Here is a 72,089-nt window from a genome sequence, read left to right as displayed (position 1 = left end):
GATCAGGGCTTGATCCATCACCGTTTTTTAGCTCACTGCACCATCCCAGCTGAGAACCTGGCTACATGCAAATTAGTCTGTTCCTGTCCCAGTTCATGATGGGAACAGGGCAAACCAAAATACCAAGCCAATTCTTATACTGGGAAGGAAACAAGCTTCCGGGGACCGGTTTCTGGCATTTTAGCCGTCGTCGGCCCGGCTTGCTTGAATCCTGATGGTGCAATGAGCAAGGGACTCACATCTGAGTATACCCTTCCACCCTTATGGTGGACAAAATGATTCAGAAAAGGGGGTGGTGATGAACAGAGTGTCTGAATTAAGCAGACCACTCTTACCCTGTCCAAAGATCAGGGCTTGATCCATCACCGTTTTTTAGCTCACTGCACCATCCCAGCTCAGAACCTGGCTACATGCAAATTAGTCTGTTCCTGTCCCAGTGCATGATGTGAACAGGGCAAACCAAACTACCAAGCCAATTCTTATACTGGGAAGGAAACAAGCTTCCGGGGACCGGTTTCTGGCATTTCAGCCGTCGTCAACCCGGCTTGCTTGAATCCTGATGGTGCAGTGAGCAAGGGACTCACATCTGAGTATACCCTTCCACGCTTATGGTGGACAAAATGATTCAGAAAAGGGGGTGGTGATGAACAGAGTGTCTGAATTAAGCAGACCACTCTAACCCAGTCCAAAGATCAGGGCTTGATCCATCACCGTTTTTTAGCTCACTGCACCATCCCAGCTCAGAACCTGGCTACATGCAAATTAGTCTGTTCCTGTCCCAGTGCATGATGGGAACAGGGCAAACCAAAATACCAAGCCAATTCTTATACTGGGAAGGAAACAAGCTTCCGGGGACCGGTTTCTGGCATTTTAGCCGTCGTCGGCCCGGCTTGCTTGAATCCTGATGGTGCAATGAGCAAGGGACTCACATCTGAGTATACCCTTCCACGCTTATGGTGGACAAAATGATTCAGAAAAGGGGGTGGTGATGAACAGAGTGTCTGAATTAAGCAGACCACTCTTACCCAGTCAAAAGATCAGGGCTTGATCCATCACCGTTTTTTAGCTCACTGCACCATCCCAGCTCAGAACCTGGCTACATGCAAATTAGTCTGTTCCTGTCCCAGTGCATGATGGGAACAGGGCAAACCAAACTACCAAGCCAATTCTTATACTGGGAAGGAAACAAGCTTCCGGGGACCGGTTTCTGGCATTTCAGCCGTCGTCGGCCCGGCTTACTTGAATCCTGATGGTGCAATGAGCAAGGAACTCACATCTGAGTATACCCTTCCACGCTTATGGTGGACAAAATGATTCAGAAAAGGGGGTGGTGATGAACAGAGTGTCTGAATTAAGCAGACCACTCTTACCCAGTCCAAAGATCAGGGCTTGATCCATCACCGTTTTTTAGCTCACTGCACCATCCCAGCTCAGAACCTGGCTACATGCAAATTAGTCTGTTCCTGTCCCAGTGCATGATGGGAACAGGGCAAACCAAACTACCAAGCCAATTCTTATACTGGGAAGGAAACAAGCTTCCGGGGACCGGTTTCTGGCATTTCAGCCGTCGTCGGCCCGGCTTGCTTGAATCCTGATGGTGCAATGAGCAAGGGACTCACATCTGAGTATACCCTTCCACGCTTATGGTGGACAAAATGATTCAGAAAAGGGGGTGGTGATGAACAGAGTGTCTGAATTAAGCAGACCACTCTTACCCAGTCCAAAAATCAGGGCTTGATCCATCACCGTTTTTTAGCTCACTGCACCATCCCAGCTCAGAACCTGGCTACATGCAAATTAGTCTGTTCCTGTCCCAGTGCATGATGGGATCAGGGCAAACCAAACTACCAAGCCAATTCTTATACTGGGAAGGAAACAAGCTTCCGGGGACCGGTTTCTGGCATTTCAGCCGTCGTCGGCCCGGCTTGCTTGAATCCTGATGGTGCAATGAGCAAGGAACTCACATCTGAGTATACCCTTCCACGCTTGTGGTGGACAAAATGATTCAGAAAAGGGGGTGGTGATGAACAGAGTGTCTGAACTAAGCAGACCACTCTTACCCAGTCCAAAGATCAGGGCTTGATCGATCACCGTTTTTTAGCTCACTGCACCATCCCAGCTCAGAACCTGGCTACATGCAAATTAGTCTGTTCCTGTCCCAGTGCATGATGGGAACAGGGCAAACCAAACTACCAAGCCAATTCTTATACTGGGTAGGAAACAAGCTTCCGGGGACCGGTTTCTGGCATTTTAGCCGTTGTCGGCCCGGCTTGCTTGAATCCTGATGGTGCAATGAGCAAGGGACTCACATCTGAGTATGCCCTTCCACGATTATGGTGGACAAAATGATTCAGAAAAGGGGGTGGTGATGAACAGAGTGTCTGAATTAAGCAGACCACTCTTACCCAGTCCAAAGATCAGGGCTTGATCCATCACCGTTTTTTAGCTCACTGCACCATCCCAGCTCAGAACCTGGCTACATGCAAATTAGTCTGTTCCTGTCCCAGTGCATGATGGGAACAGGGCAAACCAAACTACCAAGCCAATTCTTATACTGGGAAGGAAACAAGCTTCCGGGGACCGGTTTCTGGCATTTCAGCCGTCGTCGGCCCGGCTTGCTTGAATCCTGATGGTGCAATGAGCAAGGGACTCACATCTGAGTATACCCTTCCACGCTTATGGTGGACAAAATGATTCAGAAAAGGGGGTGGTGATGAACAGAGTGTCTGAATTAAGCAGACCACTCTTACCCAGTCCAAAGATCAGGGCTTGATCCATCACCATTTTTTAGCTCACTGCACCATCCCAGCTCAGAACCTGGCTACATGCAAATTAGTCTGTTCCTGTCCCAGTGCATGATGGGAACAGGGCAAACCAAACTACCAAGCCAATTCTTATACTGGGAAGGAAACAAGCTTCCGGGGACCGGTTTCTGGCATTTCAGCCGTCGTCGGCCCGGCTTGCTTGAATCCTGATGGTGCAATGAGCAAGGGACTCACATCTGAGTATACCCTTCCACGCTTAAGGTGGACAAAATGATTCAGAAAAGGGGGTGGTGATGAACAGAGTGTCTGAATTAAGCAGACCACTCTTACCCAGTCCAAAGATCAGGGCTTGATCCATCACCGTTTTTTAGCTCACTGCACCATCCCAGCTCAGAACCTGGCTACATGCAAATTAGTCTGTTCCTGTCCCAGTGCATGATGGGAACAGGGCAAACCAAACTACCAAGGCAATTCTTATACTGGGAAGGAAACAAGCTTCCGGGGACCGGTTTCTGGCATTTCAGCCGTCGTCGGCCCGGCTTGCTTGAATCCTGATGGTGCAATGAGCAAGGGACTCACATCTGAGTATACCCTTCCACGCTTATGGTGGACAAAATGATTCAGAAAAGGGGGTGGTGATGAACAGAGTGTCTGAATTAAGCAGACCACTCTTACCCAGTCCAAAGATCAGGGCTTGATCCATCACCGTTTTTTAGCTCACTGCACCATCCCAGCTCAGAACCTGGCTACATGCAAATTAGTCTGTTCCTGTCCCAGTGCATGATGGGAACAGGGCAAACCAAACTACCAAGCCAATTCTTATACTGGGAAGGAAACAAGCTTCCGGGGACCGGTTTCTGGCATTTCAGCCGTCGTCGGCCCGGCTTGCTTGAATCCTGATGGTGCAATGAGCAAGGAACTCACATCTGAGTATACCCTTCCACGCTTATGGTGGACAAAATGATTCAGAAAAGGGGGTGGTGATGAACAGAGTGTCTGAATTAAGCAGACCACTCTTACCCAGTCCAAAGATCAGGGCTTGATCCATCACCGTTTTTTAGCTCACTGCACCATCCCAGCTCAGAACCTGGCTACATGCAAATTAGTCTGTTCCTGTCCCAGTGCATGATGGGAACAGGGCAAACCAAACTACCAAGCCAATTCTTTTACTGGGAAGGAAACAAGCTTCCGGGGACCGGTTTCTGGCATTTCAGCCGTCGTCGGCCCGGCTTGCTTGAATCCTGATGGTGCAATGAGCAAGGGACTCACATGTGAGTATACCCTTCCACGCTTATGGTGGACAAAATGATTCAGAAAAGGGGGTGGTGATGAACAGAGTGTCTGAATTAAGCAGACCACTCTTACCCAGTCCAAAGATCAGGGCTTGATCCATCACCGTTTTTTAGCTCACTGCACCATCCCAGCTCAGAACCTGGCTACATGCAAATTAGTCTGTTCCTGTCCCAGTGCATGATGGGAACAGGGCAAACCAAACTACCAAGCCAATTCTTATACTGGGAAGGAAACAAGCTTCCGGGGACCGGTTTCTGGCATTTCAGCCGTCGTCGGCCCGGCTTGCTTGAATCCTGATGGTGCAATGAGCAAGGGACTCACATCTGAGTATACCCTTCCACGCTTATGGTGGACAAAATGATTCAGAAAAGAGGGTGGTGATGAACAGAGTGTCTGAATTAAGCAGACCACTCTTACCCAGTCCAAAAATCAGGGCTTGATCCATCACCGTTTTTTAGCTCACTGCACCATCCCAGCTCAGAACCTGGCTACATGCAAATTAGTCTGTTCCTGTCCCAGTGCATGATGGGATCAGGGCAAACCAAACTACCAAGCCAATTCTTATACTGGGAAGGAAACAAGCTTCTGGGGACCGGTTTCTGGCATTTCAGCCGTCGTCGGCCCGGATTGCTTGAATCCTGATGGTGCAATGAGCAAGGAACTCACATCTGAGTATACCCTTCCACGCTTGTGGTGGACAAAATGATTCAGAAAAGGGGGTGGTGATGAACAGAGTGTCTGAACTAAGCAGACCACTCTTACCCAGTCCAAAGATCAGGGCTTGATCCATCACCGTTTTTTAGCTCACTGCACCATCCCAGCTCAGAACCTGGCTACATGCAAATTAGTCTGTTCCTGTCCCAGTGCATGATGGGAACAGGGCAAACCAAACTACCAAGCCAATTCTTATACTGGGAAGGAAACAAGCTTCCGGGGACCGGTTTCTGGCATTTCAGCCGTCGTCGGCCCGGCTTGCTTGAATCATGATGGTGCAATGAGCAAGGGACTCACATCTGAGTATGCCCTTCCACGCTTATGGTGGACAAAATGATTCAGAAAAGGGGGTGGTGATGAACAGAGTGTCTGAATTAAGCAGACCACTCTTACCCAGTCCAAAGATCAGGGCTTGATCCATCACCGTTTTTTAGCTCACTGCACCATCCCAGCTCAGAACCTGGCTACATGCAAATTAGTCTGTTCCTGTCCCAGTGCATGATGGGAACAGGGCAAACCAAACTACCAAGCCAATTCTTATACTGGGAAGGAAACAAGCTTCCGGGGACCGGTTTCTGGCATTTCAGCCGTCGTCGGCCCGGCTTACTTGAATCCTGATGGTGCAATGAGCAAGGAACTCACATCTGAGTATACCCTTCCACGCTTATGGTGGACAAAATGATTCAGAAAAGGGGGTGGTGATGAACAGAGTGTCTGAATTAAGCAGACCACTCTTACCCAGTCCAAAGATCAGGGCTTGATCCATCACCGTTTTTTAGCTCACTGCACCATCCCAGCTCAGAACCTGGCTACATGCAAATTAGTCTGTTCCTGTCCCAGTGCATGATGGGAACAGGGCAAACCAAACTACCAAGCCAATTCTTTTACTGGGAAGGAAACAAGCTTCCGGGGACCGGTTTCTGGCATTTCAGCCGTCGTCGGCCCGGCTTGCTTGAATCCTGATGGTGCAATGAGCAAGGGACTCACATGTGAGTATACCCTTCCACGCTTATGGTGGACAAAATGATTCAGAAAAGAGGGTGGTGATGAACAGAGTGTCTGAATTAAGCAGACCACTCTTACCCAGTCCAAAGGTCAGGGCTTGATCCATCACCGTTTTTTAGCTCACTGCACCATCCCAGCTCAGAACCTGGCTACATGCAAATTAGTCTGTTCCTGTCCCAGTGCATGATGGGAACAGGGCAAACCAAACTACCAAGCCAATTCTTATACTGGGAAGGAAACAAGCTTCCGGGGACCGGTTTCTGGCATTTCAGCCGTCGTCGGCCCGGCTTGCTTGAATCCTGATGGTGCAATGAGCAAGGGACTCACATCTGAGTATACCCTTCCACGCTTATGGTGGACAAAATGATTCAGAAAAGGGGGTGGTGATGAACAGAGTGTCTGAATTAAGCAGACCACTCTTACCCAGTCCAAAAATCAGGGCTTGATCCATCACCGTTTTTTAGCTCACTGCACCATCCCAGCTCAGAACCTGGCTACATGCAAATTAGTCTGTTCCTGTCCCAGTGCATGATGGGATCAGGGCAAACCAAACTACCAAGCCAATTCTTATACTGGGAAGGAAACAAGCTTCCGGGGACCGGTTTCTGGCATTTCAGCCGTCGTCGGCCCGGCTTGCTTGAATCCTGATGGTGCAATGAGCAAGGAACTCACATCTGAGTATACCCTTCCACGCTTGTGGTGGACAAAATGATTCAGAAAAGGGGGTGGTGATGAACAGAGTGTCTGAACTAAGCAGACCACTCTTACCCAGTCCAAAGATCAGGGCTTGATCGATCACCGTTTTTTAGCTCACTGCACCATCCCAGCTCAGAACCTGGCTACATGCAAATTAGTCTGTTCCTGTCCCAGTGCATGATGGGAACAGGGCAAACCAAACTACCAAGCCAATTCTTATACTGGGTAGGAAACAAGCTTCCGGGGACCGGTTTCTGGCATTTCAGCCGTTGTCGGCCCGGCTTGCTTGAATCCTGATGGTGCAATGAGCAAGGGACTCACATCTGAGTATGCCCTTCCACGCTTATGGTGGACAAAATGATTCAGAAAAGGGGGTGGTGATGAACAGAGTGTCTGAATTAAGCAGACCACTCTTACCCAGTCCAAAGATCAGGGCTTGATCCATCACCGTTTTTTAGCTCACTGCACCATCCCAGCTCAGAACCTGGCTACATGCAAATTAGTCTGTTCCTGTCCCAGTGCATGATGGGAACAGGGCAAACCAAACTACCAAGCCAATTCTTATACTGGGAAGGAAACAAGCTTCCGGGGACCGGTTTCTGGCATTTCAGCCGTCGTCGGCCCGGCTTGCTTGAATCCTGATGGTGCAATGAGCAAGGGACTCACATCTGAGTATACCCTTCCACGCTTAAGGTGGACAAAATGATTCAGAAAAGGGGGTGGTGATGAACAGAGTGTCTGAATTAAGCAGACCACTCTTACCCAGTCCAAAGATCAGGGCTTGATCCATCACCGTTTTTTAGCTCACTGCACCATCCCAGCTCAGAACCTGGCTACATGCAAATTAGTCTGTTCCTGTCCCAGTGCATGATGGGAACAGGGCAAACCAAACTACCAAGGCAATTCTTATACTGGGAAGGAAACAAGCTTCCGGGGACCGGTTTCTGGCATTTCAGCCGTCGTCGGCCCGGCTTGCTTGAATCCTGATGGTGCAATGAGCAAGGGACTCACATCTGAGTATACCCTTCCACGCTTATGGTGGACAAAATGATTCAGAAAAGGGGGTGGTGATGAACAGAGTGTCTGAATTAAGCAGACCACTCTTACCCAGTCCAAAGATCGGGGCTTGATCCATCACCGTTTTTTAGCTCACTGCACCATCCCAGCTCAGAACCTGGCTACATGCAAATTAGTCTGTTCCTGTCCCAGTGCATGATGGGAACAGGGCAAACCAAACTACCAAGCCAATTCTTATACTGGGAAGGAAACAAGCTTCCGGGGACCGGTTTCTGGCATTTCAGCCGTCGTCGGCCCGGCTTGCTTGAATCCTGATGGTGCAATGAGCAAGGAACTCACATCTGAGTATACCCTTCCACGCTTATGGTGGACAAAATGATTCAGAAAAGGGGGTGGTGATGAACAGAGTGTCTGAATTAAGCAGACCACTCTTACCCAGTCCAAAGATCAGGGCTTGATCCATCACCGTTTTTTAGCTCACTGCACCATCCCAGCTCAGAACCTGGCTACATGCAAATTAGTCTGTTCCTGTCCCAGTGCATGATGGGAACAGGGCAAACCAAACTACCAAGCCAATTCTTTTACTGGGAAGGAAACAAGCTTCCGGGGACCGGTTTCTGGCATTTCAGCCGTCGTCGGCCCGGCTTGCTTGAATCCTGATGGTGCAATGAGCAAGGGACTCACATGTGAGTATACCCTTCCACGCTTATGGTGGACAAAATGATTCAGAAAAGGGGGTGGTGATGAACAGAGTGTCTGAATTAAGCAGACCACTCTTACCCAGTCCAAAGATCAGGGCTTGATCCATCACCGTTTTTTAGCTCACTGCACCATCCCAGCTCAGAACCTGGCTACATGCAAATTAGTCTGTTCCTGTCCCAGTGCATGATGGGAACAGGGCAAACCAAACTACCAAGCCAATTCTTATACTGGGAAGGAAACAAGCTTCCGGGGACCGGTTTCTGGCATTTCAGCCGTCGTCGGCCCGGCTTGCTTGAATCCTGATGGTGCAATGAGCAAGGGACTCACATCTGAGTATACCCTTCCACGCTTATGGTGGACAAAATGATTCAGAAAAGAGGGTGGTGATGAACAGAGTGTCTGAATTAAGCAGACCACTCTTACCCAGTCCAAAAATCAGGGCTTGATCCATCACCGTTTTTTAGCTCACTGCACCATCCCAGCTCAGAACCTGGCTACATGCAAATTAGTCTGTTCCTGTCCCAGTGCATGATGGGATCAGGGCAAACCAAACTACCAAGCCAATTCTTATACTGGGAAGGAAACAAGCTTCTGGGGACCGGTTTCTGGCATTTCAGCCGTCGTCGGCCCGGCTTGCTTGAATCCTGTAGGTGCAATGAGCAAGGAACTCACATCTGAGTATACCCTTCCACGCTTGTGGTGGACACAATGATTCAGAAAAGGGGGTGGTGATGAACAGAGTGTCTGAACTAAGCAGACCACTCTTACCCAGTCCAAAGATCAGGGCTTGATCCATCACCGTTTTTTAGCTCACTGCACCATCCCAGCTCAGAACCTGGCTACATGCAAATTAGTCTGTTCCTGTCCCAGTGCATGATGGGAACAGGGCAAACCAAACTACCAAGCCAATTCTTATACTGGGAAGGAAACAAGCTTCCGGGGACCGGTTTCTGGCATTTCAGCCGTCGTCGGCCCGGCTTGCTTGAATCATGATGGTGCAATGAGCAAGGGACTCACATCTGAGTATGCCCTTCCACGCTTATGGTGGACAAAATGATTCAGAAAAGGGGGTGGTGATGAACAGAGTGTCTGAATTAAGCAGACCACTCTTACCCAGTCCAAAGATCAGGGCTTGATCCATCACCATTTTTTAGCTCACTGCACCATCCCAGCTCAGAACCTGGCTACATGCAAATTAGTCTGTTCCTGTCCCAGTGCATGATGGGAACAGGGCAAACCAAACTACCAAGCCAATTCTTATACTGGGAAGGAAACAAGCTTCCGGGGACCGGTTTCTGGCATTTCAGCCGTCGTCGGCCCGGCTTGCTTGAATCCTGATGGTGCAATGAGCAAGGGACTCACATCTGAGTATACCCTTCCACGCTTAAGGTGGACAAAATGATTCAGAAAAGGGGGTGGTGATGAACAGAGTGTCTGAATTAAGCAGACCACTCTTACCCAGTCCAAAGATCAGGGCTTGATCCATCACCGTTTTTTAGCTCACTGCACCATCCCAGCTCAGAACCTGGCTACATGCAAATTAGTCTGTTCCTGTCCCAGTGCATGATGGGAACAGGGCAAACCAAACTACCAAGCCAATTCTTATACTGGGAAGGAAACAAGCTTCCGGGGACCGGTTTCTGGAATTTCCACTGTCGTCGGCCCAGCTTGCTTGAATCCTGATGGTGCAATGAGCAAGGGACTCACATCTGAGTATACTCTCCCACGCTTATGGTGGACAAAATGATTCAGAAAAGGGGGTGGTGATGAACAGAGTGTCTGAATTAAGCAGACCACTCTTACCCAGTCCAAAGATCAGGGCTTGATCCATCACCGTTTTTTAGCTCACTGCACCATCCCAGCTCAGAACCTGGCTACATGCAAATTAGTCTATTCCTGTCCCAGTGCATGATGGGAACAGGGCAAACCAAACTACCAAGCCAATTCTTATACTGGGAAGGAAACAAGCTTCCGGGGACCGGTTTCTGGCATTTCAGCCGTCGTCGGCCCGGCTTGCTTGAATCCTGATGGTGCAACGAGCAAGGGACTCAATTCTGAGTATACCCTTCCACGCTTATGGTGGACAAAATGATTCAGAAAAGGGGGTGGTGATGAACAGAGTGTCTGAATTAAGCAGACCACTCTTACCCAGTCCAAAGATCAGGGCTTGATCCATCACCTTTTTTTTAGCTCACTGCACCATCCCAGCTCAGAACCTGGCTACATGCAAATTAGTCTGTTCCTGTCCCAGTGCATGATGGGAACAGGGCAAACCAAACTACCAAGCCAATTCTTATACTGGGAAGGAAACAAGCTTCCGGGGACCGGTTTCTGGCATTTCAGCCGTCGTCGGCCCGGCTTGCTTGAATCCTGATGGTGCAATGAGCAAGGGACTCACATCTGAGTATACCCTTCCACGCTTATGGTGGACAAAATGATTCAGAAAAGGGGGTGGTGATGAACAGAGTGTCTGAATTAAGCAGACCACTCTTACCCAGTCCAAAGATCAGGGCTTGATCCATCACCGTTTTTTAGCTCACTGCACCATCCCAGCTCAGAACCTGGCTACATGCAAATTAGTCTGTTCCTGTCCCAGTGCATGATGGGAACAGGGCAAACCAAACTACCAAGCCAATTCTTATACTGGGAAGGAAACAAGCTTCCGGGGACCGGTTTCTGGCATTTCAGCCGTCGTCGGCCCGGCTTGCTTGAATCCTGATGGTGCAATGAGCATGGGACTCACATCTGAGTATGCCCTTCCACGCTTATGGTGGACAAAATGATTCAGAAAAGGGGGTGGTGATGAACAGAGTGTCTGAATTAAGCAGACCACTCTTACCCAGTCCAAAGATCAGGGCTTGATCCATCACCGTTTTTTAGCTCACTGCACCATCCCAGCTCAGAACCTGGCTACATGCAAATTAGTCTGTTCCTGTCCCAGTGCATGATGGGAACAGGGCAAACCAAACTACCAAGCCAATTCTTATACTGGGAAGGAAACAAGCTTCCGGGGACCGGTTTTTGGCATTTCAGCCGTCGTCGGCCCGGCTTGCTTGAATCCTGATGGTGCAATGAGCAAGGGACTCACATCTGAGTATACCCTTCCACGCTTAAGGTGGACAAAATGATTCAGAAAAGGGGGTGGTGATGAACAGAGTGTCTGAATTAAGCAGACCACTCTTACCCAGTCCAAAGATCAGGGCTTGATCCATCACCGTTTTTTTAGCTCACTGCACCATCCCAGCTCAGAACCTGGCTACATGCAAATTAGTCTGTTCCTGTCCCAGTGCATGATGGGAACAGGGCAAACCAAACTACCAAGCCAATTCTTATACTGGGAAGGAAACAAGCTTCCGGGGACCGGTTTCTGGCATTTCAGCCGTCGTCGGCCCGGCTTGCTTGAATCCTGATGGTGCAATGAGCAAGGGACTCACATCTGAGTATACCCTTCCACGCTTAAGGTGGACAAAATGATTCAGAAAAGGGGGTGGTGATGAACAGAGTGTCTGAATTAAGCAGACCACTCTTACCCAGTCAAAAGATCAGGGCTTGATCCATCACCGTTTTTTAGCTCACTGCACCATCCCAGCTCAGAACCTGGCTACATGCAAATTAGTCTGTTCCTGTCGCAGTGCATGATGGGAACAGGGCAAACCAAACTACCAAGCCAATTCTTATACTGGGAAGGAAACAAGCTTCCGGGGACCGGTTTCTGGCATTTCAGCCGTCGTCGGCCCTGCTTGCTTGAATCCTGATGGTGCAATGAGCAAGGGACTCACATCTGAGTATACCCTTCCACGCTTATGGTGGACAAAATGATTCAGAAAAGGGGGTGGTGATGAACAGAGTGTCTGAATTAAGCAGACCACTCTTACCCAGTCCAAAGATCAGGGCTTGATCCATCACCGTTTTTTAGCTCACTGCACCATCCCAGCTCAGAACCTGGCTACATGCAAATTAGTCTGTTCCTGTCCCAGTGCATGATGGGAACAGGGCAAACCAAACTATCAAGCCAATTCTTATACTGGGAAGGAAACAAGCTTCCGGGGACCGGTTTCTGGCATTTCCACTGTCGTCGGCCCAGCTTGCTTGAATCCTGATGGTGCAATGAGCAAGGGACTCACATCTGAGTATACTCTCCCACGCTTATGGTGGACAAAATGATTCAGAAAAGGGGGTGGTGATGAACAGAGTGTCTGAATTAAGCAGACCACTCTTACCCAGTCCAAAGATCAGGGCTTGATCCATCACCGTTTTTTAGCTCACTGCACCATCCCAGCTCAGAACCTGGCTACATGCAAATTAGTCTATTCCTGTCCCAGTGCATGATGGGAACAGGGCAAACCAAACTACCAAGCCAATTCTTATACTGGGAAGGAAACAAGCTTCCGGGGACCGGTTTCTGGCATTTCAGCCGTCGTCGGCCCGGCTTGCTTGAATCCTGATGGTGCAACGAGCAAGGGACTCAATTCTGAGTATACCCTTCCACGCTTATGGTGGACAAAATGATTCAGAAAAGGGGGTGGTGATGAACAGAGTGTCTGAATTAAGCAGACCACTCTTACCCAGTCCAAAGATCAGGGCTTGATCCATCACCTTTTTTTTAGCTCACTGCACCATCCCAGCTCAAAACCTGGCTACATGCAAATTAGTCTATTCCTGTCCCAGTGCATGATGGGAACAGGGCAAACCAAACTACCAAGCCAATTCTTATACTGGGAAGGAAACAAGCTTCCGGGGACCGGTTTCTGGCATTTCAGCCGTCGTCGGCCCGGCTTGCTTGAATCCTGATGGTGCAATGAGCAAGGGACTCACATCTGAGTATACCCTTCCACGCTTATGGTGGACAAAATGATTCAGAAAAGGGGGTGGTGATGAACAGAGTGTCTGAATTAAGCAGACCACTCTTACCCAGTCCAAAGATCAGGGCTTGATCCATCACCGTTTTTTAGCTCACTGCACCATCCCAGCTCAGAACCTGGCTACATGCAAATTAGTCTGTTCCTGTCCCAGTGCATGATGGGAACAGGGCAAACCAAACTACCAAGCCAATTCTTATACTGGGAAGGAAACAAGCTTCCAGGGACCGGTTTCTGGCATTTCAGCCGTCGTCGGCCCGGCTTGCTTGAATCCTGATGGTGCAATGAGCAAGGGACTCACATCTGAGTATACCCTTCCACGCTTATGGTGGACAAAATGATTCAGAAAAGGGGGAGGTGATGAACAGAGTGTCTGAATTAAGCAGACCACTCTTACCCAGTCCAAAGATCCGGGCTTGATCCATCACCGTTTTTTAGCTCACTGCACCATCCCAGCTCAGAACCTGGCTACATGCAAATTAGTCTGTTCCTGTCCCAGTGCATGATGGGAACAGGGCAAACCAAACTACCAAGCCAATTCTTATACTGGGAAGGAAACAAGCTTTCGGGGACCGGTTTCTGGCATTTCAGCCGTCGTCGGCCCGGCTTGCTTGAATCCTGATGGTGCAATGAGCATGGGACTCACATCTGAGTATGCCCTTCCACGCTTATGGTGGACAAAATGATTCAGAAAAGGGGGTGGTGATGAACAGAGTGTCTGAATTAAGCAGACCACTCTTACCCAGTCCAAAGATCAGGGCTTGATCCATCACCGTTTTTTAGCTCACTGCACCATCCCAGCTCAGAACCTGGCTACATGCAAATTAGTCTGTTCCTGTCCCAGTGCATGATGGGAACAGGGCAAACCAAACTACCAAGCCAATTCTTATACTGGGAAGGAAACAAGCTTCCGGGGACCGGTTTCTGGCATTTCAGCCGTCGTCGGCCCGGCTTGCTTGAATCCTGATGGTGCAATGAGCAAGGGAATCACATCTGAGTATACCCTTCCACGCTTAAGGTGGACAAAATGATTCAGAAAAGGGGGTGGTGATGAACAGAGTGTCTGAATTAAGCAGACCACTCTTACCCAGTCCAAAGATCAGGGCTTGATCCATCACCGTTTTTTTAGCTCACTGCACCATCCCAGCTCAGAACCTGGCTACATGCAAATTAGTCTGTTCCTGTCCCAGTGCATGATGGGAACAGGGCAAACCAAACTACCAAGCCAATTCTTATACTGGGAAGGAAACAAGCTTCCGGGGACCGGTTTCTGGCATTTCAGCCGTCGTCGGCCCGGCTTGCTTGAATCCTGATGGTGCAATGAGCAAGGGACTCACATCTGAGTATACCCTTCCACGCTTAAGGTGGACAAAATGATTCAGAAAAGGGGGTGGTGATGAACAGAGTGTCTGAATTAAGCAGACCACTCTTACCCAGTCCAAAGATCAGGGCTTGATCCATCACCGTTTTTTAGCTCACTGCACCATCCCAGCTCAGAACCTGGCTACATGCAAATTAGTCTGTTCCTGTCGCAGTGCATGATGGGAACAGGGCAAACCAAACTACCAAGCCAATTCTTATACTGGGAAGGAAACAAGCTTCCGGGGACCGGTTTCTGGCATTTCAGCCGTCGTCGGCCCGGCTTGCTTGAATCCTGATGGTGCAATGAGCAAGGGACTCACATCTGAGTATACCCTTCCACGCTTATGGTGGACAAAATGATTCAGAAAAGGGGGTGGTGATGAACAGAGTGTCTGAATTAAGCAGACCACTCTTACCCAGTCCAAAGATCAGGGCTTGATCCATCACCGTTTTTTAGCTCACTGCACCATCCCAGCTCAGAACCTGGCTACATGCAAATTAGTCTGTTCCTGTCCCAGTGCATGATGGGAACAGGGCAAACCAAACTATCAAGCCAATTCTTATACTGGGAAGGAAACAAGCTTCCGGGGACCGGTTTCTGGCATTTCCACTGTCGTCGGCCCAGCTTGCTTGAATCCTGATGGTGCAATGAGCAAGGGACTCACATCTGAGTATACTCTCCCACGCTTATGGTGGACAAAATGATTCAGAAAAGGGGGTGGTGATGAACAGAGTGTCTGAATTAAGCAGACCACTCTTACCCAGTCCAAAGATCAGGGCTTGATCCATCACCGTTTTTTAGCTCACTGCACCATCCCAGCTCAGAACCTGGCTACATGCAAATTAGTCTATTCCTGTCCCAGTGCATGATGGGAACAGGGCAAACCAAACTACCAAGCCAATTCTTATACTGGGAAGGAAACAAGCTTCCGGGGACCGGTTTCTGGCATTTCAGCCGTCGTCGGCCCGGCTTGCTTGAATCCTGATGGTGCAACGAGCAAGGGACTCAATTCTGAGTATACCCTTCCACGCTTATGGTGGACAAAATGATTCAGAAAAGGGGGTGGTGATGAACAGAGTGTCTGAATTAAGCAGACCACTCTTACCCAGTCCAAAGATCAGGGCTTGATCCATCACCTTTTTTTTAGCTCACTGCACCATCCCAGCTCAGAACCTGGCTACATGCAAATTAGTCTATTCCTGTCCCAGTGCATGATGGGAACAGGGCAAACCAAACTACCAAGCCAATTCTTATACTGGGAAGGAAACAAGCTTCCGGGGACCGGTTTCTGGCATTTCAGCCGTCGTCGGCCCGGCTTGCTTGAATCCTGATGGTGCAATGAGCAAGGGACTCACATCTGAGTATACCCTTCCACGCTTATGGTGGACAAAATGATTCAGAAAAGGGGGTGGTGATGAACAGAGTGTCTGAATTAAGCAGACCACTCTTACCCAGTCCAAAGATCAGGGCTTGATCCATCACCGTTTTTTAGCTCACTGCACCATCCCAGCTCAGAACCTGGCTACATGCAAATTAGTCTGTTCCTGTCCCAGTGCATGATGGGAACAGGGCAAACCAAACTACCAAGCCAATTCTTATACTGGGAAGGAAACAAGCTTCCAGGGACCGGTTTCTGGCATTTCAGCCGTCGTCGGCCCGGCTTGCTTGAATCCTGATGGTGCAATGAGCAAGGGACTCACATCTGAGTATACCCTTCCACGCTTATGGTGGACAAAATGATTCAGAAAAGGGGGAGGTGATGAACAGAGTGTCTGAATTAAGCAGACCACTCTTACCCAGTCCAAAGATCCGGGCTTGATCCATCACCGTTTTTTAGCTCACTGCACCATCCCAGCTCAGAACCTGGCTACATGCAAATTAGTCTGTTCCTGTCCCAGTGCATGATGGGAACAGGGCAAACCAAACTACCAAGCCAATTCTTATACTGGGAAGGAAACAAGCTTCCGGGGACCGGTTTATGGCATTTCAGCCGTCGTCGGCCCGGCTTGCTTGAATCCTGATGGTGCAATGAGCATGGGACTCACATCTGAGTATGCCCTTCCACGCTTATGGTGGACAAAATGATTCAGAAAAGGGGGTGGTGATGAACAGAGTGTCTGAATTAAGCAGACCACTCTTACCCAGTCCAAAGATCAGGGCTTGATCCATCACCGTTTTTTAGCTCACTGCACCATCCCAGCTCAGAACCTGGCTACATGCAAATTAGTCTGTTCCTGTCCCAGTGCATGATGGGAACAGGGCAAACCAAACTACCAAGCCAATTCTTATACTGGGAAGGAAACAAGCTTCCGGGGACCGGTTTCTGGCATTTCAGCCGTCGTCGGCCCGGCTTGCTTGAATCCTGATGGTGCAATGAGCAAGGGACTCACATCTGAGTATACCCTTCCACGCTTAAGGTGGACAAAATGATTCAGAAAAGGGGGTGGTGATGAACAGAGTGTCTGAATTAAGCAGACCAATCTTACCCAGTCCAAAGATCAGGGCTTGATCCATCACCGTTTTTTAGCTCACTGCACCATCCCAGCTCAGAACCTGGCTACATGCAAATTAGTCTGTTCCTGTCCCAGTGCATGATGGGAACAGGGCAAACCAAACTACCAAGCCAATTCTTATACTGGGAAGGAAACAAGCTTCCGGGGACCGGTTTCTGGCATTTCAGCCGTCGTCGGCCCGGCTTGCTTGAATCCTGATGGTGCAATGAGCAAGGGACTCACATCTGAGTATACCCTTCCACGCTTATGGTGGACAAAATGATTCAGAAAAGGGGGTGGTGATGAACAGAGTGTCTGAATTAAGCAGACCACTCTTACCCAGTCCAAAGATCAGGGCTTGATCCATCACCGTTTTTTAGCTCACTGCACCATCCCAGCTCAGAACCTGGCTACATGCAAATTAGTCTGTTCCTGTCCCAGTGCATGATGGGAACAGGGCAAACCAAACTACCAAGCCAATTCTTATACTGGGAAGGAAACAAGCTTCCGGGGACCGGTTTCTGGCATTTCCACTGTCGTCGGCCCAGCTTGCTTGAATCCTGATGGTGCAATGAGCAAGGGACTCACATCTGAGTATACCCTCCCACGCTTATGGTGGACAAAATTATTCAGAAAAGGGGGTGGTGATGAACAGAGTGTCTGAATTAAGCAGACCACTCTTACCCAGTCCAAAGATCAGGGCTTGATCCATCACCGTTTTTTAGCTCACTGCACCATCCCAGCTCAGAACCTGGCTACATGCAAATTAGTCTGTTCCTGTCCCAGTGCATGATGGGAACAGGGCAAACCAAACTACCAAGCCAATTCTTATACTGGGAAGGAAACAAGCTTCCGGGGACCGGTTTCTGGCATTTCAGCCGTCGTCGGCCCGGCTTGCTTGAATCCTGATGGTGCAACGAGCAAGGGACTCAATTCTGAGTATACCCTTCCACGCTTATGGTGGACAAAATGATTCAGAAAAGGGGGTGGTGATGAACAGAGTGTCTGAATTAAGCAGACCACTCTTACCCAGTCCAAAGATCAGGGCTTGATCCATCACCTTTTTTTTAGCTCACTGCACCATCCCAGCTCAGAACCTGGCTACATGCAAATTAGTCTGTTCCTGTCCCAGTGCATGATGGGAACAGGGCAAACCAAACTACCCAGCCAATTCTTATACTGGGAAGGAAACAAGCTTCCGGGGACCGGTTTCTGGCATTTCAGCCGTCGTCGGCCCGGCTTGCTTGAATCCTGATGGTGCAATGAGCAAGGGACTCACATCTGAGTATACCCTTCCACGCTTATGGTGGACAAAATGATTCAGAAAAGGGGGTGGTGATGAACAGAGTGTCTGCATTAAGCAGACCACTCTTACCCAGTCCAAAGATCAGGGCTTGATCCATCACCGTTTTTTAGCTCACTGCACCATCCCAGCTCAGAACCTGGCTACATGCAAATTAGTCTGTTCCTGTCCCAGTGCATGATGGGAACAGGGCAAACCAAACTACCAAGCCAATTCTTATACTGGGAAGGAAACAAGCTTCCGGGGACCGGTTTCTGGCATTTCAGCCGTCGTCGGCCCGGCTTGCTTGAATCCTGATGGTGCAATGAGCATGGGACTCACATCTGAGTATACCCTTCCACGCTTATGGTGGACAAAATGATTCAGAAAAGGGGGTGGTGATGAACAGAGTGTCTGAATTAAGCAGACCACTCTTACCCAGTCCAAAGATCAGGGCTTGATCCATCACCGTTTTTTAGCTCACTGCACCATCCCAGCTCAGAACCTGGCTACATGCAAATTAGTCTGTTCCTGTCCCAGTGCATGATGGGAACAGGGCAAACCAAACTACCAAGCCAATTCTTATACTGGGAAGGAAACAAGCTTCCGGGGACCGGTTTCTGGCATTTCAGCCGTCGTCGGCCCGGCTTGCTTGAATCCTGATGCTGCAATGAGCAAGGGACTTTTTGTAATTATTTTGGCCACCATGAGTGTGGAAGGGTATGCTCAGACATGAGTCCCTTGCTCATTGCACCATCAGGATTCAAGCAAGCCGGGCCGAAGACGGCTGTAATGCCAGAAACCGGTCCCCGGAAGCTTGTTTCCTTTCCAGTGAAGAATTGGCTTGGTAGTTTGGTCTGCCCTGTTCCCATGATGCACTGGGCCAGGGACAGACTAATTTGCATATAGCCAGGTTCTGAACTGGGATGGTGCAGTGAGCTAAAAAACGGTGATGGATCAAGCCCTGATCTGTTGACTGGGTAGGAGTGTTCTGATTAACTCAGATACTCTGTCCATCACCACCCCCTTTTTGTAATTATTTTGGCCACCATGAGTGTGGAAGGGTATGCTCAGACATGAGTCCCTTGCTCATTGCACCATCAGGATTCAAGCAAGCCGGGCCGAAGACGGCTGTAATGCCAGAAACTGGTCCCCGGAAGCTTGTTTCCTTTCCAGTGAAGAATTGGCTTGGTAGTTTGGTCTGCCCTGTTCCCATGATGCACTGGGCCAGGGACAGACTAATTTGCATATAGCCAGGTTCTGAACTGGGATGGTGCAGTGAGCTAAAAAACGGTGATGGATCAAGCCCTGATCTGTTCACTGGGTAGGAGTGTTCTGATGAACTCAGATACTCTGTCCATCACCACCCCCTTTTTGTAATTATTTTGGCCACCATGAGTGTGGAAGGGTATGCTCAGACATGAGTCCCTTGCTCATTGCACCATCAGGATTCAAGCAAGCCGGGCCGAAGACGGCTGTAATGCCAGAAACCGGTCCCCGGAAGCTTGTTTCCTTTCCAGTGAAGAATTGGCTTGGTAGTTTGGTCTGCCCTGTTCCCATGATGCACTGGGCCAGGGACAGACTTATTTGCATATAGCCAGGTTCTGAACTGGGATGGTGCAGTGAGCTAAAAAACGGTGATGGATCAAGCCCTGATCTGTTGACTGGGTAGGAGTGTTCTGATTAACTCAGATACTCTGTCCATCACCACCCCCTTTTTGTAATTATTTTGGCCACCCTGAGTGTGGAAGGGTATGCTCAGACATGAGTCCCTTGCTCATTGCACCATCAGGATTCAAGCAAGCCGGGCCGAAGACGGCTGTAATGCCAGAAACCGGTCCCCGGAAGCTTGCTTCCTTTCCAGTGAAGAATTGGCTTGGTAGTTTGGTCTGCCCTGTTCCCATGATGCACTGTGCCAGGGACAGACTAATTTGCTTATAGCCAGGTTCTGAACTGGGATGGTGCAGTGAGCTAAAAAACGGTGATGGATCAAGCCCTGATCTGTTGACTGGGTAGGAGTGTTCTGATTAACTCAGATACTCTGTCCATCACCACCCCCTTTTTGTAATTATTTTGGCCACCATGAGTGTGGAAGGGTATGCTCAGACATGAGTCCCTTGCTCATTGCACCATCAGGATTCAAGCAAGCCGGGCCGAAGACGGCTGTAATGCCAGAAACCGGTCCCCGGAAGCTTGTTTCCTTTCCAGTGAAGAATTGGCTTGGTAGTTTGGTCTGCCCTGTTCCCATGATGCACTGGGCCAGGGACAGACTAATTTGCATATAGCCAGGTTCTGAACTGGGATGGTGCAGTGAGTTAAAAAACGGTGATGGATCAAGCCCTGATCTGTTGACTGGGTAGGAGTGTTCTGATTAACTCAGATACTCTGTCCATCACCACCCCCTTTTTGTAAATATTTTGGCCACCATGAGTGTGGAAGGGTATGCTCAGACATGAGTCCCTTGCTCATTGCACCATCAGGATTCAAGCAAGCCGGGCCGAAGACGGCTGTAATGCCAGAAACCGGTCCCCGGAAGCTTGTTTCCTTTCCAGTGAAGAATTGGCTTGGTAGTTTGGTCTGCCCTGTTCCCATGATGCACTGGGCCAGGGACAGACTAATTTGCATATAGCCAGGTTCTGAACTGAGATGGTGCTGTGAGCTAAAAAACGGTGATGGATCAAGCCCTGATCTGTTGACTGGGTAGGAGTGTTCTGATTAACTCAGATACTCTGTCCATCACCACCCCCTTTTTGTAATTATTTTGGCCACCATGAGTGTGGAAGGGTATGCTCAGACATGAGTCCCTTGCTCATTGCACCATCAGGATTCAAGCAAGCCGGGCCGAAGACGGCTGTAATGCCAGAAACCGGTCCCCGGAAGCTTGTTTCCTTTCCAGTGAAGAATTGGCTTGGTAGTTTGGTCTGCCCTGTTCCCATGATGCACTGGGCCAGGGACAGACTAATTTGCATATAGCCAGGTTCTGAACTGGGATGGTGCAGTGAGCTAAAAAACGGTGATGGATCAAGCCCTGATCTGTTGACTGGGTAGGAGTGTTCTGATTAACTCCGATACTCTGTCCATCACCACCCCCTTTTTGTAATTATTTTGGCCACCATGAGTGTGGAAGGGTATGCTCAGACATGAGTCCCTTGCTCATTGCACCATCAGGATTCAAGCAAGCCGGGCCGAAGACGGCTGTAATGCCAGAAACTGGTCCCCGGAAGCTTGTTTCCTTTCTAGTGAAGAATTGGCTTGGTAGTTTGGTCTGCCCTGTTCCCATGATGCACTGGGCCAGGGACAGACTAATTTGCATATAGCCAGGTTCTGAACTGGGATGGTGCAGTGAGCTAAAAAACGGTGATGGATCAAGCCCTGATCTGTTGACTGGGTAGGAGTGTTCTGATTAACTCAGATACTCTGTCCATCACCACCCCCTTTTTGTAATTATCGTGATAAAATTAGCTCTAGGTTGCACCTCTTGTTGTGCCATGTTCTTTGTGTATTGCGGCATGTACATTTTAAAAGTGGTAATGGGGCTAAATGTATGAGTATTCCTCTCCTCCTGAGCTGGTACCGTGACACTTAAGTATTTTTCTCTGTACCCAGGCTGGCACGACTAATGGAGAAGAAAAGCCAAATATTTCAATCGGTAATAACGTGCGTGACTACCTTCACAGTCATTTCTGGTAACCATGGATATGTTTTTTAAACCTTCATGTGTATCCAAAGTATGTAATGATGTGATCCAGACAATTGATGCAATGAATCCGGCAGACAGGAAATGGAGGGGGGAGTTCACATAGTTAACAGGATGTGGGGCTCTGCACAGTCTAAGCCGATTGATAAAAGGATGAACCCAGTTTTCTCTTAGGGTATTTTCGACTAGAGGAGAGCAAGACAACAAATTAACAAGAAAAGCCCAGGCAAACCTGACGCAAGGGTTTGGCTGAGCTCCCGGACCCCGGCAAGAGTTGAGCCACTAAAAAGGTTGCAAACGCCGTATGAACATTTGATACTCATTAACATGAAAAAAGGTATTTCTATACCACACAGAAGCGTTTCACTTTATTCAGATCGTTTGTGTATATCGTGCATCCTGAGTTCATGTATTGGAAGTTGCTCTCATATCTGTTAATGAAGAAAAATGAGGCTCTGTAAAATAAAATATTTGCCTTGGATCACACGACTTGCTCAAGTCGGGAAGCCAGGATTGGTTCCAGGGTTCCTGGTTTCGCATTATGCAATTCCCCACTAGATGGCTAACTCTTTCTCTCCCTTTTAACAATATTGGATTAGGCTTCGCTTTTAATTCTCGGCACATAATGCTAAAGCATGAGTGGCAGTCAAAAGCCATGTTAAAGCTCGCCTCAGTTTGAGCTCCACGGTCTACCTCCAGCTGGGCCAGAGCCAGGCTCCTGACTCGTGCCTGTCTTGAGCCATACGTGGCTTTCCCACCTCTCTATCTTTGACTCCCCTTTGGTAGCTCGGCCTGAGCATCAAAGCGTCGAATGGAAAACAGTTGGTTCACAGAGAGGGATACATTGAGTAATTTATTGATTAAATATAAAATAAATATGTTCAAAATCATTCCTTTGGAGGTAAAAAAATCTCTTGTCATTCACCAAAAAAGCGTAATTTAGAAGAGCGAGATAACCTCTCCCCAAGAAGCCATGCATCTCATTTGCCGTCCTCTGAGTTTATCCACTTAATTTTCTGAGCTTTTGTGAGCTGTGATCCTGATGGCAGAGATGGTGACAGCTTGGTCGGTGAGAACACTCTCAACACATCATGTTGAGGCCAATGTAAACCACACAGGACAGGACAGCTAATCTAGGAAAGTCAATCAGACATCAGTTCCACCGGTGGGTTCATTTTTTTCTGGGCCACTAGCGAAACCATGGCAGTGGCATATATACAAGATTTTTGAAAATGTCACTTACATGCTGGGGAAAACTCCCAGAGTATCAGGGACCACTTGAGTGGTGGTCCTGATAATGGATCTCAAATTTGGGGCTCTAGCTTCAGTAGAAAGTCTTGTAATGTTTCATGTGATGGCAGTCCTGTCACCATTGTTTTCTTTCCCAAAACGGTTGCCACAATTTATGCTGAATCCATTTTGGGATTTAAAATAACGATTTAAGTGGCTGCAGTGATGCTTCTGACTTTTTTTTTCTTTTTTTTAAAACATTTTTTATTTATGGTATTTATACATAAACATACAGTGCACAGGGATATCTTCTAATGGGTAACAATCCTGTGCGGTACAAGGTACATGGTAGATATTATTCGGATGGCGCCCCTTTGCTGGTTATACAGTAATGGTAGGCTAGAAATAGTATGGAAGAAGAGGAAAGTGTGAATAAGTAAAGAGAGAGAGAGAATACCCTGTAGATCCGACAGCTTCAGCGAGTATAGTGGCTGTGGCATATATTTTATTGGTTGATAGTTCGTTCAACGGTTAAACAATGTGTATATCTCTGGTTTCTGCAGGACCAGCTTTTAAAAAAATGCAGGCGCATTCCCATGATCCAAGTCTGTTCTTCCACCAAACATATTAACTGGGATTTCACCAAATAGCTGAAAACTATTCTCTGCACAAGAGCCTCTGAGCTCCAAGAAAGTAACCTTCAGAGGGTCAGTTTGCAGGGGAAGTATTTCCTGCTCTTTGAGAATATCTATATGGCAAAGGTTTTTCTCACAGTAATCACTTGAAGTATTGCACCGTGAGCTAATTATATTGAAGGGTATCCAGGCATCCGGAAAGGTAAGAACTCAGCTGTCTGAGAGTAACCTAGTTGAAAAGTCAGTTTTCTTCAGAATTTTGGGAGGAAATTGGCTACTTTAATGCAAAAGGGGAGGTCATTTCAGGTCTTAAGAGCGATATGGAAAAAGGCTCATCCTCCCATTTCAGTGCATCAGATGTGGGGAGTGTGGGTGAAGAGTCATCCAGCCGAGCTGAGGCACCTGGGATTGGTGTGGAAGTGAATGCAGTTGTTGAAGTAAGCAGGGCCTTTGTTGTGAAGTAACTTGTTGGTGATGGTGAGTAGTTTAACAGTATCATGTTTCTGAATGGCGAGCCAGTAGAAATCTCACTGAGGTATTTGGAGATGTGGGCTCGTGAAGGAAGGTTGAGTAGGAGTCTGGCAGTCATGTTTTAAACTACTTGAAGTCTGTTGTTGGGCTTGGCGGAGATGCCGACTGTTAGACCTGTCAGCCCTAGGGTGGTCTTACCCCGCATTTTGCCTCTATTTTTACCACCATTTTTGTTCGACATAGGACTCTGGGCGCCTTACCGCTGCTGAACAGTGCTACGGTGCAGGTGCTCTCTCCTAACAATATGGCTGCCAATGGCCCCTACTACTGCGGAGTGGCCACTATCCTTTCTCTGCACTAGTAGTTGGGACAGGCTGGGACATTGTGACACTGAAACCCTGAACGTCCCGCCCCTTGTCACTAGAGAAGCCACCACAGAGTCCCCAGAGCTGTCTGGAATTTTCCAACCCCCCCCAGATTGGCTCCAGAACTTGCCGCCTTTTTACACAGTCACCTGACCTAGGGTTATAAAGTCAAGGGAGGGAAAACCTGGCGGTCAGTTGGAGCACAACTGGACCAGGGGACACTCCACAGGAGTATAAGCTGCTGGGTCAGGGGGAAGCTACACTACTGAGGCCTGTTGTCCCCAAGATGGCTGAGTGTTCCTGCCAGCCTGCTGACCTTGCCCAGTGTGAGGGGGAACCCGTGGTGACAACTCCATTGTGCCTGCTCCAGACTACCATCCTTCCTCCTCCTACTACTAACTCCGTCTGCAGCTAAGGCTTGCCATATACTGCCAGCACTGAGGGAAGAAGCGCTAGCTGCCTGACGCCTGGATCCCCCTGACCGGCGCTGTGACCCCCGAGCGCTGAGGAACCTGTGAGTGCTCTAAAGCTGGAAACTACTACCTTCTGGCCGCGCTGGGCCAAGTAAGTGCTGCCCCCCCTGCTTGTGCCCTACATACCAAGCGCTAAAATGGCGCACTGCTAATGTGGGCCCAGGGCCTGCTTGTGCCCTCAATAATAGGCGCTGTGCCTATGGAAGCGCTTCATGGCCCCCGATCACCGCCGCTGCCCAGGTAGCTGGGATCCAGCGCAAGTCTGCTAGAGCGCTGCCTGCTGAAGATCACCGCCGCTGCCCGGGTGCCGGTGAAAAGTGCCGTACCAAAAAAGCGCTGTAGGTCCCCCAATCACTGCTGCCACCCGAAGGGAGCTGTGACCGGAATTATCTCCGCCACCCAGGCGCTGGGGAGGAGGGCGGCTGCACGATCCCAAGCCCTGCTGCGGTCCCCGGAGTGAAGGGAGGGCTGCCGCGGTGTCTGCAAGGTTCGTACTAGGCCTCAAGCGCGTGGAGAGAGCATTGCCTGGTAACTGGGGCGCCGGCTGCGTCCCGGCCACACCCCCGGCAGGCCGCGCTCTGATTGGATCCTGGGCCCCAGGCCGAGTGAGGAAGCCAAAGCCCGCCGGGCCTCACGGGACGCCGCGCTGAGGAAGGTGGCCCCCTGACTGACCCAGAGCAGGCCTTCCAATGCACCGAGGGCGGGTAGAGAGCCCACCTCCCCCAGTTCCAGCCCCGAAGGCGAGAGTGGGCAGATGGGTGAGGAGGCGGCCAGTAATGTCCCCGAGGTTGTCGATGATCTACCAGGTAACCGCCCTACAAGAGAGGGTGGTGGGAGCACTGGGCCTTTGCTCAAGTAGAGACTAAGACCCCCGCATAGCGGGGAAAAGCCAGCAACACGTTACCCTAGCGCTGGTAAGTTTCTCCGGGCCCACCTTCCCTGCAAAGGCACTGTGATTCCAAAGGACAGCTCTGGCCTCTGTTATAGCTTGGCCCTGGAAGAAATGCCTATAAGGGGGAGCCTGACTGTGCCTGTAATTAAGAAGAACTAATATCACAAATAGACTGCAGGGGATAAGTTGAATTGCTCCAATCCCAGCCCTGCTTAAGAAATGTACCCAGTGTGAACCCTTGCATAGGGACTGTTACTTGTAGTGTGCACATGGTTAGGAAATGTTACTGGTCTTGAATACGTGGTCTTGTCTTATTGGAGATGTGCAGAGGAAATGTTGTCTTTATTAATGTTTGCGTAGGGAATGTTGCCTATGTTGTCCCTGAATATGGGAAACGTAACCTGGATTGAATCTATGCCTGTATAAGAAGCGTTGCTGATATTGACCAGGGATATAATAAATGTTTCCTGTAGAGGTCTGATGTTGTAGGAACTGGTTATCCTGTTTAGAGTGAGAGACTTGCGTTACCTACCTGAACCAAAAGTACATAAAGATGCATGTTTTTTACCTCTAAACCTGGTGTGGTGTCTCTTCATTGTGTGTGCTTTACTGAGTCAGTGTGAGTGCTGCACAACTACTTAACACAAAGCTCCCGGAGTGCCTTCCCGCCTCGCGCCAAGCTACTGCATCAGAGTCGGTGGTCCCTGGGACATTCCGGGTCTAACACTGGTGTTCAGCGGTGGGATTAGGACTTGTGCTTGTGCAGCACCCTACAGTGACTCAGTGTGCGCCGCAGTTTGACACCTGGGGCCTCATTTATGAGGCTGTGCATCACTTTTATGCCGCCGGTGCGTCACTTTTTGTGACCCACCAGTGGCGTAAAAAATGAGCCATGTTGCTTCATATTTACAAAGTGATGCATCTAGGTAGATGCGTCACTTTGTAAACCCCTGCGCCACATTATACCTGCGCCAGGTATAATGTATGCAAGGGGGGCGTATTGACGCAAGGAAGGGTCGTCGAAGTGACGCAGTGAAATCTATGAGATTTCATTGCGTCACTTTTAGGACGCCGTTGCGTCGAAATCTTGTGCCTGCCTCACAGCAGGCGTAAGACTGACGCAGGCCCTTTCACAAGGTGCTTGCCCCATGTGAAAGGACGCATTGCTGGAGTTGCGTCACTTTTGTGCCACACTCCACCAATGTGTCAGTTTTGCGCTTACAGATACGTCAGAAATACTGACGTATCTGTAACTCCTTGCGACATGATGCGTCATACATTAAATATGATGCATCAGGAATGTCGCAAGGAGTGCGCACTGAGAAGTGACGCATCGCTGCTTTCACGCAGCAATGCGTCATTTCTCACAAATGAGGCCTCTGGTTTTCTGCAAGCTAAAAATTCTCCCTGATTGCCTGATAGTGAATGCTCTTGTTTTACCTTTTACCTTTTACCTTCGTCCTAGTTGTATTCCCTGGTATTGTCCATGGTCCTACCTGGCAGGATGGAGTTCGACCTGGCCAACCTAGAGATGTACACAGTGACGCTGCTTAGGGAGTTCTGCCAGGGGAAGGGGGTGTTCTTCAAGCGACGCACCAAGAGAGAGGAGCTTCAGAAGAGCTTGAGAGCATGGGCATTGGCCCACCCGGGAAGGGGAGGGGACGAGGAGCAGGGAGGGCAGAGAGCTCCAGGAGAGCTGGACCTACTGCAGATAGATGCTAGTGACAATGTGTTGCCAGGAAGACGTTCCAGGGCAGGCAGTAGTGTGTCAGTTACAAGCTTATCGGTGGAGGAGTTAGAGGACAGGAGGGAGGAGAGACAACTTAAACTAGAGCTTGCCAGACTAGATAAGGAGCGGGAAGAGAAGAGGTTGGCCATGGAGGAAATTAAGCTTCTCCATGAGCGTAGCCTCAAGGAATTGGAGATTAAGGCTCTACAGATAGGAGCTAACAACAGTGCAAATGGTGGCAGAATACCTATTGAAGCTCCACAGGAGTCTAGATTCTACATGCCTAAGGATGTGGTGGCCAGTTTCAGTGTAGGGATGATGTTGATAAGTGGCTAGCGGCTTACGAGGTGTCATTAGTAGCCCATGGGGTCCCCGAGAATTATTGGGGAGGTGGCCTGTATAGGTACATCCCTCCGGTGGCGAGGGACATGCTCTTGACCTTAGAGAAGGTGGACCTGACCAATTACCTGGTGATGAAGGAAGCGTTACTTAAGAAATTTGGCCTGACCCCTGAGAAGTACCGACAGAGATTTCGGAATAGCCACAAGCTTCCCACCCAGAACTGGGTAGATTTCCTAGACTATACCCGCAAAGCATTAGAAGGTTGGGTGTGGGGCAGTGAGGTGACCGACTACGAAGGGCTGTACAATCTGTTTTTAAGAAAGCACCTTCTTGATAAGTGTTTTCCAGAGTGCGCCAACACCTGGTGAACGGCAAGTTGACCAACCCGAGGGAGCTTGCGGAGGAGGCGGATACCTGGGTCAGTACCCGGGTGTTCCACAAGGAATGGGGGGGACTCCCGGAGGGTGGACAAGGATTTCCCCAGAAGGGAGAGGGGGGAGATAAAAAGGAGTTCTTCAAAGGCCCCCAAAATAGACCACAAGGAAGGGGGTAGGATCCCCACCCCAATCTGGTTCTCCTAATCCTACTTATCCTGACCGAAGTCAGCAGCCCAAGACTGTCCGGTGCTATGAGTGCGGGGAGGTAGGGCACTACAAGGGGGATCCCCAGTGTCAGAAAAGGCTCCAGCCCCTACTGGGGAGGAGTTGTCCCTATATAAGGGGGGTGAGTGGGCAGGCTTGACCCTAGTGTCCCTGGGGGACAAGGAGATGGTCCCAGAGATGCAGGTACCCTTGAATACTGCCAAGTACCGGCAGAGGGTACAGGTTAACGGGCAGGAGGTGGAGGCTCTGAGGGACACGGTTGCCAGCATGACGATGGTAATGAGACCGCTGATATCCCCAGAGCAGGTGATCCCTGACGTACTCCACCTGGGTGTGAGGGCTGACAACAGTGTGGGTCACTATCCCGTGGCCCAGGTTCCTTTTAAGTGGGGAGGGCCTGTTGAGAGTCGCGGTGAGACCTGCCATGCCAGTGGATTGTTTGTTAGGGAACGATCTGGAGTATACCGCCTGGAAGGAGGTGGAGTTCCAAGCCCACACCGAAATGCTGGGATTACCAGAATGGACCTGTGCAGTCACACGGTCCATCGACATTGTCCGGCCTTTGGATCGGCCGACCGCCTCTGGAAAGAGGTTCATCCTAGTCTTAGTGGACCACCCCACCCGGTACCCTGGAGACCGTCCCTCTGAGGACCATTACTGCACCTGCGGTGGCGCGGGCCCAGATGGGGATTTTTACCCGGAAGGGTTTCCCAAGGTCGTGGTGTCGGACATGGGGCACCAACTTCATGTCGGCCTTCATGCAGGCCATGTGGAAGGAGTGTGGGGTGACTTATAAGTTCTCCACTCCTTACCACCCCTAGACCAACGGGCTCATGGAGCGTTTTAACAAGACGCTAAAGGGATGATCTGGACTTTGCCTGAGGACTTGAGGAGGAAGTGGGACGTCCTCTTGCCCTGCCTGCTGTTCTCCTACAGGGAGGTGCCACAGAAAGGGGTAGGCTTTAGCCCCTTCAAACTACTGTATGGACACCCTGTCAAAAGACCCCTCAGTCTCATGAAGGAGGGGTGGGAGAAGGCTTCTAGAAGGCTTTCCCGGGATGTGGTCAGTTACAGCTGGCGTCCCGCAGACAGATGGCCAAGCTGTGGAAGGAGGCATCCGACAACCCGGAGGCCCGTCAAGCCTTCATGAAGGAGTGGTACAACCGGAACGCCCATCAGGTGTAACTGGAAGTTGGACAGAAGGTGTGGGTCATGGAGCCCGGAGAGATTAGCGCCCTCCAGGACCGGTGGACTGGGCTGTACGAGATATTGGAGAAGAAAGGCCCAGCCACGTACATGGTGGATCTGAAGACCCCGCAGCAACCCCACAGAGTGTTAGATGTTAATCGCCTCAAGCAGCACCACGAAAGATCAGAATTTACCCTCCTGATGGTGACTGGTGGGAGCAAGGAGGAAGAAAGCGAGCCTTTGACGGACCCTCTGGCGTCTCACGAGAAAGAGATCCGTGGAGGGAGTGGTCCTCTCCCCGTCCTTGATGCCAGAGCAACAGACGGACTGCTACCTTGTTTTCCCTCACTCCTGGAATCACTCACCTGTGTACCCATGACGTGGACACAGGAGACAGCCCCCTTGTGAAGACCAAATCGTACCGGCTGTCCGACAAAGTGAAGACCAGCAACCAGCACAAAGTCACCAAGATGCTGGAGCTGGGTGTGATCAAGCCGTCCAGCAGCCCCTGGGCTAGTCCGGTGGTTTTGGTGTTGAAAGCGGCCCCACACTTGAACTTTGGTTCTGTGTGAACTATCGAGTAAGCGTGGGCGTAAAATCCTTTCTGCTCGCGGATTTTGCGGATTTTGGGTAAATTCGCAATGCGCGACTTTCGAGAATTTGCCAAAAATGCGAAAATTAGCGCAAAGCGGATTTTTGTGCTTGGTCGCGCTTGACAAATAGAATATTATACAATTTTGCGGCGCGCAGCATTCACTTACCGTCATTCAGCGTTTGAAGAGTTGTTTTTCTCCATGTTTGCGTGTGCTGCGCCATTTTGGATCTTGCTGTGGGGTTCCCGCGGGAGTTTGTCAACCGCGATTAAGTCATCGCGGCTTGCCACCGAGAGTTTGTCAACGCGAGTATGTCATAAAGGCCTGTGATCACGCATTGCGGGAGTAAACACTTGCGAACACGTAGATGCGGCGGGCAGCGATAATCTCGCAATTGCGAGATTGCAAAATTTGCAATTTCGCACAAGAAATCCACCAGCAGGCAGCATAAACCTTGAAAATGATGATTTTTATCAGAATAACTCCTCAGGTTGACATTTGCCTGCACTTTTTTTTGCAAGGAGTCCATTTTGGGGGGGTGGGAGGAAGGAAGTGCCCCACAGTCTCCAACTTCCTGTTCCTGCCCAGCAGGCTCCTCCCAGTGCTTTGTTCATGTCCTGGTCACTTTGATTTGGATCTTGACCTGGAAGTATTACTTTTTGTGGATGCTGCTGGATATTTGGATTTGAGGCCTTTTTGACTTTCTTTGGATCACTTTTGGATTAGAAATTTCACAAGTAAGTTGATGTTGTTTGTTTAGGGCATTACAGTTGCTGCAACTACAATTTTTGAACTTTTTCAGAACATTACATAAAATATATTGTAGGTAGCCACAGTATCCAGTAGGACCAGGGTTAGTTATGGGTGCATGATGCAACTGTTTTGTTGAATTTCAACATCATTTAGGGCATGGATGGCATTGGATTGTGGTGATTTTTGTGTGTTTTTTGTTTTTTTGGCTGTTGTTGGGGCCTTTTGCCCAGGGGTACTCAGTGGTGCATGGGCCTAGTCTTTCTGTGGGATTTCTTTAATGTAAACATCATGGAGGACATGGATGGCATTGGACTGTGGTGATTTTTGTGTGTTTTTCGATTTTTTGGCTGTTGTTGGGACCTTTTGCCCAGGGGTACTTAGTGGTACATGGGCCTAGGCTTTCTGTGGGGCGTCTTGAATGTAAACATCATGGAGGGCATGGTTGGCATTGGATTGTGGTGATTTTTGTGTGTTTTTTGATTTTTTTGGGGTGTTGATGGGGCATGGCTATGTGGGTGGGGGCCATTTTGAGGCCTGGTCCAGACAGGGCCTGGCTATGTGGGTGGGGGTCTAGGGGCAATTTTGAAGCCAGGCAGTGTGCTTTGGTGTGTCATAGGCATGCACCCAGTCTGCCATGCTTTCAACCATTATGCCCAGTGGTGCATTTTATTGGTCTTTCCATTTTGGGGGGTGGGTATAATAAAAATGCTTACTTGCAAACTATTAATTGAAGCGCTACATATGCAACATTTATTTAACTGATGTTCCTCTGGCTTCGTTTGATTTTAGGTGCAGAAAGATGAATCATCAGCCTCATCGTTCCTCATCAGTGCCAGGAAGAAGTCCTGCTGGGGTGTGTGCAGCACAACATCACGTGTGGCCACAGACAACTCTGCAACTTGTGCAACTGCAGCCTGCTGTTCTGACATCTGAAGAAGATGGCCCCAAAAAAAGTTGCCCGTAGCTCCTCTAGCAAGAAAGTTGCCAGTAAGGAGCAGAAGAAGCAACTGGCGCCACTTACCAAGGAGACTGGTGTGACGACCGCCACATTTTTTGGGGAAAAAAAAGTACGCCTGCAGCAGCAGCGGGGTCTGCTGGGGACCAAGCTGGGAGCAGCACCTCCGCTCCATTGGGCTCAGTGCCACCACCACCACGCCAACTTAGGTCCAAGCCCTTGAGTGCTGCAGAGGCAGCCAGTATAGTTGTTCAATCACCATCGACCAGTGATGTTGGCTCATCGCAAGAAAGTAGCAGCATCGCTCAATCAACACAGGTTGTTGTAACTCATCTGACGAGTGTTCAACAACCACAGCCGCAACAACAACCACATGTGCAAGTACAAGCCCAAGTACATGTGGAAGGAGAGGCGGCGCAAGGAGAGGAGCAAGCAGAGGTGCATGGAGCGGCACAAGTGCCCACAATAGTTGTTCCTCCCGAAGTAGGGGCACATCAGGTAATCGACATTCAAGCCGAGGTATCACATGAGGAAGCCACTCCTCCTGATGATTCATTGTCTTCCAGATCCCCAGCAAGGAAAAGATCTACTTCTTCTTCAAGCCTCCTTCCTTCTGATGATATGGATGAAACTTGGGAACCACCACGGCCGTCTGAGAGTGAGGCACACCATGATCTGACAAAAGTAGCTAAGCATAAAAGGAAGGTCCCCGAAAGTCTCAGAGTTATGGAGTGTGATGATGAATGAAGACTCTCAGGACGCTGATGAAGACTCTCACGACGACGACGCAGTCATCATAGACGTCACTCCAGCCTCAGCGGGCATGCAGCACACAGACATTTTAACCCTAGCCCGAAATGCTGCTGAGCGTGATGATGATGATGGCGACGTGGGAATGGGACCACTACGAATGCAGTTAACTAGTACACCACCACCTACAGCTTCCATATTTTCTCGCCAGAAGGGACCTCCATCCACCTCGACCTCCATTTCCTCAATTAGTGGTTCTGTAAGTGCACAACGTACTAAATTTCGGCAACACACATCCTCCAGTTGATCTGGCATTAGCAGCATTCCCAGTATCGCCTCCTCAGCCCCCCACAGACATTTGAAGTCCGCAGTTTGGGACTTCTTTAGTGTTAGCCCAACAAGGGAAAACATAGCCATTTGTACCATTTGTAAGGTTCAAGTTAGTCGTGGTAAGCTTGGTACCAACTATGGTACCGGCCAGAGAGGTCATCTTGAGAGACAGCACACTATCAAATGGCATGCGCACCTAAGGGAGATCAAGGATGCCCGAGTTGCAAGTCAACAAATTGTATCCGTTGATGTTTCATCTGCTGATGACGAGGAGGAAGAAGCGTCAAACATTTCTTCAGTTACACCCAGTACCCCTGTCAGCAGCACACCCCCTGCAAGATATATGAGCCAAACTAAGAATGGGGGAGAGAGTGAGACACCAATGCGAAAAAGTTCATCATCCTTGAGAGTAACTGGGTCGAAGAAGTCATCATCATCATCCCGTACAATGGTCCAGCCCACCATTAGAAGTATGTTGTTTTCAGATGCGCCATTTGAACGCAACCACCCAACGGCGCGTCTGTATAACACTAAGCTGGCTAAAATGGCAGCGCTGGAACTTCTCCCTTTTTCTTTTGTGGAAGGGGTGGGTTTTCTTGAAATGGTGGCAACGCTCTGCCCTAAATGGAAGGTCCCTAGCCGGTTCTATTTTGCCAGAGTTGCGGTTCCAGCACTACATGAAGATGTGCTGGAGGTGATTGGGGCAGCTTTGCAGAAGAGTGCTGTTCACACTATACATCTGACAACAGACATGTGGACCAGTTGCGCAGCCACTGATTACATGTGCATCACTGCACACTGGGTCTTTTTTATCAGGGGTTAAAGCAAAGATAAACGCAGGTGTTGACTCGGACAAAGTTTATAAAGCTGCTCGGAAACATGCAACAATAGCCATGTTTACCATGGAGAAAAGTCATACAGGAGAAAACATGTTGCATGAGTTTAACACAAAGGTCTTTGAATGGCTGTCCCCAAGAAAACGCATGATTGGTTAAGTTTCCGTGGATAATGGCGCCAATGTAGTTAAAGCCATGGATATGGGTAACTATTTCAGAGTGCCGTGTTTGGCGCACTGTATAAACCTGGTTGTTAAAAAATTCTTGAGTGAAGTAAGTCCAGTCTCCGAGTTACTGACCACCTGCCGAAGAATGTGCACACATTTCAACCATTCTTTTAAGGCCCGGAAGCAGCTGAGGTGCCTGCAACATGAACGTAAATTGCCAGTGAAAGCACTCATCCAGGAGGTGGCAACACATAGGAACTCAACCTTCTACATGCTTGAGCGTCTGTATGAGCAGTATGCGGTAGTCAATCAGTATTTCTTTAAACTGGGTACACCTATGATAGACATGATGATACAGGTGGAGCAATGGGTCCTAGTTAAAAGCCTGACAGACATGCTTCGTCCTTTTGAGGTCTTCACGCATGCAGTCAGCAGGGAGGACTGTAATTTGGGAAAAGCTATCCCATTGTTGCGCATGCTACAGCAGCGACTGAAGGCGGTGTGTTCTAAGTTTGAAAAAGATGGAAAGGAAGAAGCATTTGAGTTGGCGGAGAAGTTATTACACCGCCTGCTTGGCGATGATCGTCTTGAAATGATCCACACAGAACAGCATTACATTTGTGCTACTATTCTGGATCCACGGTACAAAAAGGCAGTGGCAGGCAGAGTATTCTTTCCTTTTGATGACGCAGATGTTACAAAGTACAAACATTGGCTAGCTGTGTCAGCCACTCGGTTTGAAAGAGAACGGCAGGAAATTAAAGGAAAAGGCAGTACATCAGCATCAGCAGGCCATCCGCAGTCAAAAAAATCCACTTCTGCAGCTGTGGATATGGCAGAAGTGAGTGATTTTCCCTCTCAGCCGTTAACGACACCAGCAACCGTATCATCTGCACCAGACACAACAGTAATATTGTGTGAAGAAGAGGATTGGCTAACTGAGCTTGGGTTTGCTTCTCAAATGGTCCCAGAAAAAAGTAAGCAAAGTGTAGGAACCCTGGAGAACCTTGAGTCGATGGTGCAGGCCTATCTGAATGAATCAACAGAGGTCCATGTTTCTCATGACCCATTGGAGTATTGGCATGGGAAAAGAGATGTGTGGCCAGAGATCACCAACCTGGCTATAAATTACTTGTCTTGCCCACTCGCAAGCGTGTCTTCTGAACGAGTTTTCAGTGCTGCTGGTGGCATTGTAACTTCCAAAAGGACCCGCCTCTCACCCAAAAATGTGGAGAGGTTAACAATGATCAAGATGAATCAGCACTTCATACCACCAAATTACAAAATACGAGAATGCACGCAGGAAGATGATGAGGAGGACACCAACTTAGATGAGGGAAGTTCTTCCCTGTTAACTGACCTACTCCCGTCTGAATTAGCAGAGTTTGAGGACGAGCTCTTCTTCCCTGACACAGAGCCCTGAAAATGAGTCAATGAATCACTAACTTTCTTTTTCGTCCTTATTCACTTTTAATCCTGTGTGTCTGTCTTTCTTTGTTTTGCAAAATCTATATAAAAAAAACTTTAATCACCTAATCACAAAAACAAGCCCATCAGCAGAACTGTCTTTACTTATTTGCTTATTTATTTGAAGGTGCCGCAGTCTGCATTCCTCAGGTTCACAAGTTCAAAAGAACATGCTCCTCTTTCCTCCTCCTCCAGACTCCTATTTCCCTCAAAGCAGATGGCTGGATTACGCCCAATGAAGAAGCACTTGTGGGGGTGTTCTACTTCTTTGCGGATGAGTTGACGGGTCTGGGGCATTGCTGTGAAGGTCTAATACCGGATAAAAGTGGTTTGGAGAAAATCGGAGCAGAAAAAGATTTTGCGCTGTTGATCACTTGCCTGTCTTTGGGGTGCTGTTTGGCGGGCTTTTAGGTTGTTGTGGGTGGGTTTTGTGGTCTGGGAGCACTGCTGGCACAGTCTAATGTTGATTGCATTTGTTTTTCAGGAAATCCATGGTGGAAAAGGGGAGTTAGGGCCTAGCTGCACAGCATATTTGGACAGAATTGAAGGTAGTAGGCCCATTTTTGCGTTTTGGCTGTTTAGGGGTGTTCTGCTTTTTTGCGGGTGGCTGCAGGGGTCTGGGGCCATTGCGGGGAATGTCTAATACCGGATAAAAGTGGTTTGGACAAAATCGGAGGAGAAAATAATTTTGCATTTTTGCTGACTTGCTTGTCTTTGAGGTGTTGTTTGGGGGGGTTCTGGGTGTTTGTGGGTGGGTTTTGGGGTCTGGGAGCACTGCTGGGTATGGATACTTTTGATTGCAAGAGGTTTGAAGCAAATCCATGGTGGCAAACGGGAGTTAGGGCCTAGCTGCAGAGCGCGCGCAGAGTGATTTTGGAAATTTGCCTGAAAATTTTCAAGTCCCCATTTTTGTAGTTTTGCTTTTTGGCTGTTTGGGGGTCTTCTACTTCTTTCCGCCTGGGTTGACGGGTCTGGGGCCATTGCTGGGAATGTCTAATACCGGATAAAAGTGGTTTGGACAAAATCGGAGGTGACATTTTTTTTGCGTTTTTGCTGACTTGCTTGTCTTTGAGGTGCTGTTTGGGGGGGTTCCGGGTGTTTTTGGGTGGGTTTTGGGGTCTGGGAGCACTGCTGGCACAGTCTAATGTTGATTGCATTTGTTTTTCAGGAAATTCATGGTGGAAAAGGGGAGTTAGGGCCTAGCTGCACAGCGTATTTGGACAGAATTGAAGGTAGTAGGCCCATTTTTGCTTTTTGCCTGTTTGGAGGTGTTCTGCTTTTTTGCGGGTGGCTGCAGGGGTCTGGGGCCATTGCTGGGAATGTCAAATGCCGGATAAAAGTGGTTTGGACAAAATCGAAGGTGAAAATTATTTTGCGTTTTTGCTGACTTGCTTGTCTTTGAGGTGCTGTTTGGAGGGGTTCCGGGTGTTTGTGGGTGGGTTTTGGGGTCTGGGAGCACTGCTGGGTAGGGATACTTTTGATAGCAAGAAGTTTGAAGCAAATCCATGGTGGCAAAAGGGAGTTAGGGCCTAGCTGCAGAGCGCGCGCAGAGTGATTTTGGAAATTTGCCTGAAAATTTCCAAGTCCCCATTTTTGTAGTTTTGCTTTTTGGCTGTTTGGGGGTCTTCCACTTCTTTCCGCCTGGATTGACGGGTCTGGGGCCATTGCTGGGAATGTCTAATACCGGATAAAAGTGGTTTGGACAAAATCGGAGGTGAAATGTTTTTTGCATTTTTGCTGACTTGCTTGTCTTTGAGGTGCTGTTTGGGGGGGTTCCGGGTGTTTGTGGGTGGGTTTTGGGGTCTGGGAGCACTGCTGGCACAGTCTAATGTTGATTGCATTTTTTTTTCAGGAAATCCATAGTGGAAAAGGGGAGTTAGGGCCTAGCTGCACAGCGTATTTGGACAGAATTGAAGGTAGTAGGCCCATTTTTGCTTTTTGCCTGTTTGGGGGTGTTCTGCTTTTTTGCGGGTGGCTGCAGGGTTCTGTGGCCATTGCTGGGAATGTCTAATACCGGATAAAAGTGGTTTGGACTAAATCGGAGGTGAAGATTTTTTTTGCATTTTTGCTGACTTGCTTGTCTTTGAGGTGCTGTTTGGGGGGGTTCCGGGTGTTTGTGGGTGGGTTCTGGGGTCTGGGGGCACTGCTGGGTATGGATAATTTTGATTGCAAGAGGTTTGAAGCAAATCCATGGTGGCAAAGGGGAGTTAGGGCCTAGCTGCAGAGCGCGCGCGGAGTGATTTTGGAAATTTGCCTGAAAATTTCCAAGTCCCCATTTTTGTAGTTTTGCTTTTTGGCTGTTTGGGGGTCTTCTACTTCTTTCCGCCTGGGTTGACGGGTCTGGGGCCATTGCTGGGAATGTCTAATACTGGATAAAAGTGGTTTGGACAAAATCGGAGGTGAATTTTTTTTTGCATTTTTGCTGACTTGCTTGTCTTTGAGGTGCTGTTTGGGGGGGTTCCGGGTGTTTGTGGGTGGGTTTTGGGGTCTGGGAGCACTGCTGGCACAGTCTAATGTTGATTGCATTTGTTTTTCAGGAAATCCATGGTGGAAAAGGGGAGTTAGGGCCTAGATGCACTGCGTATTTGGACAGAATTGAAGGTAGTAGGCCCATTTTTGCTTTTTGCCTGTTTGGGGGTGTTCTGCTTTTTTGCGGGTGGCTGCAGGGGTCTGGGGCCATTGCTGGGAATGTCTAATACCGGATAACAGTGGTTTGGACAAAATCGGAGGTGAAATTTGTTTTGCATTTTTGCTGACTTGCTTGTCTTTGAGGTGCTGTTTGGGGGGGTTCCGGGTGTTTGTGGGTGGGTTTTGGGGTCTGGGAGCACTGCTGGCACAGTCTAATGTTGGTTGCATTTGTTTTTCAGGAAATCCATGGTGGAAAAGGGGAGTTGGGGCCTAGCTGCAGAGCGCATTTGGACTGAATTCAAGGTAGGCCCAAAGTTTTTTAAGTGTGGCTTTTCCCGGGTTTTGCCTTTTGGCTTGTTTGCGGGGTTAAACTTGTTTTCGCCCGGGTTGACAGTTCTGGGGCCATTGCTGGGAAGGCCTAATACCCGAAAGAAAGTGTTTTGAAGACAATCCCTGGGGAAAAAGTTTTTGCATTTTCTGAGATTTCGCTCACTCTACCGTTTTCAGGGGGCTGTTTGTGGGGGTTCCTGGTGTTTTTTGGGGTTTGAATACAATCCATGGTGGGTAAGGGGAGATTTGGGCCTACTTTACTTTCAAAATACGCTTTGTCACCATTTTCTACTAGGCCTCGTTTTTTGAGATCTGATTGGGGGTCTTCTACATTTTTGCGACTGGGTTTAGTAAGGGTCTGGGAGCACTGCTGGGAAGGTCTAATTTTGTTCTAAAACACAGTTTACAGTACACCTAGCTTGGGGGGAAAGATCCACTAAATTAATTCGCCTATACTTATTTATCCTTCAAAAGGAGACTCAGACAGAGTAGGCACTTTCAAAAATATTGTACTGTCTATCAGGAAACTCAAAGTGTGACTTTTTGCACTACACAGCGTACATACCTTATATTTATTTGTGAGTGGTGCTCTAATATCACTTCCTGTTTTTCCATCAATAATTACAGGCCGGGTTTCAGCCTGTGCAATGGGAAAAAAAGGATGAAGTCAGGCTTCACATTAGCGAGCCGCAATTCAGCATCCGCCAGGCAGGCAGTGGACAGGGTGTCTTCTGGTCACCAACATTGATGGACGGAGCGTCAGACGGAATGGAGGAGTCCTGCTAATAAGAGGAATGGTTGGATGCATGCAACTCACCAAATTCAACAGGACAACTACAACAACATACAGATACAGTATCCGTTCTTTTCTAATTATCTTTTAAGTAATGTTATTGCTGTGAACTTCTAGGAGTGTGACTCTGCATTTCTTTGATCTCTGCTTCTAAATTCATCCCTACAGCCATTCTATAGGTTTTACTTCTGCTATTTTTTAAACTTAATTTAATGTAAGAAGTGTTTCTCTGAGTGCAGAGATAGGCAAGTGAAAACGCATAATTATTACTGCAGCCCTGTACTGTCGCATTCTTTCATTCACGGTTGTCGAAAGTACTACTTACTTTTCAGTAACCATGCATGCAGTAGTGCATGCACTTCCTTAATGTCACTTAAAAGATTTATGGATAGCTTTGCACCCAAAGATTTGTTTATCTTCAATTATTGTTTGTCCATGCTGTGCTTTTTTTTCCTTCTCTCAACAAAACTTTCCCAAAAAACCCCATTCCCATCCATTTTCCAAACCCTAACCCTCTTCCCCCGGGCTGTGTGGTTTTGATTGATGTGTGACTAAATGACAGCAATAATTCCACACACTTGCTGGGGAGGATAAGGTCATAGCAACAGGCTGGTGAAGGAATCCGAGGATATATTCTTACTCAGCTTGACACTGAGTCACTATTGGCAAATGAAAGCAGATTTTCATGTGCGCCATCAACTTGATTGGTCATCAAGAACATCCTCCTCCTAGACGTGGCAAACTATTACGCTGCTGTGTCCTTCACCTTCAGTACTATTTCTTGTAGTAGTAGCCAATGTCAAAGAAATTCAACGCAAGTACTAGTTATACTTTCAATACTGTACCATTTGTTCGGCTACATTGTGGCACTGTTCTAGTGTACTGTCACCTGCTATATTCTCTATCGTACCGTTCTAATGCTACGGTACGGACAAACAAGGTTTCATTCTCTTTTTTTTCAGATGTTGCAACTGCCACTGTGTAACACCACAAGTACCACCACAATGATGACATTTCATCCGCCCAGGATTGCCAACCTTAATCGCCATTTCCCGTGCAGCCAGCCCTGTGCCTAGCCCTATTTCCAAACACAAATTACAGGTAAGATAAGCGTTTGGGGGGAGGTAGTATAATAGAGTATTAGGAGAGACGAGAGACTGACGGTCCTAGGACTATTGAATTCACTTACTCTGTGACAGGAACTTAGTTTTGAAAACATTTGGGCAATTACTAGTACTTACACAACTTGAATCAAGATGCCACTTAAGTTTCAGGAAAACAAACTTACTGTTAAACCCCCACCCACCAGCCTCAAAAGCAGTAAAAAACACGTATGCTAAGATAAAGTTTAAAGTATATTTATATATCCCTAACATAAATAATCTCCTGCAAGACCCAACCCACCCCCCCTCCCGAACCCCAACGAATGTCTGTGAAAACTAAGTCCAAAAAAGTAGAAAACCCAACTCCCAATTCCCACCCCCCAGAAGTTTTTAAAAAAGGGGCAAGGGACAGTCTCCTCCTACTGCTGGCTGCTGTTGACTTTTCGGGCCAGTTCGGCATGCTCCTTGCGGAGGGTCTCGAGCAGGGTTTTGGTGTTGAGGAGCTCCTGCTCGAGGTAGGACACCCTAAGTGAAAGGTGGTGCACGCGTGCCTTGCACCTGCTGTGGGGGGCAGCTGATTTCTTTGCTGCTCGGCGATGGCGGGTGACTGCCGTACCCCGGCTCCGTACCGCTGGAGACCTGCTGCGCTGACTGGCTGACCCAGGGAGCGCAGAGGAGGATGCAGGTGTCGCCGTGGATGTTGTCGACGTACTCTGCGTGTCCCCCTCCTCCTGGGCCACCAGCCGCCGATATTCGACGGCAGTGGCCTCCAGCCTCCGTTGCCGTGCCCTTTTAGCCAGCTCCTTCCGTGTTTGTTTGGAAGGAGCATCTATATGAAGAAAGAAAGACATAGTCTGTAACCAATGCTCTTTAAGATTAACACAAAATGATTCAGCAGAAAGTTGTGTCACAGTAGAACTAGCAACTTGCAAGCACAGTACATAACTATTGTGGCCAGTATCTATCTAACCTCCCACTTCTTCATCCTTGCTCTAACATTAGTGGGAGTTTAAGGAATCAATTCTACGAGCACTATGGACTCACTCCATTAGAGTCGACTATGACAGTACACCAGTCTACTCTCTTGTTTAGCAAAATTGGTACGTTAACTTCTGCAAGCCGGCATAATGCCAGCGCAGTCAACTTGCACCCGAGAAAACCAGACGCCCGCCATGATGAGTGAGACAGACTTGCGTTACTGTACCAGTCCAGTACATGCAGGTGGTGATGCTCTTACTTTTATATTACGGGTGGCACTGAGAATACTCTGTTACAAGGGCTACTGCTTAATTAATTTAACTTTCACCCTACAGTGCCAATGAATACTAGAAAAGGAAAATGAAGAAGATAAATAATCTGATTATCTATCACTGCACATGGTATGTATTTGCTTACATATGGGATGACTTTAACAGCCTGATTCATCATTCTCCCGTATTGCGAGCCCCTAATAGCGAATCATAAGGAATCGCTATTAAGGACTTGCAAAACGGGATTCATGTAGGAATTGCAAAAAATATTGCGATTCCTACATGTTCCTTATTTGCGATTAGCAAATTGCTAATCGCAAATAAAGAATAACTCCCCATGCATTCCTATGGGCCTACAGGCCCATAGGAATGCATGGGCCCATAGGAATGCATGGGGAGTTATTCCTTATTTGCGATTAGCAATTTGCTAATCGCAAATAAGGATTCGATTTCAATGGTGCAGGGGTGTCCAAAGGACACCCTGTAGCACCCCTGAAATGTAATCTACATTGGTGTTGCGCACACACATGTCCAAAGGACATATGTGTGTGTAAAATGCAACTTAGAAAAATGCATTTAAATGCATTTTTCTAAGTTTTTGCTATTTACCACGAGGTCTGACCTCTCGGTAAATAGCGGCCCAAAATTGCAATTTCGCAATTTTAAAATGATTCATGAATTGAATTTAAGGAATCTCAAATAGAGATTCCTTAAATGCAATTCTTCGCAAATGTGCGAATTCTTTAATAGCGATTTTTGCATTTGGGATGATGAATCCCAAATGCAAAAATTGCACTCGCAAAAGGCAAGATTCTGAGAATCTTGCCCTTTGCAAGTGCAATTTAGCTTGATGAATCAGGCTGTAAGTGCTTTCCTTTTTATTGAGTGAACGGTGATACATCCACACATGAATGACCGAGTTCTACTAAACTTATTAACAGAGGTAGTGACTGGCCATCGTAATAGCCGGATATATGCTGTGCTTGCAATACAAACTACTGCTACTATTCATGGTAGTATTCGGACAAAATTACAACTTCTTTTCATTGCCTTTCCTACACTGAACCGGACGTGCGGGTGCGGTGTTACATGCTCTTCAAAGTAACACTTAGTTCATCCAGTGACCATCTACTCTCTCTAGATACACATATGCTATCTAAGAGTCATGATCCAGGCATCCATCCATTCAAACTATATATCAATCATTCTTCCTCATGTCTCTCATGTGGACAAACCTTACGTTTTCTCATGGGAAAACAACCTTTTCATTTTATTTGGGAAACCGCAAGCCATACATCCGTGCTTGACTTGCATACATACATACAGTTTCTGTTTCACCCACCCAGGCTGTTCTCCTTCCACTCATCCTTGCTTCATCCTTCACCCAGCCATGCATCATTTTCCTTCCCAGCCACCTCGGGCACCAATCAAACACGTATCATTCTTCTTTGTCAGTCATCATTACTTTTAACTTGCTCGTCCTTCCACACTTACTTACACCCTTCGTTTGCTTTTCGTTCATCCCATCCATCAAGTTCATCTCAGATCTGATTTGGATTCTCGAAAAAAAATTCACCGCTGAGATGAAGTAAATTTAGAGGAGGCTACTACCTGATTGATAAAAACTTTGTTCTAAATTTGAAAGTCTGCTTAACAGTATAGTAACTTAACTGTAGAACATATATACTACACCCGTGCAGAGACCACACTATGCAGTCTGCAATCTCAATAAGTAAGGAATATAAGAGCTTACCACTGCCCGCCACTACCGTGGCAACCCGCACAGCAGTTTTGTCTGGCACTTGCACCGCCTCCTCCCCAGAAGTGTCCTCCTCCACCTCCACGCTGGGCCCAGCACCAGATGTTCCACCTACAAAGTACATTTAAGAATGTTAGATGTCATAGACATACACCACTCACTAGTATTTTGTCTAGGAATGAAGAAATGTGAATACAGAAACCAATCTAATAATTTGTGACTGTCTACTCTAAAGTAAAAATTTCCCTTTTTCTAGGGAAGGGTGTTGTCTTGCTGCACTTTTTGGCACAACTGATGAATGCTTGCTTTTTACACGCACCATTTTTCTCATAACAGACAGAAGCTTCACTTCTAAGAACAAATCATCATCACTAGGACGGAGTGACCAACGATTCAGCACCAAAAAGAAAAATTAAAGTTCAAACCAGGTGAGGGCTCGGCTCGCCCACAATAAATGTTTGAAATAAATCACTAAGCACTTTTCCATTTTTAATCAACCGTTTATGTTTTATGACAAGCTTGATTTTAATAAATATTTTTACTTTTAATAAAGCTTTAAAACTTAAATAGACTCTGTGGTTTTTGGTCAAGAGTGAATTAGCAAAAGGTTTGGCAATTTGCAAGCATGAGTCCGTGCCTCTGACACTTCTGGACTCTGACTCCGTACTCTTGTCCTGCGTTGGATAATCATCATTGGGGATCAATCATCGATGAATTCGGGAGCTAAATGACTCTGCCACACTATCTAGTCAGTAAGGAGATTAGGGGTTCTTCAAAGTCTGATATCACTGAGGTATGTGGAAAGTCTACCTGCGCCTATTTTAATTGATAAACAATGCACTATTTAGTGTCCATAGTTCTGTTTGTGCAGATTTGTCCCTGCAACAGTAATAGTATAGATTGTCCTTCTATCCAAACCAAAAGTAAAGTAGTATCTTATTCTTTCTTGGTGGTCATTCACCTTTTTATTGTTGGTAATTGTCAAAGCATAAACATTTAGAAGACTTGAAAAGACATTATGGACAATCCCAGAGGACTGCACTCAGTGCATAGAGCTATTGCTGACTAGAATGGGAGTTTCGTTTAACACCTTTTGCCAAATGTGCAATCTTAGTTAGCTACATAGACAGACTAATAACTAAGAATAATCCAGTAATACCACAGGGAGTCATAGTAGAGGCAGGATAAGAATTTAGATACAGTCTACAAGAAGATCAAAGACGATTTAGAAAAAATCTAATGAGGAAAGCTAGGAAAAAATAGGTACTCTATATTAAAATTAAAACTTACCGGGGCCAGCAAAGGAGCCCTCGCCTGACCGATCCTGGCCTTGAACAGCAGCAGCAGCCGATAACCCCTCCTCCTCTGTCCTCTTGCCCTTGGGGGGAGCTGATGTACAACATGAAAGAAAAAAAGACCCGAAAACATGGATGATTGTTGTCAACCAAATCAAAATTTCAAAAGAACAATAACAAAATATTTTGGCGAAATAGCAAATAGACAACTATTCCACAGGATATATTGACCTATCTCATGTGGTCTACTACGATATTAGTATTGCTTGATTTGCGGACTGTCGACTTGGAAAGTTATGTAACTCACTAAACAAACTACTAAAAAGGTTCGCCTAGGACTGGCAGGCAGCAGTCCGCAGCACGCAAAGTGACAGACAAACTCCATCGTGATTGCAGATCAGCGACAACATTAAAAAGTTTCCTACTACATTAACCAGTCATGAAAATACTCAAACTATCAATCCACCACCACTATTTCTTCTTATTGCCAGGTGTACAAAGGAAGGACTGGACTTGAGTCTGTAGGGGCAGATTTACAAGCCATCGTGCGGCTCTTTTGCTCCATTGTTGCGTGACTTTTGTGACGCAGAGGCAGAATAAAAGAGGGGCCATGGTGCGGCGTATATTAACAACGTGACGCATATGGGAGATGCATCACGTTGTAAAGCCCTGCGCCATCAGGGGGCGTTCCGGCGCAAGGGAGGGCGTTCCTGCGCAGGAACGCATCCTAAAAGTGTCTGAGGGAAATCTACAAGATTTCAAAAAGTCACTTTTAGGACAATGATGCGTGACTCAAACCCTGTGCCTGCTTGAAGCAGACGTACGGCTTGAAGCAGCATTGGGGAGATAGGGCACCCCAGAGCATTGCTGGAGCTGCGCCATCGTTGCGACGCAACTCCAGCAATGCGCCGCCTTTACGGCACAGATGCGTAACGCTTTGGTGAAGTTTTGGGCCCATGGTGAGTGGTGGGTGGCGCACAATTACTGGCGCATCCCTGCTACTTTGCAGGGATGCGCCGGTAATTGAAAATCTGACCCTTAGTGTCTAGCATTACGCAGTTCTTTAAACTACACTCATACATAATTTCTCAGGCCAATGAAATGAACACAAAATCGAAAACAAATAAGCATAGTAGCAACGCTACTGAGAAGGAGAGCAGTGCACCTGAAATGCACAGAAGATTTTGAAATATAATTTACCTACAATGTAATCGGCAGCATTATTGCTCTTGGTAAAAAACAAAAATTTGCAATATAATAACACACAGAGCAGGAGAAAACAGAGTAGTGATGAAATAGCTACTACTACTCACCAAGCCCGGGGATCTCGATGCTGAGCAGGTCGAGCAAGTTGCGTTCCCGGTCCAGGAGATCCGTCCAACGGTGGGTGGCCTGGTTGTAGGTGCGCCGGACCCGAGAGTGTTGATACACGGCTCCCTTTACCATGGTCTGGGCAGAAAGGAAGGTAAATAATAAAGAAGAAATAGAATAAGGAAGAAGAAAAGAAAAGAGTTTAAAAAAGTAGTTTAAAATTAACCAAAAGTAGCAGAAAACACAAAAATATAGAGCTAGAAAAATAGAGGGATAGATAATAAGTAAAATAGATTAAAAAAAACTTGAAACAAGCAAAGGATGGCAGAGATTGACAGAGGATACAGAAAGCATGCCCAGAACCATAGCAATGAATGAAAAACAAGATGGCCGTGCCCATTCACGACCGCGTGGGTACGTTCGCGCGAGATTTCCCTCGCGATCACACGCGAACTTGTACTAGCAAGCCGCACACTTTGCGAGATTACACATAGCACCTGGAAACGGAAATACGTCACGCAAACAAGATGGCCGCGCCCATGTACGACCGCTAGGGTAACTTCGCAACGTTTCGCTACAACCGGCTTGTGAAAACGCAACAAATCACGCGAACTAACATGCAGCAAAAAAACAAATCGTATATTCGCATGAATTCGCGGCTTCCGAATTCGATCTCGCGCGAATTTGCGCGCCGCGAATCGCGCGAAATTGCAGAAAAATGATTTTTGCAAAACTGAAAGCACTCAGCCGGTGCAAAAGTTCAATCTCATCATTAGTAACCACTCCCTGTAGTGCTTCCTGAGGGGCCCCTCCAGAGTTCAGTTGCCTACTCACAGCAGGCTCAGAGAATAGCTACAAGTATGCCACAAAGGTCCTGTTAAAAAACAATTACACTGCAACAGAAAGCAATTACAGATAAGGAAGCAGGTGCCAGACTGGAAGTTCAAATTCAGTGACACATTAATCAGCCCCTAATTCATTCATGTCAGTTTAGGCAGGGCAGGTGTGCTAACGAATTTTACAAAACTGAAAGCACTTAGCAGGTGCAAAAGTTCAAGCTAATCATTAATGAGGAAGCACTTACAGCTAAGGAAGCAGGTGCCAGCTCAAATTCAGTGACACATTCATCAGCCCCAAATTAATTCATGTCAGTTGAGGCAGGGCAGGTGTGCTTTTCCCCCATAATCTACAGTGATGAACCAGAGGGTGGTATGGGTGAGCCAGAGGGTGGCAGTGGTGAAACAGAGGGTGGCAGTGGTGAAAACAGAGGGTGCTGTGATGAACCAGACGTAGAAACAACATGGTCGCGACCGTTGCTACCCGACAAGTAAGTTCGCGTTTGCGAACTGGTAAAAAACCCTTGCGAAATGGCAGAAACACTTGCGAACAAAAAAAAAATCCGCAAAATTCGCGAGAGTTTGCGAATTTTGCAGATTGCGAATCCGTAAAAACGCAATTTCGCGGATTGCGAATTCGCAAAATTCACCCATGCTTACTATCGAGGTCTGAACACCGTGACCAAAACGGACACTCACCCGATCCCTAGGGCGGATGAGCTTGTTGACCGGCTAGGGGCAGCTCGGTACTTGAGCACTTTCGATCTTACGTCAGGGTACTGGCAGATCGCCATGGCAGACAGAGCCAAGGAGAAGACTGCGTTCTCCACCCCAGAGGGCCACTTCCAATTAAGAGTGATGTCCTTTGGGTTGAAAAATGCTCCTGCCACGTTCCAGCTGTGGTTAAACCAGGTGCTCTCTGGCTTGGAGGCTTTCTCGGCTGCCTACCTGGATGACATAGCTGTCTTCAGCAGCAGCTGGGAAGACCATCTGGAGCATCTCCAGGAGGTGCTGCAGGCCCTGCAGCAGGCTAGCATAACCATCAAGGCCAGCAAATACCAGATTGGACAGGGATCTGTCATCTACCTGGGGCACCTGGTGGGCGGGGGTAAGGTGCAGCCCCTCCAGGCCAAAATCTAGACCCTCATGGCCTGGGAGTCCCCCAAAACCCAGACGGAGGTCAGGGCTTTCCTGGGCCTCAAGGGTTATTACTGCCAGTTTGTCAAGGGCTATGGTACCATCGTGGCCCCCCTGACCGAACTTACGTCAAAGAAATAACCCCAGAAAGTCATCCGGACAGACGCTTGCCAAAAAGCCTTCAACGCCCTCAAACAGGCTGTGAGCACTGCTCCGGTGCTGAGAGCTCCAGACTTCAGCAAGGAATTCATCGTTCAAATGGACACCTCTGAGCATGGCATTGGGGCAGTACTCTCACAACTTAACGAGGAGGGCCTAGACCAACCTGTGGCCTTCATATCTAGGAGGCTACTCCCCCGGGAACAGTAGTGGAGTACCATCAAACGGGAAGCGTTTGCAGTGGTTTGGGCCTTGAAGATTTTGAGACCATATCTCTTTGTCTCTCACTTCCTGATTCAGACCGACCACTGGCCCCTTTGCTGACTCATGCAGATGAGGGGCGAAAACCTTAAATTGCTAAGGTGGTCCATTTCCCTCCAGGGTATGGACTTTCGGGTGGAACAACCACCCGGAGTAGACTACGCCAACGCTGACGGTCTCCCTTTGTTCTTCCGCCTTAGTGATGAGAACTCCCTAGAGGTTTGGTAGCTCTCACTTTTGGCTGGGGTGGACGCATGTTAGACCTGTCAGCCCTAGGGTGGTCTTACCCCGCATTTTTTTCCCTTTCTGCCTCCATTTTTACCACCGTTTTTGTTGGACCTAGGACTCTGGGCGCCTTCCCGCTGCTGAACAGTGCTAAGGTGCAGGTGCTTTCTCCTAACAATATGGCTGCCAATGGCCCCTGCTGCTGCGGAGGGGCCACTATCCTATCTGCACACTGGTAGTTGGGGACAGGCTGGGACATTGTGACACTGTAACCCTGAACAACCCGCCCCTTGTCACTAAAGAAGCCACACCAGAGTCCCAGAGCTTTCTGGAATTTTCCAACCCCCCAGATTGGCGCCAGAACTTGCTGCTTTTTTGAAGAGTCACCTGACCTAGGAGTATAAAGGCAATGGAGGGAAAACCTAATGGTTGGTTGGAGCACAACTGGACCAGGAGACCCTCCGCAGGTGTATAGACTGCTGGGCCAGGGGGAAGCTACACTACTGAGACCTGTTGTCCTCAAGATAGCTGAGTGTTCCTGGCAGCCTGCTGACCTTGCCCAGTGTGAGGGGGAGCCCAGGGTGCCAACTCCATTGTGCCTGCTCCAGACTACCATCCTTCCTCCTCCTACTACTAACTCTGTCTGCAGCTAATGCTTGCCATATACTGCCAGCGCTGAGGGAAGAAGCTCTGGCTGCCTGACACCTGGATCACCCCGACCGGCACTGTGACCCCAGAGCGCTGAGGAACCTGTGAGCGCTCTAACGCTGGAAACTACTACCTTCTGGCCGCGCTGGGCCAAGTAAGTGCTGTCCCCCACTGCTTGTGCCCTGCATACCGAGCACTGAGCTGGCACACTGCTGATGTGGGCCCAAGGCCTGCTTGTGCCCTAAATAATAGTTGCTGTGATTGTAGAAGCGCTGCATGACAACAATCACCGCCGCAGCCCAGGTACCTGAGATCCAGTGCCGAGTCTGCCAGAGCGCTGCCTGCTGAAGATAACCGCCGCTGCCTGGGTGCCGGTGAAAAGCGCTGTTCCAAAGAAGCGCTGTAGGTCCCCCAATCACCGCCGGCGCCCGGCGTGGCAGGAGAACGTGAGCTGTGGCCAGGATTATCTCCGCCGCCCAGGCGCTGGTGAGGTGGGCGGCTGCATGATCCCAAGTCCCGGTGCGACCCCCGGAGTGAAGAGAGGGCCACCGGGGGTAACCGGGGGTGCCGGCCGCGTCACCAGCCGCGCCCCCAGCAGGCAGCGCTCTGATTGGGCCCCAGGCCGAGTGAGGAAGCCAATGCCTGCCTGGGCCTCGCGGGATGCCACGCTGAGGAAGGCGGCACCCTGACTGACCCGGACCAGGCCTTCCAACGCACTGAGGGTGGGTAGAGAGCCCACCACCCCCAGTTCCAGCCCCGAAGGTGAGAGTGGGCGGATGGGTGAGGAGGCGGCCGGTAATGTCCCCGAGGTCGTCGGTGATCTGCCAGGTAACCGCCCCACAAGTGAGGGTTGAGGGAGCACTGGGCCTTCGCTAAAGTAGAGACTGAGACCCCCCGCGTAGTGGGGAGAGCCAGCTACATGTTACACAAGGGCCGGTAAGTTTCTGCGGGCCCACCTTCCCTGCAAAGGCACTGTGATCCCAAAGGACATCTCTGGCCTCTGTTACAGCTTGGCCCTGGAAGAACTGCCTATAAGGGGGAGCCTGACTGTGCCTGTAAGGAAGAAGAACTGATATCAAAAATTGACTGCAGGGGATAAGTTGAATTGCTCCGATACCAGCCCTGCTTAAGAAATGTACCCCGTGTGAACCCTTGCATAGGGACTGTTACTTGTAGTGTGCACCTGGTTAGGAAATGTTACTGGTCTTAAATACGTGGCCACAAAGTGTTGCCTTATTGGAGATGTGCAGAGGGGATGTTGCCTTTTTTTAATGTTTGCATAGGGAATGTTGCCTATGTTGTCCCTGAATATGGGAAATGTAACCTGGATTGAATCTATGCCTGTATAAGAAGTGTTGCTGATATTAACCCGGGATATAAGAAATGTTGCCTGTAGAGATCTGATGTTGTAGGAACTGGTTTCCCTGTTTAGAGTGAGAGCCTTGCGTTACCTACCTGAACCAAAAGTAGATAAAGATACTTGTTTTTTACCTCTGTACCTGGTGTGGTGTCTCTTCATTGCATATGATTTACTGAGTCAGTGTGAGTGTGTGCTGCACAACCACTTAACACAAAGCTCCCGGAGTGCCTTCCCGCCTCGCGCCAAGCTACCACGTCGGAATCTGGGGTCCCAGGGGCCTTCCGGGTCTAACACCTACATAGCAGGCATCGCTGTAGTCCATTCTAATGGTTATGAGATCTTGAGCTACTGTCCTACAGGTGTCCAGTGGGAGCCATTTAAAGCATTATTTAGCATCTTGAGGGTCTGGAAGCATGTTGCTGCTATCATGTTGACTTGGCTGGCCATAGAGATTTGTCCTGTTGATTATGATACACAGGATTTAGCAGTGTTGGAAGGGATGGGTGTTGGTACTAGTGGGTCATGCCACTAGGCTAAGTTCCATACAGAGATGTGTTTGATAAACAGTAACACATGTTTGCGTGAAAAATGGTGTCGAAGGCTACCAAAGGTGCCAGAAGAATATTGGCTGCTACATCTCCCTTGTTGGTGATGATGCAGCAGAAAGGGGCTTTGCCAGATGTTTACCATCAGGAACCAATTTCAACACCTTCCAGTCCCTTCCACTGCGTAATTTAAAACAATGTTATCAAACAGGTTACCAATATTCATATAATTCTGTGGTCCTCTCTCTCTCTGATGGTCCTTCTAGAGTTGTCAGGGATTTGCAAAGGATGGACGGAATCTTAGCCTTATGAGGACCAAACAAGGGAAAACAATTCTATAATAAAATGACATTCTCTGGTTATTTATCAACTTGCTTTTATCTAACTTTAGGAAATTGTGAATGCATATCAAGCACAACTCAGTTTGAGTCATAGATCACCACACAAGAGAAACATCAATACAGTAATTCATAATAACATCTCTCAACGAGCCATGAGTGAGTGGACAGATGAAGAGACAAAAAAAATTGCAAATAAGTTCAATGCAAATTCAGAATATCATACGAACTAGGAATAACTTTAGCACGGAATGCTAATAGTCAGAAATGCCCACGCTCCGGCCGGAAGAGTAAGCTGGGTGCCCTCACGAAGTTATGAGGAGCAAAGTTAAAGAGTCAGGATCAGCATAACAAACAGCCAGCCAGTTAAGTAAGGAAACAGCAACATGGCCCTCTCCTCTCACAAAGTCTAAGCCCCTTTTTTATTTCTCACACTAATAATGATACCCTTATTCGCGAAAGATCCAACCCCCCATTTATCAAAATACAAAGATCCATGATACCGATTGGACTGGGCCAGAGGGTGTCTGATCATTCCACTTCCAGTGCACATGCCTCTCAACAGTTCCTATGTCTTTAGGAAACCAAAATCATTGTTCATCAGCAGAGGAAACTCCGATAATCTCTTCCACAGCTTGCACATAGCGCTCCAATATATTGTATCAAAACGTTCGTCACAATTGTCCACAAGAACACTTTCTCCGGTTGGCAAGGAAATTCCATTAATACCATTCATTACTTCCTCCGCACAACCATGACCATCATAAGAAACTCTCAAGAACAAAATACATGTCCTTGCAGCCTACGTTTTAGAAAGCAAATTAAACCTAAAAAGACTATTGAGGCCTTCTCTGCAGAACAATAAAGTGTGCTTTTTCTCTAGGAAAAACAAATACGCAAATGATTATCAAAACACAACCAACTCCATTATTGATGTTTTAAATTTTTCTACTCGTTATATACATAGTTTTGGACAATTGGTGCAAAGCAAAAATGTCTCTTTTTAAACTCATGGCTGCAATCATTATTTTCTTTTGGCTGTTAATCATTCACGTTTACGGCCTACAAGAAAAGCACTGGAAATACTCATCTCTTTTCAGCACGCATTTGCGCAATTTCATTTTCTCCACGTTTTTAGTTTTTCACTGTTAATTTTTCACACGACTTTTATTAATAGTCCACACAACGAGAAGTTTGATCTGAGCAGGTTTTATTTCGCAAAAACCCTGCTCCATCAGTGATGAGGTGTATGTTGTCCATGCCAGTGGTCAGGATCACCTTGGTTCTGTTTCGGCTCTGAATCCCAATTGAAAGGAGTCAAGGAGGAAGTTTTTATCTCAAGATAGGTGAGAGTTGGCCAGTTTTTCTAGGAGTTTGGTGGGGTAGGTTAGTAGTTAGACATGGTCATTGGGTCAGCCAAAGGTTTCTTGAGGAAAGGCAGCATAGTAGCATGTTTCCAGTTGTTCAGGAAGAAGACAGTAGAGCGAGAGATTGAATATTGAGGTGAGCATCAAGTAGATGGAATCCAGTCTTCCTATGAAGATACAGTGAGGTCAGAGGTCTGATGTAGCTCCAGATTTGATGGATCGAATGGTGTTAGCTGTTTCCAAGGTGGAGATTACTGCCCAGCACGAAAGCCTGGGGCTTAGTGTGGTGTTGGTAGCTCAGTCAAGGAGATTGACAGAGACGGGATACGGTTGGGGGGACTGAAGTTGTTATAGATGGTCTGGATATTCTCCAAGTAGTGGTTGGAGAGTTTGTTGCATAGGTCCTGTGAAGGGGTGATAGCTGTGGAGCTTGCGGATGGGCATGTGAATTATTTGACAGGGACAAAGATCTCTTTGGTGAAGTTCTCATTGTTCTGTATGCCAGAGGAGAGGGCTGAAAATTTGGCAGGTGTTTGGCATTCTTGATAGGTCCTGAGCGTTGACTTTAAGGAGGCTCTGTCAGTACTGTTGTAGGTGAGGCACCTTTGTCGTTCAAGGTGCATTCAATGGTGTTTCATGAGTTGGAGGTCTTCTGTATCCCAGCTAGCATGGGACATGGTCTTGGGTTTGTTGTTAGTTTGAATTGGGGTCAGAATGTCTGCACAGGTGGTAATCCACTTGTTAAAGTTAGAGAAGGGCCTGGGTTAGGCTGATGGGCTAGGGGATGCTGCTAACAAGGTGTTTGGAGTTCCAGTTATTGTCTGTAATTGTCTTCTATTGTTGTCCAGAGATTTGGAAGTTTGCGTATTTAGCCTGGTTGCGTAGTGAATGTGGAATTGATGAGGTGGTGGTCAGTCGACATTGTGGGGTCAGGTTATCCACCGAGATGTTGGAGAAGTTAATGAAGATGGTATGAGGAGGTGGCCTGGCATTTGGGTGGGGTTGTGGACTCTTTTATTGAGGCTCAGGATCCTGAGGTTGGCAGAGCTGGTGTCTGAATGGTCCTCTGAGGGAACATTCGGTTTGCAGAGTAGTATAAAGGCATTGGATTCTAGTGTCCAGAGGTAATGATGTCAGAGAGGGTGGAGCTGATGTTGAATATTGATACAGGGGTCTGTAGAGGAGGGTGACACCTGTGGGGATCAAGTTGTCAATGCTAATCTAGGGGGTCAGATGTTGTAGTCAGTTGTTGGTTCCAGCCAAGGCGGCAGTGCAGTGTACAGTTTTGCAGTGAAAAATTGCTATGCCACCTCCCAGTTTATTGGCTCTATCATGTTTGATTATTTTGCATCTGGGTGGTATGGCGATGGCTCTGTTTGGTGCAGTAGCAGGGTTGAGCTAGGTTTGAGTGAGGAACAGCAGGTCAGGGGCGAGGCCGTCTAGCAGGTCCCAGACGTTAATGAACAGAGAGCGGGTGTGGAGCAGGAGGCCTACAAGTGAGTGTAGTGTTTTAGGGGCAGTGGTTCACAAATCCTGTGGTCTGTGGCATGTGGAGTGTCGATGGAAGAGATATTGTGGTATTTGAAGCAGAAATGGGACATGGGACAGGGGGCACGGCTCCAGCTGTCTAGACAGAGGAGGCCCTGGAGCAGCGTGGGGAGGGATGGCTGGAGTTGAGGAAAATGAGTTTGTAGGTCTAGTGGATCTGGAGTGGATGGACCAGCAGAAGGGTATCTGCAACGGGATGCAAGCAGAGTGTTGAAGAACAAAGACAGGCTTGCTTTTGGTGCACATCCAGTGCCACAACGGTGTACCCACTGCGCATTCATGCTTTGGCTGGCAGTGAGAAGATCGAAAGAAGGGGAAGATAAGCGCTCGAGGAGGACGGGAATAGGAAAATGTGTCAAACACAGGTGTACGAAGGAGGGAAAACCTGAAGTACAGAGATGAAGGAAAATGTGAGCGAAAAAAACTGGCAAAATATATGAGAGTAAAACAAACAACAAGAGGAAAAGCAGGCATGAGAGCAAAAAGAGTGGGAATGATAGAGGCAAAACAGGCAAAACAAAAGAGAGAAAGTGGCAAAAGACAGAGGCAGAAATTATAGAAAGTGAGAGTAACAGCAGATGATTAGGAAAGAGAAAGACAGGCAAAATGAGTGTGGGAAAAAGAGTGAGAGAGAAGAGGTAATATGAAAGACAAACAGTAAAAAGGGAGCAAGAACAAAACAAGAAGGTGAGAGGCAAAAGAGGTTGCAAGGCATCAAAGAAGCAAAAGATAGTCGAGGGGGGCAAGGCCTGGTTAGGGGACTAGGAAGTTCCAAGTGCAGAAGGTAAAGTGGTCAAGCAGAGGCATGCAGCATCTCCTAGATTAAAAATATTCGCTTTTCGTTCAGTTCGAGAATGGATTTGGCATGTATTTTTATCTTGCTGGATGGATCCCACATAAAACAGTGCATTTCTCCTAACTCCCAAAAGTTAAGAAACAAATTCAATTTCATTTCTGATTTGGCCTTTCCACCCAAATTGTATAAAACCATAATATTGCGAACTGAAGAACAGCTACCAGGTGAACCTAATGCTTATATATATATTATTTTATTTGAGGGCTAGTCACCAAGTGGGTGCTCACCGGCCATGTTAGATATACCGTTATGGCATCCCATGAGCCCATCTGCAAAAGTCCTCATTGGAAACATCTCATTATATTTGCCTAGGTGGACCGCTTGGAGTTGATTACCCGTCTCTCGAAGTTAAACTAGGTTTGGAGGCTTAGAGCAGACAGGGGCCCCTTAATGTCGATTTTTTTAAAGAAATATGTTTGCAAACATTAGACACATTCATCATTGGCTAGCCCTTCACCGGCTTTAGGATGAGTGAAAACTGTAAAAGGCATTAACATTTCTGGTGCACCTGCCAATAGGTTTACTTGCAATTGTTCTTTGAGCAACATACTTTAGACTCGCAGGGGTCTTTAAACTCGGGGCGGGCCCCCCCAGGGAGGCCTCAAGTGATTCCCGAGCGGGTGGGGGCGCCTGGCTCTAACCAAAAGAAGAATTATGCTGATAACAGTGCTTTTATATACAGTTGAAAAAAATTAGGTGCACTAAGCTGCTCTATAATGGGCCATCACTAATATCTTTTGTCATTTATATTCTGGCTGGGAGAAGGTGTCAAAAGGGAAGGGACCCCAAATATTCTTTAAAACACTCACCCCCATTTCTAATAATCACACTGTGGATACTTTACACTTTAGTAAGGCCTGCCTAACTAGAATATTATGTTTGGCAATCATGTATTTGATTGCATTTTTAAAACGGTAACAGAACTTACCTGCTTTGTTGAAATACTGCTAAACGTATTTAAACATTGCCAGTTTAATAGAATAGTTGTAAAAAATCTTGAGGGGTGCCCGATGATTTTCGTTTCACTGGGGGGGGGGTGGGGCGTGGCATTGAAAGGTTTGAAGACACCTACCTTAGAGTATGAGAACATTTTCAAAGATAGAAAAATAGTATTACCTGTTTGATTACATTTACCTTGGTGTGGGAAAACACACAATTGATCAGGTCTGAGTTGGTAATTTGCTATCAGTAGAAGGAAAAAAAAGCTTTCAAGTGAACAGTCTATGAATATTGTTAGTAGACTAGTAAAACACACATAACTGTTGTGTAGACTAATATTCCTTGTTTTTTGAGAGAACATCAGAAAGAGGCACAACTGATCCATGCAATTCAAAACGTTGTAACTCCAAGAGCTTCAAAATGATAAATTATGAATTTTACTTAAATCAGACTGCAGAATTTAAATTTACATATATGTGCAAATAATTGCGAGTCACTACAATGCACTTCTTTTAACTGGTGTATGATTTTGAAAGTCTTGTTTATGTATATACTGATGGAGTTCTAACTGCCAGATATTGGGGTGGTAGAGTGTGCTAGAGAATGCTGCAGAGTAAATCGCCTTCATGGGTGCTTCCTATAATGATGCAAACATACAATTAGTGTTTCATATTACAATTTCAATCATACAACACTCATTTTCACATACAATGGTTCAGAGAGACCATTGCGTACATGGTTTTAGGAAGTCACAAGGAACGGATCATTGACATAATATTTATCACAACAATATCATGATACAGAAATATGGTGTCAAAAATATCGATTACAAAAATATTGTTTCCCAAAAACATACAACACTCATTTTCATGTACAATGGCTCAGACAGAACATTGTCTACTTGGTTTTAGGAAGTCCCCAGAAACAGATCATTTATATAATATTTATCAGCGACCCTTGACCTTGCTGGTAGGTCGCTCCTCCACCACACAGCTCCGCCTGTGTGTCCTGACCCTGCCCCAGCTGCCGCTGCTGTAGAAGTTGAGGCCCTCCTCCACCCGCGAGCTACCACCTGCGCCTCATCCCTGGTGGTCAGTGGTAGGCCTTAGGTTTGTATCACTGTCGCTGTCTGTCTGTCTGTCTTTCCCTGTACTGCCCATACTGTCTTCTGGTGTCTGTGACCGCTGTTGCCTGTCTACCCCCTGTGCCTGCATTCTTATCTGTGCCCGTTCTCCTGCCTTCTGCTCCCTGATTGTGCTCGTTTTCTTGCCTCAGCTCCCCTGATTGCACTCGTTTTTCTTGCCTCTGCTCCCCTGATTGCACTCATTTTTCGTGCCTTCTGCTCCCCTGATTGCACTCGTTTTTCTTGCCTCTGCTCCCCTGATTGTACCCGTTTTTCGTGCATTCTGCTCCCCTGATTGCACTAGTTTTTCTTGCGTTCTGCTCCCCTGATTGTACTCGTTTTTCTTGCCTCTGCTCCCCTTTGTGCCTCCATGCCACTCGTTTCTCCCCATGTTTTGTGACCTTTCTGCCCTTTCTTGAGACTTTTGTGCCTCTGTGCCACTCGTTTTCGTCTGTTTTTTGTGACCTTTCCTGCCCCTTCTTGTGAACTTTCTGCCTCTGTGCCACTCATTTCCCCCCTGTTTTTTGTGACCTTTCTGCCCTTTCTTGTGACCTTTCTGCCTCTGTGCCACTCGTTTCCCCCCGTTTTTTGTGACCTTTCTTGTGACCTTTCTGCCTCTGTGCCACTCATTTCCCCCCGTTTTTTGTGACCTTTTCCGCCCTTTCTTGTGACCTTTGTGCCTCTGTGCCACTTGTTTCCCCCCGTTTTTTGTGACCTTCCTTCGCTTTTTTGTGACCTTTGATCCTGCTTGCAGGCAGGACGCCCCCACGCCGCTGCTCGTCAACTGACTGCCTGGTTCCTGCCTCCTTGCTGCCTCCTTGTTTCCTGGTTTTTTCCCTCCCCTCTGCCCTGTGCACCAGTTCCCCACGCCCCCCGTCGCTCCCGATCCGACCATTTCCCGCCGCTGCATCCCTGCGGCCTTGCACCCCTTGCACACCCATTCGCCTCCCCGCTCCCGCCTCCCAGCTGCTTCTTCCTCCCAAGCCACCTGATTTGCAGGCTGAGAAGTAGCCGCGCAGCCGGCGTGCCGCTAGCGCGCCGTGCCCATCCGTGCCTTGACCACGCCCAGCGTCAGAACCCCTGGACCCCGCGAACGCCACAACACCAGAATCCACTACGATGCCAGCACCCTCCACGCACTCAATGCTGGACTGACCCACGGACCCTTATCCTGCCACACCTGAAGCTTCACCTGCGACAGAACCACCAAACCTCCAAGGACTGGACCCAACCCCCTCCACTGCATACTCCTCAACACCCGCTTCGCACGCAAACATGCCGTCGAGCTCTGGGATCTGCTTGACACCTCCGCCCCAGATGTGGCCTTCCTGACCGAGACCTGGTGGAACGACTCCTCGGCGCCCTTACATCGCCATAGCCATCCCGGACGGCTACAAGATCACCCGCAGGGATCGAGCCAACGGAATCGGAGGAGGAAAAGCCATCGTCCACAAGTCCACCCTCAAGGTCGCCACCCACACAGATGACACCTTCAACACCGCTGAACACCTGCACTTCCGGATCCACACCAACCCCAACACCACCCTCAGAGACAAACTCATCTACAGACCCCCGGACCCTGGGCTCAGTTCAGCGACTCCATCGCCGACCTCGCCAGCACCCATGCACTCGCCTCCACGGACTACATCCTCCTCGGGGACCTGAACTTCCACCTCGAGAACAAGAATGACGCCAACTCCGCCACCCTGATCGACAAACTCACCAACCTGGGCCTCAGACAACTCATCACCGCACCCACCCATACCGCCAGCCACACGCTCGATCCCGTCTTCTCCACAGGCTCCAATGTCGCGTTCGACCACACCACCGAACTCCACTGGACCGACCACCGCTGCATCCATTTCACCTTCAAGAAACCAACCACGCACCACCGCACCCAACAGCTGCCTCGTCGCTGCTGGAGCAAAGTCACGCCAACAAGAGAGCCACCTGGTTCACGGACGAACTCCAGACCTGTAAACGCGCATGCTGGAAACTGGAGAAGACATGGCTCCACGAATGCACACAGGACAACCACATAGCCCACAAGGACGCCACCCGCAGACACCACCACCTCATCAGATTAGCCAAGAGATCCTCCTTCAAAGATCGCTTGGATAACAACGCACACAACAGCAAAGAGCTCTTCAGCATCGTAATGGAACTCTCCAACACCAGCGCCAATGCCAACGGCATCCCACCCTCACAAGAACTGTGCGACTCACTAGCCATCTTCTTCCACTGCAAGATCGCTGACATCCACGACAGCTTCAACACCACGACCGCCCCGAATACGCCAGACTCCACCTCCCCTGTGAACACCACCAGCGCCAACCGCCTGACCTCCTGGTCCAACGTCAACGACGACGAGACACGCAAGGCCATGAACTTCATTCACTCAGGATCTCCGTCTGACCCGTGCCCACAACACGTATTCAACAAAGCAGACGCAGCCATCGCAACTCAACTACGGAAGGTCATCAACATCTCCTTCAAAGCAGCGACATTCCCGGAAAGCTGGAAGCACGCCAAAATCAATGCCCTCCTCAAGAAGCCCAAAACGGACTCCAAGGACCTCAAGAACTTCCTGCCCATCTCCCTGCGCCCGTTCCCTGCAAAGGTCATCGAGAAAATCGCCAACATGCAACTGGCCCGCCACATCGAAGACAACAACATCTTGGACCCGTCCCAGTCTGGATTCCGACGAAACCACAGCACCTAGACAGCCCTCATCGCCGCCACACAAGACATCAGGCATCAACTAGACAACAGCAAAACATCAGCCCTCATCCTCACACGGTCTGCCATCGCACTCTAAAGACATGCCTCCTAGAAGCCGGAATCCAAGAGAAGGCTCTTGAATGGACCACCTCCTTCCTCTCCGGCAGAACCTAGACCGTCTGCCTCCCACCTTTCCGATCCGAAGCCACCGACATCATCTGTGGCGTCCCCCAGGGCTCATAACTCAGCCCAACGCTGTTCAACGTCTACATGGCCCCCCTCGCACAAGTGGCCCGCCATCACGACCTCAACATCATCTCCTACGCTGACGACACCCAGCTCATCCTCTCCCTCACCAAGGACCCGCACACTGCCAAAACCAACCTCCAAGAGGGAATGACCCTCACCAAAATGGAAGACCTTCACTTAGTGTGATTCCAGTGGTTACAGCGGTATTCATTTACTATTCATTCACTATTAAAATATAGTATTCATTTAGTAAGCATGAAGGCTAAGTAGTATGCCCACGAGCTGAAATATGCTAATGAGGGAATACTAGTTCTACTCAACTACCCTTCAAATACATAATGAACACTTCAATTGATCGCTAAAAGAAGACTAGTAGCATTCTAGAAGAATAGTATTTGAAGCTTATTAGTATTCTGTTAGTGTTTATTTGCAGCTCTTGTGCTATTTCCATAGCAAAATGAAGGCTAGTCTCATTGATTGTGACCACTGTTTGAAGACTAGTGGTATTCTTTGTGAGCAATATCTGAATACTAAGTGAATACTAATGGCAATGATTGTGAAAGGGGGTGGCGGAGGGGGGGCGTCGCGCGCACATGGGGGGGTTCATGCAGGGGGGGGGCGTGCAGGGGGGTTTGCGCAGGGGGGGTTTGCGCGGGGGGGTTCGCGCAGGGGGGTGATCGCGCAGGGGGGTTCACGCAGGGGGGGTTCGCGCAGGGGGGGGTTCGCGCAGGGGGGGTTCGCGCAGGGGGGGGTTCGCGCAGTCGGGGGTTCGCGCGGGGGGTTCGCGCAGGGGGAGGTTCGCGCGGGGGGTTCGCGCAGGGGGTTCGCGCAGGGAGGGTATGCGCAGGGGGGGTTTGCGCAGGGGGGGTTCACACAGGGGGGTTTGCGCAGAGGGGGGTTCACGCAGAGGGGTTTGCGCAGGGGGGGGTTCACGCAGGCGGGTTCGCCAATTGCATGAGGAGCAGCCGTGTGAAGCTGAGCTCGGACAAGATGGAGGTCCTCATCCTCGGACCCACCCCCTCAGCCTGGGACAACTCCTGGTGGCCGACCACACTGGGAACAGCACCAACACCCACCGAACATGCACGCAATCTAGGATTCATCCTCGACTCCTCCCTCTCCATGTCTAAGCAGGTCAACACCATCTCCTCCTCCTGCTACAACACCCACTGCATGGTCCGCAGGATCTACAAGTGGATCCTGACCGATACAAGAAGAACGGTGACACAGGCCCTCGTTAGCAGCGGACTGGACTACGGCAACGCACTCTGTGCAGGAATCCCATCCAAACACCTAGGACGACTACAGCGCATCCAAAACGCCTCCGCCCGACTGATCTTAAACGTCCCCCGCCGCAGCCACATCACCCCCCACCTGAGAGACCTACACTGGCTCCCCGTTGACAAGAGGATCACCTTCAAGCTCCTCACCTACGCACACAAAGCACTCCACAATGCCGGACCAGCCTACCTGAACAGCAGACTCAGCCTCCACCCCCCAGCCACCAGCTCCGCTCCGCCAGCCTCGCCCTCGCCGCTGTCCCCCGCATCCAACGCATGACCTCCGGCGGCAGATCCTTCTCCTACCTCGCCGCCAAGACCTGGAACACCCTCCCTACCCACATACGGCAGACCCAAGACCTACTCGCCTTCAGAAGACTCCTCAAGACCTGGCTCTTCGAGCAGTAGCAGCACCCCCCCTTCCCCTCAGCACCTTGGGACCCTCAAGGGTAAGTAGCGCGCTTTAAAAGGACTCTGATTGATTGATTGACTGATCAGAACAATATCACAATTCAGAAATATTGTGCCAAAACTATTGATTTCAAAAATATAACTACCCAAAAACGTATAATGGTAAGTACAAAAATATCGAAAAAAGAATATCGATTCACACTAATATAGTTGAAAACATACACAAATATTGTTTTTAATATAGATAGTTTGAATTAGTAAATCATAAATATTTTAATATATAACATTATTATAATGTAAAATAAATACATGTAAGTAATATTTAATACTTTATATAATTAAATATGCATATAACTATACACACATGTGTGTATGTTTATAAATACATATAAGATATAAAACATTTATTAAAAATATATTTTTTACATTATCTAAAAAAATACTACTATAAAAAGCATATATATATTGTGTATATATAATCTATATATATATACACACACACACATATATATAACAAATTATAAATATAACAAATCAAATGCAAAATATTTCATAAATTATAAAATTAATAAAATATAAAAACACATTTACTAAAAACATTTAAACAAAACAAGCGATAAAAAAACAATATAAATATATATATATATATATATATATATATATATATTTATATATATATATATATATATTACCTACTGGCGGTCGCCAGTAGGTATATATAGTTAGGATTTTTTCCCTATGGGATTTTTGAAAATTCTATGTCTAATAACTTTGGCGTTTGTGGACGGAATTGGCTGAAATTTTCAGGAAAATGGAACATTTTGTTTCTGAGCAGCCCCTGAAAATTCGGGGGGGGTTCGTCAAGGGGGGGCCGAGAAAAAAGGGGGGTCCCAAAACGTGTTTTTCCCATGTTAATTTCCATAGGGCGGTTGGCCTCACTTTTAGCCCGAACGGCTGAATGGATTTGCACCAAACTTGGCAAAATTGTAGGGACTGTTAGCCCGATGTGCCTTTGCTAGGTCTCAATATATGTGCTCCAGTGGATTTTGAGAAATTAACGTTCAAAAAAAGATATATATCTGTAAGCGCGCTCCGGGCAGCGCTCCGGTTCGCGTACTTGACGCGTAACGGAACTTCGCGAAGCGAAGCTGATTGGCTCTCCCGTGTCTGTCAACATTCTAAACAGTCCGGAGCGGCCGCCATCTTGTCTCTCGGTAGGATCGAGAGACAAGAGGAGGCCAAAACAAAGGGGCAAATGACCATAAGGGGGCATAGTAGATCCTCCCTGACCCCCTAGGTTTGATGTGGAGGCTTTAAAAGGGCCCCGCAGGGCAAAAAAAAAAAAAAAATTTTTTTTTTGTGTGGGGAGCGTCCGGTTCGCGAACCGGGAAGCGTTCTGGGGAGCGTACTATAAGGAAAAAAGAATGATAGACTTTTCAAATACTGTATGTTAATTGATTGTTGGTTTTGTTGATTATTTTTTAATTTCTTTATTTTTTAAGCAATTATTTATTATTGTGATTTTGTTTCAAAATTTAATAAACTTTCTAACATTTCACTGTCTGAGATGTCATTATTTTCATTGAACATAGTTTGTAATCTCTGAGGGTGTAAAATGTCCTCATTTTGAAGGAGGTCATCTACTGCTTGCACACATTGCAGTAGTTCTTGGTCCCAAGTTTCATCCATAAATTCTATATAATTTGGATCAATTATTTCTTGGCTGCTCTCTTGCAGGACAATTTGAAATGAAACTTTGTGTTCGCCTTCCATTTTGCCTGAAATTTGGATTAAAAAAATATATATTAGTAGAGATAGGGCACTGTTGGGATTAATTTTAGATAGGCAGTTTTTATCAGTGAATTTATCTTTGGGCAGTGTATAGTATCAGAGTGGAAGTAGGAATATAAAAAAGTGTATGTGATTTAACGTAAGTAAATTCATAATTATACAAGAGAAGCCTAACTCCATCCATAACTATAACAGAGAAGTCTATCTAAATCTATAACTACTACAGAGGGATAGTATATAACTATCAGAAAAAGTTTACCATATTAACTTATAGTGCACAATATACTTCAGTTTTTAAAATAACAACTTACCTTTACAAAGAAGTTGAAGTGATTAGTGAAAATCCAATTGAAATGTACACCAGGAAGTAGTAGTCAAAATGGCTGTGTTCCCTTCTCTTTCTTTAAATATATTCAGGTATATAACGAATCAAATGTCAGGTAAAAAAAGTAGAAAATGAAAGTAACATTTTCATTGGTTGTCAATTCCAACACTTCAGATGTGTTTTGTGAAGTAATTTACCTCACGGTATTTAGAGAGGTCTACAGGCTAAATGGCTAAATGGAATTTCAATCAAATTTGTGAAAATGATAGGGATTGGTAAGTAGTATGAGTTAATCTATATTTGGTGAGAGTGTCTCCAGTCGTTTTTCTGTAAATTACTTTCCCACCTTTTTTGATGGTGCGCTTCCCAGGGAGCGACCCGGTACGCGAACTGGCGAGCGCCCCGGTACGCGAACCTGAAGCGTAACGGGAGTCCACCATTTTGTGTTTCGGTTGACTTAAGATACAAGATGGAGGGCAAATAATGTTCAGAATGGGTAGAAGGGGGCACGGTAGACTTATCTTGACCCCCTAGGTTTTCTGAGGGTGGCTGAGGAGGCTTATATGTGCGAAAAAAAACATTTTTTTTTTAAATTTCGCGAGGTTAGCTTCCGGTTCGCGTACCGGGTAGCGCCCCGGGGAGCGTACTTTGTTGAAAATTAGTGAAAAAAGTTAGAGAAAAATAATAATTGTGAGTGATCAGATGTAGGGTAGCTCTGAGAAGAGCTTTTGGGTTTATGGTACATTTAGGTACTTATAAGTAGGTACCAATGCACAGTCTTAAATTCAGAATGAAAATTCTGTTGCCCTCATCTGAGAAGTGAACTCCATCTCCTCTGTAGATATCTTGCATGTAGAAACGCAAGTTATTGTTGTACATGGAGCCCATTCCATGGTCTCTCATGTAAGCGGAAACAGATTTGTTTACATGCTTCCTCGACTTCTCAATTTGTGGACAAAATTGGTTTGACCACCTCCATTTCTGTCTTTGGCATATATTTGAATATACCAAGGCAGTTTGAGGAAAAAATGCCATCAATTGCTCAAAGGTGTCCTTTAAAAGCATTTCCAGACCTACCTCAGTCAAAGTGCCCAAATCATTACCTCCACAGTGCACAATTAACAGGTCAGGTTTTGGCAAATGCATAAAGGTTTTCACCAATGGTATCAATTGGTGACATTTTAATCCTCTGTGGCCAAACCACTTAATTTCCACATCTTGTTAATTGAGGTTAGGTAAATTTCTGTTCTCAGCATACCTCTGAGCCCAATAGATGTAACTATGTCCAACAATCCAGACAGAAAACATGGTGAGAGAAGGTTCTGCTGCAGTCAGATGAAGTGTGGCAATTAAATGGCAGTTGAAAAAATAGGAGTTTAAAATGAAAAAAATTGTGGAGTTTCTGAAGCAGTAACAGTGATTGGTTGATTTTGATTGCTGAAAACAGAAAGTTAGGGTGCATGGATGAGTTCTTTGAAAGATGTATTTTGAATGGTCAATAAAAAATCATTAAATGAAAGATTGCACTGGATATGCAGGTGCACTGAGAGTTCAGAGTTCAATTGAAACATTGTTGTGTGAACTTGCAAACACCAGAGGTCTTCCAAGAGGTGGTTGCTATGCAAAAAAGGCAGAGAGGGCAGAGGGGGGAAGGGTTTTGATTTGAAAAAAGTGAGGGAAGAGTTTTGATTGGGTGACATGAGAGATATGTGTGAAGAATTACAGCATTTCTGTGCTTTTGATAGCTGCAGACTCTGGAGTGCATACCTTTTGCTCTGCTGAAGACAAATTGGTGTGTTTCTGAGACTGTTTTGAAACTCATAAAGTATTTGCTAAGGTGAGAAAAGATTTCTTTAATTTAGATAGAGAATAGTGTGCTTTAAGGAGAAATTATGAAGAAAGTTGTGTTTTTAAAATGTTGCTTTGTCTCAAGTGTTTTACAAATAGATTTTGTTTCTTTGAGAAATTGTAATTGGAGAAAATGTGAAGTATTAGTACTGACAGGGTGTTTTTGTGCATAGGAGCTGTGGAGTGTTTTCAAATTATGACTTGAAAATCGTTTTTGAGGAAAAGGAATGGTTTTAAAATTTATGACAAGGACATAATGGTGTATGCTTCTTTATAAGGCATTTGAGTGTCTCTGATGTTATTTTTCCCATTTTAATGTAAGACCTTTCCCTGTGGAGCAAATTCCTTGTAAATATGCTCCCACCTTTGCATGGCAAATTTAGATTTTGATTGTTTGCGTTACATAGCCATGTTAAAAGTGACCCAAACATGCTGCAAAGGCAATCAAAAAACGCTTTCATGTGTCTTAAGGACATTTTAAGTCATTTCCCCATGTGGAGTGTTTTCAAATTATGACTTGAAAATCGTTTTTGAGGAAAAGGAATGGTTTTAAAATTTATGACAAGGACATAATGGTGTATGCTTCTTTATAAGGCATTTCAGTGTCTCTGATGTTATTTTTCCCATATTAAATTAAAAGACCTTTCCCCGTGGAGCAAATTCCTTGTAAATATGCTCCCACCTGTGCATGGTAAATTTAGATTTTGATTGTTTGAGTTACATAGCCATGTTAAAAGTGACCCAAAAATGCTGCAAAGGCTTTAAAAAAACGCTTTCATGTGTCTTAAGGACATTTTAAGTCATTTCCCCATGTGCAGTGTTTTGAAATTATGACTTGAAAATCGTTTTTGAGGTAAAGGAATGCTTTTAAAATTTATGACAAGGACATAATGGTGTATGCTTCTTTATAAGCCATTTTAGTGTCTCTGATGTTATTTTTCCCATATTAAATTAAAAGACCTTTCCCCGTGGTGCAAATTCCTTGTAAATATGCTCCCACCTGTGCTTGGCAAATTTAGATTTTGATTGTTTGAGTTACATAGCCATGTTAAAAGTGACCCAAAAAAGTTGCAAAGACTTTAAAAAAACACTTTCATATGTCTTAAGTCATTTCCCCGTGGGCAGTGTTTTCAAATTATGACTTGAAAATCGTTTTTGAGGTAAAGGAATGTTTTTAAATTTTATGTGCGCCATATGCCCCAAAATATCTTTTTCAGGGGTGCAGAAGGGTGTTCTTGAGACACCCCTGCACCCTTGGAAAAATTCCTAATTTGCGATGAGCTAATTGCTAATCGCAAATTGCACCTTCATTCCTATGGGCCTCCTGGCCCATGGAAATGAATGGGTAATTTGCAATTAGCAATTTGCTCATCGCAAATTAGGAATGGTAAAGAATCGCTATTTATTCCTTAAAATTTGCTATTTAGGAAATGCAAAATAGTTTGATGATACATATGGCGGTTCATCTCTAACAAGATAAGAAGCTTAGGGATAGATTTATGATGACTGGCGCATTGAAGTGGACATCACTTACTTCATTGGTAGGCCTTTACATGTATTATCTCCTCTGTATTCTTCAACAAGCGTAACTTTGATCTGCAACCCTGAGTAGGCCTCACCTTAAACAAACCTCTGGATAGGCCACACCTTATCGTCATCCTGAATTAATCATTTAAAATGCTAGGGACAGATTTATGATAGGTGTATGCCTCTTTTGCGCCACTGTGCGTCACTTTTGTGATGCAGCGGCGGTGCAAAAGATTTGCTATGAGGCGACAAAATTACAAATTGATGCATTTAGGCAGATGTGTCATGCTGTAAAAAAACCGTGCCACATGAAACCGATGCAGCAGTGATGCAAAAGATGCACCATGTTGCAAGACAGGCCTCACTTGAGGCCATATGTATCAAGCTAATTAGCATTCGCAAAGGCCGAAATTCTGCGAATTTCGGCCTTTGCGAATGCTAATTAGACAAATGGTATGTATCAAACAAGTTTGATGCAAAATAAGGAATAGCAAAATTTGCTATTCCTTATTTTGCGATTGCACTTAAGGATTTGCAAATTTTGCGATTCCTTAAATGCAATGTATCAAACAAAAAATATGCAAAAAATGTCATTAAGGATTTGCAAATTACCACCAACTTCTAGTTGGTGGTAATTTGCAAATTCTTTTCAAAAAGCTTTTTTTCCAAAAAACAAAAGGTGCCACATGACGCCCATACATGCCCTTAGGGCATGTATGTGCGCCATATGCCCCCAAATTTCTTTTTCAGGGGGTGCAGCAGGGTGTTCTTGAGACACCCCTGCACCCTTGGAAAAATTCCTAATTTGCGATTAGCTAATTGCTAATCACACATTGCACCTTCATTCCTATGGGCCTCCTGGCCCATGGAAATGAATGGGTAATTTGCAATTAGCAATTTGCTCATCGCAAATTAGGAATGGTAAAGAATCGCTATTTAATACCGATTTTGTACATACATACCGTTTTGCATTTCCTAAATAGCGATTCCTTAAAATTCGCTATTTAGGAAATGCAAAATAGTTTGATGATACATATGGCGGTTCATCACCAACAAGATAAGAAGCTTAGGGATAGATTTATGATGACTGGCGCATCACCAGGGATGTGCCAGTCATCCTGCGCCGCTGTTCCGCCACCCATGGTGTGTTGCATTTACAATGCGGCGCATCATGGGGCAAAAACGGCACAGATGCGTGACTCATCTGTGCCGTAAAGGTGGCGCATTGCTGGAGTTGTATCGCAAGTGCGATGCAGCTCCAGCAAGGCTCAGGGCTGCCCCATCTCCACAATGCTGCGTCAAGACCTATGCCTGCTTCAAGCAGGCACAGGGTTTTTACGTAGCTTTGTCCTATCTGATTGTAAATGCGGCACACTATGAGTGGCAGAGCAGCGGTGCACGTTAACTGGTGCATCCCTGGGGATGTGCCAGTTAACATAAATCTGCCCCTTTACATTTAAGTATGTGCAGGGGACACAGAGTCGGTGAGGCTTATCCAAGGTTAAGAAGAGATGAGTCCTGTTCACTGAAAAATTGGACATAGGCTTCACCTCCTCAGCATCGCTGGACATGGCTAAATAATAGCTGCAAAATGTTACTCTTGTTAAACAATTTTACTATTATAATCTCTGAGATTTGTCTCTTACTCTGCAACATCTCATTGTTGTTATCTTTCTTTAAAGATAAAGACAACATCAACATGAGCGACAATCAGCAATCAGTTGATTTCGACCTCATCATTGAACTCGTAATTGAAACATCAGTGGATGTTGATCCCTTGGATGATTTAAATCCTGAGGATGAAGAAGAACGTGATGAGGATGCAGATTTGTCAGAATTGTATGACATAGGATGGGAAGCTGACGTGCTTGAGCCTATGGAACTATAAACATTTATTTTAAAAATTTATAATAAATGAAAAGTAAAAATGTAAACCGTTTCATTTAAAAATAAAGACACCTTCAAAAACAGGTTATGTGTAGTGTCTTCAATAAAATATTAAAATATGCTCATAAAATTAGATCAGATTCACATATAAAACAGCACAGGTAAAATGAATATAAATTCCATTTCTTTTCTGCTATTTCTGTATTTTAAATTTGCCAAGCACTAAAAAATCTTCTATGTAAAAATGTCAAGTAGTGTGTTAAGTTTTTGATGACTGTTATTGATTTACTGTTTGGTAATAGTGGTTAATAACATTTTTTATTATATTTTACCACAGATTCAACTGCAGATCATTTAAGATTTCAGCATGCCAACCAAAGAAAGACTGAGAAAGGCTGCAAAACGTCAAAGACAGCAGGTCAATGAAAAAAAGCAGCAGTCCTCTAACAAAAAGATTTGTCAAGTCACCAAGAAAGCACCGGGTAAGAGTACAAAAACTTTCATAAGAAATATCTGTAGTAAAAAAAATATTACTACAGAAAATGTTTCAGTCCAGAAAAAGAGAAGCAATTTAAACGGAAAGGAAAGGCCAATGAAAAATGTTACTGCTAGAGCAAGAGATAACTCTGTGCATGATAGTAGAAGGAAACAACAGTTTAGGGACATTCGTAAACGAATGTTCCGCAACAGGATAATTGGCAATTTGTTAAAAAATATTAAGAAAGGTCAACAGAAAGTGGTTTTTTATAAGAGAAAAAAAATAGTTGAGAAAGTTATTGATCAGGCATTTGAAATTAAACGTAAGTTATTTATTTTGATAATCAATAGAATTAGGAAGCTAAACAAGGCAATTTATGATTTCAAAAGAAATAGTAGATGGAAGAGAATAGTTAATCGTAGTAATTTTTGTGAAGTTTTTTCTGGAGAATGGATGCATAGTTCAAGCTGTGACGCATTTTTTAATGAGGAGAGTTATTTCCAGGATAATGATTTGGTGCATGCAGTTGACACCAGTGGTCGAGCTTATGAAGTGAAAGATGGTTGTCCAGTTGAAAAAGAAAAACTTGTGACAACAGAGACAGAAGAGGTGTTAGGTAATGAGGTTTTAGGAAGACGTCCTAAGGGTCCTGTGTACACCTGGAAGTGTAGTAGTATTTGCAGTGTGCGACAGGATTCCATCAATTTGCTTTGTGATTTTGTACGGTCATTTAATAAGAAAAGTTGGAAGCAGAAAATGAAGTTGTTGCAAGAATTAGATCCTTGCAGAGTGAGAGAAGTGACAGGTTTGCATGGTCATTCACTGGCTTGTCTTTCCAGGAGAGTATGCCAGAGTGTTTTTCATCATTTCAGGATGCTAGCAGTGCATCATAATAAAGTGAGGAAATTAGTTAGAATGTTGTATTATGCTAAGAGTCCAGCAATTATGCTTAAACAATTATGCGCTGCTCTTTTGCATGGTTCTGAAATAGATGTGAAGAATATATGTGAAGAAATTGAGTTTTGTTACTTTGGAAGTAAAGAGGAGAATGTTGAAATTGACCAAGAAGAAGAGGGTAATGTGGAAGATAGTGTACAGGTTTCCAGTACAGATAATTTCGAGAGGGAAATTGCGACGTTTCAGGTGAAATCAAGTGAGAGGCCAAATTTCACTTGTGTGTGTTGTCGACGCACTTATTATAAGAATCAGACTAAGTTAGTGGATTTATATGCAAAAAGTGAAAGGGAAAATAATAGTGAATGGAAGGATTTCACAACATACTTGATGGTAGAAAATTGTTTTGATTTGGGATTGGATCAACGTGTGTGTACTTATTGTTGTAATAAATTAAATCAAAACCAGATGCCTGCTAGAGCAGTTCATAATAATCTGGAATTGGTTGAGATTCCTTCTGAATTGAAGGATTTAAATACTTATGAATCTATTTTGATTCAAAGTATCCATCCCTTTCAGGCTATTGTAAGAATGGAGCCAAAGACAGGGAAATTGCCTCCATCAGATTTACAGAGAGGATTAAAGGGAAGAGTTGTTTATTTGCCTCTAGATTTGAAGAAAAACATTAACACAATTGGAGTAGAAAAAGTGGAAGAGGAACCTCTGGTTATCTTAGTTAATGGGGTTCCGACAAAGAATAAGAGAATATGGCAAGATTTAGTGGATGTTAGGAAAGTTAAAAAGGCAACATTGTATTTGAAAAAAAATAATAAATACTATAAGAATGTATATGTTGCAGAAGAGGAAGTAAGTGAGGAAGAGGATAGTGATTTGTGTGCTGGTCAAATTGAGAAAGTAGAACCCTGTACTAGTGAAGAAATATATGAACATTATAGTGTTCATCCTTTGCATTCCAAGGAAGTCATGGGGAATGCTATTGAGTTGTTTCAAATGAAACAAGCCAAAGGGAGTCCCATTAGTGTTTGGGAGGAAAGTTTGGAAGCTCGGTGTTTCCCACAGCTTTTTCCAACAGGTCAGGGAGGAAGATATGATGAGCGACCTCATCAAATTCCTGCTTCTGAATACCGGACTTTGCGATTGTATGCAGGAGATGCTAGGTTTCGACAATGCATTCCCTATTTGT

This window comes from Lissotriton helveticus, chromosome 1_1, assembly GCF_964261635.1.
Source record: "Lissotriton helveticus chromosome 1_1, aLisHel1.1, whole genome shotgun sequence".
Taxonomy (NCBI): Eukaryota; Metazoa; Chordata; class Amphibia; order Caudata; family Salamandridae; genus Lissotriton; species Lissotriton helveticus.
The sequence above is the reverse complement of the archived record's forward strand: the minus strand, read 5'-3'. Positions refer to the sequence as shown.